Here is a 71,463-nt window from a genome sequence, read left to right as displayed (position 1 = left end):
TGATCCCACTTCCACAATCGAACTTCACATGTCCTTCGAAAATATGAGCATTTAAACATTATGAATAATCCATTAAAAGTTTTCATTTGTGCTTGTGCCTTATTGTTGAAAGTCCAACTAATTGAACTAATTGAAAGGGTAATATTAAATTTAATTTCAAACTCAAAATTAGAACTCATTCAATATATACAAGTGTTTCAGTAGGGAAAATTGTATAATATATGTTCAAACTTTTAATTTTATGTTTAATAAGTCTTTAACTATTTGCATTATGTTCGTGATGACAAATTAATGTCAATAATATATACATTCGAATTTAACAATATGCACGATGAGAAATTCGAGATCTTTTAGTTGAATGTACATCATTTTAGTCAGTTGAACTATACTTATATTAAGATATTAATATCTTGGATTGAAATGAATGCTATATAATCAAATTTGATTTACAAAAGATATGTTTTAGATTAGTTTTATGTTTTTTTATTTTAAAATATCAGTGACCTTAAAATTAATCAAGACATATATCATCCAATGTATAAATAAAAAACGATTAATATGTGATAGATCTAAAAGAAAAGTACGAACAATAATTTTACAAGTTTCGGTCATTGTAGCAGATTATCGACCGCGTTGATCCCAATTTCGTCGCCATCCATCGCCGCTGCCGCCATGTGGAGAAACTCCCGGAGTTTCTCATCCAAACTCCGGTTATCATCTTCATCTCCTAACCCTTCAATCACAACCTCCATTTCCACCTTCTATCGTCACGTCGGCGTCGGTCGGCGCCCCCTCTATCCTTATTCATCATCGTTGTACTCTTCTTTATCATCGTCGCCGTCCTCTTCGGATCCGATCAGACTAGGTTTTTCGAATTCCCATGGATTTCGGGTCTTTTCGAGCGTTGCTGATCCATCGTCTTTGGATTCCGCACCGGTGGTTTCCAGAGCCAGAGAGGCCGTGGACTTAGCTCGCCACTATGGTCGCTGTTACTGGGAGCTCTCTAAGGCTCGTCTCAGGTACTTTGTTCACGTGCAATTGATTGTTTGGCTGTGCTTTCACGTTTTGATTCACTGGTATAGAGTGAAATTCGATTTCTTATTTCTGGTTTTCTAAATATCTTGTACAATTGAGATACAGAAGCAAAGGGCAGCATTAAATCTCGGAAATTCCCAAAATTCTTATAAATACGAGCATTCTCTTTAAGACAGTTTCCTTAGAGCTGCTTTTGTAATATTGTATTGTCCCGCAATTATTGGAGGAGTTTGTAACTTCCCTTCGTTTATGCTGATTTGAATGAAATTATGTTTATACACGTTCCTTGAGTTGATAATTTCATTGCATTATTATGTTCAATGAATTCATTTTGGAACCTCAATTATTCATATGCGTATTTGTTAGGTCTAATCTCTTTTAAAGAGCGGTTTGCTGTTTTGATATGTAATTAGTGCCTTTGTGTTCACCTCTTCAAGTTTTGATAGCATCAATCAATACTAGGTTTATTACATATGGGGAAATAAAAATCAAACTGTCTTTCTATGGTTTAGATTTTTTCTTCATAATTTTATTGTAAGGCAAACTTTGTTCCGATCAACCAATTGCATTGATTAAACCACCATGGGCTGACCAAATGGTCAATAAGGTCCCATGTGAATGATAAAGTGCTGAGAGAAGACGCGTTCAAGTTATGGTGGTTACCTACCTTGGATCTGAATGTAATAGGGTCAAACAACTATTTTGTGAGAGTGATCTAGGTGTGTGCCAGGCTGTCAGCTGGGTGAGACATTCACAAATACAAGAAAAACTGAAAAGAAATGATGGAGATGGAGTACTCGTGACCAGTAGAACTCTAAAACTATGGAACCAACTGGTTTCACACCAGGGGAACAATATGCGGAGCAACGACCGCAACAGTTTAGAAGATATCTTTAGAAAAGGTTTTAGCACCAGTGTATCCCATATGTACTCTAGTTTATTCAAAGTATCCAATGTTGTAACACTATCGACTTACCGGGAAAAAGGGAGAAAATCACTTTGATCTCTTCTTTCGAAGCAATAAGGGCTCCTAGAGAAAAATCTATGCTGGAATTGTGTATACACTTTGGTTGATATTTTAAGGTAGGACAATAGCCTTAGCTACCCTTACCTGTATCTTCAATAGAAGCTCTTGCTGTCAAGAAAAATTATAGACCTTTTTTTTTAATACTTGCACAAGGTTCTGCCTCCTAGATTCACTTTCATGACTGTTGTTTCTTTTGTCTTGCATATGCATCCTTGTTGCAGCATGCTAGTAGTTGCAACTTCTGGGACTGGATTTGTTCTAGGGAGTGGAAGTACTATGGACCTTGGGGGACTTTGTTGGACTTGTGCTGGTACCATGATGGTTGCAGCATCTGCAAACTCCTTAAATCAGGTTTCTTTCATTTTCAATTGCAACTCTTTAAAGTGCCCAATCTATATGCTTGCCCTCTTCCTTCTCCTCCTCGTCTTCTTCTTCTTCTTCTTTTTCCCTCCTTTCTTTCTTATATATATACATATATACATATATATATATTTAACGTTTCACCTTGTAGAGGATGCATCTTATTCTGTATCCCATCCGCATCCATTCTTCTTGGGTGATTGTTTTGAGTAAGACCTGTTACATATTAGCCAAGGTTGTAAAAGATGAATACTAACAATTTATGGACTTCTGCATTCTTTGTACCTTTCAGAATCTTAACTTCAACATTGTTTTTGCTGTTTTTATTTTTTGGTTGAAATTGACTTTGGCTAAGATAATAGCCCACAACAGCCTTGATTGTACACATGACTCCCTGGAAATCATGGAGAGGAATTTAACCAAATTATCTTAAAAGTAATAAAAGCATTTATGATTATGTCCCACTAACGATCTTGCTTGAAAAGGATTTGTTCTGTAGGTTGCACAGCTGTGTCTTTGAGTTCTAATTATGTCCCACTAATTTTCTCTTGGTTGTTACATTAATTATAAATTAATTTAAATAGGTTTTCGAAATAAAAAATGATGCTAAAATGAAGAGAACACACCGAAGACCACTACCCTCAGGGCGCATCACAAGTGCACATGCAATCACCTGGGCAACTTCTGTTGGTTTAATTGGGACTGCTATGTTAGCTACCAAGGTGATAAGATAAATCGCTCATCGTCTTTTTATTGTTATTAAATTATTATCTATAATTATGTTGCCAATTTCTATTGACTATGAGCCAATGTGCTTATTTTGTTCTTTATGGACAAGGTTGTTGCAGACTAATATCTTGGCAGCTGGTCTTGCAGCTTCAAATTTGATTCTCTATGCATTTGTATATACCCCACTCAAGCAGATTCACCCTGTCAATACATGGGTTGGTGCCATAGTTGGTGCCATTCCACCACTTCTTGGGTAAGTTCTAATCTAGTGTTCTGATTACGTATCTTATTAGTGAAATATGTTATACCCCCTTTCAGAAACCAGATGTTTCTATATATTGGACCTTTACCTTTTAAATTTGACAACTTAACCTTCTGACTAAATGGCATTTTCATTCTAGTCAAGTGAAATCTTGAACATTTTCTGAGTTCCTTGTGATTTTTGTATGATATTGGTGCAGAGGTACTGTTGAGATTTTTAGTACTTATTGCAGTTAAAGCGACTGATGAAAAGTTTAGCTATAGGTTTTTTAGTGAGTAATATCATTGTTTAGCTTGATTGTCTGTAAATTAGATTTACATTAGGTATTTTCTTTATAAAAGTGATTGGACTGGAAGGTGATTATTGGCAATATAGACACAATCCTAACGACAGGACAATTGTAGACAGAAACCTAAATGCAGTTGAGGAAAATTAAATGATTTCCGTCCAAGATCTAGGAAACATCTGGGTTCAAACTGTAAGGATTCTCCCTTACTACCCAATATTCAAGCATGTTAATAAACCCAAAACACAGGGGAGACGAGTTCGATTACTAACAAAATGAGGATACAAGAACACCACAGCCAACTAAGAGGGCTGCTCTCTCCACAGTGAACTATTGTTCATACACAAAACACAAGATATCTAACCCTAGCCAAAACAAAGGTATAAATACCAACATTCTCCTGTCACAAGTACAACGTGGGACCACACCAACTACCCTTCTATCTGGGGTGCAAACACCTTTTTATCCCTTCTTTTATAAACATTCTTAATGGGTGGTCTAGCACAAACTTAAAACTATTATTTTGTAACAGTACCGTACTGAACTGAATCATAACCCTTAGCTTTCAGCCTTGCAGTATGCTTTTTTTTAATCATCATCATCATCATCATCATTTTATTTTTTATTTTAAAAAATTGGGCTTTCAGGTGGGCTGCTGCTTCAGGACAAATATCTCTAAATGCAATGATTCTCCCTGCTGCCCTTTACTTCTGGCAAATACCCCATTTTATGGCCCTTGCATATTTGTGCCGTGATGATTATGCTGCTGGAGGGTAAGGATATATTTTGATTGCAATACTAATTGGTATGTTAATTGCTGCCCATCACAATTATATCGTGTTATAATGAATACTTGTTCAAATTGTTCATAGTCTGGATGGTTTGAAGTATACTAGAAGAGTGTCATTTGAAGTATACTAGAAGAGTGTCCAGGATTGAAGTACTTGCAGTTTAGATTTAACTTTCATAGGTTGGCACTGGCAGATTGCAAAGTCTTGACTGTTTAATAGTAAAAATTTACAATTTGAGTCGCCTACATGGGATCCATAAATTTTGTACTCTCTATTCCCTGTTTAAAACACCTAGAACGCGAACAATAAGTTGTTTAATTATTGGGACTGTTTGAAATGCTCTCTTACCCTGCTCTCTGGTATTTAGGTACAAAATGTACTCTCTCGCTGATGCTTCTGGTCAGAGAACTGCTGCGGTGGCTTTAAGAAACTGTCTGTACCTCATTCCTTTGGGATTCTTGGCTTATGATTGTAAGTTACCATCACACTCTCTATTTGATAGCCATCTGCTGCAGATTTAATCTCCATGCAGATTTTTCACATATAATAGAATACGTTTGACCATCTTTTTCCTTTTAAAAAAATGGTCATGATGCAAGCAACTTAGTAACTACTAATACTCTTAACAATTACCCATTTAACTCTTTAGCATTTAAATATAGGTGTTACAAAACTGGTATACTTCTTGTGTAAACTTTTCGACAGAACTGTAAATGTGGATAATGGTTCATACGAACTTGAGGCATAAAAGTTGAAGAAGTGTTGTTTCTTTGGATATTTGTACTTCTATATCCTAATGACCGAAGGAAGAATTCTGTGATTTTAGGAATCTTTCCTCCTATATCAGTTTATACTTTATAGGATATACATCCGGCTCCAATTTAGTAGTTGGGAGCTTTAAGTGATAAACAACAAACTCACTAGAGAATAGCCCTGTGCAGGTGTGCTAGCATAAGATCATTACTTCCAATTTTTATGAGGAGCACACCTTCCAAACTAGCACTAAGGCCACTCTTCCATTTTGCTATCTGATGAAAAGTAAAAAGAGAAGGAAGAAAAAAGGCACACACAAGTATACGTGGAAAACCCTAATATAGGGAGAAAAAACCACGATACAGAGTTTTTCTTATTATAATTTGATACACCAGATACACAGAGGCTACATGCTTAAATAGAAAAAAGGGAAACCCTATAGTACAGTGAAAAGACAAAATTGCCCCTAGGGCTAACATCCTAATTTCAACACTCCTCCTCAAGTTGGGGCGTAGATATCAATCAATGAGGCTCAACTTGCTAATACATGAGTAAAAAAAACTGTCTGGAAAGCCCTTTCGTAAGAACATCTGCAATCTGTTGACTGGAAGGAATATAGGGAACACAAATGTTGCCACTGTCAAGTCTCTCCTTGATGAAATACCTATCAATCTCCACATGTTTCGTTCTGTCATGTTGTACTGGGTTGTTTGCGATACTTATTGCGGCTTTGTTATCACAGTAGAGTTTCATCGGTCTGTCATGACCTTGATTGAGATCACTTAGGACCTTTTCCAGCCAAATTTCCTCACATATCCCCAGACTCATGGCCCTGTATTCAGCTTCGGCACTATTTCTGGCAACAACTCCTTGTTTCTTACTCCTCCATGTCACAAGGTTACCTCACACGAAGGTACAGTATCCCGATGTTGACTTTCTGTCTACCACAGAACCTGCCCAGTCAGCATCCGTGTATACCTCGATGCATCGTCTGTTGGACTTTCTGAACATCAACCCTCTGCCTGGAGAGGTTTTCAAATACCTCAGGATGCGCTCTACTGCTCTCATATGTTCTTTGTAAAGAGGGTGTGATCTGAGTGTCCCTGACTGTACCCTTGTGACTTCATAAAGGTAGTGAATTTGCCAAACCAGGCTCTCGGAGACTGTTTCAATCCATAGAAGGACTTCTGCAGTTTACATACTTGGTGATTGAACTGTTTCTCGAATCCTGGGGGTGGACTCATGTAAACTTCTTCTTCTAATTCCCCATCAAAGAAGGCATTCTTCATATCAAACTGGTGGAGAGGCCAGTCTTTATTAACCGCAACTGAGAGAAGAACCCAAACGGTGTTTAATTTTGCTACTGGGGAGAAAGTCTCGGAGTAATCTATTTCGAAGGTATGAGTGAAACCTCTAGTAACTAATCAGGCCTTGTATCTGTCAATCGTTCCATCAGGTCTATATTTAACGGTAAACACCCACTTGCACCAAACTGCTTTGTGTCCCTTAGGAAGAGTAACTTTGTCCCATGTGTTATTTTTCTCAAGTGCCCCCCATTTCTTCCATGACTGCATCTCTCCATTCGGGAATCTCCATTGCTGCATATATATTGCTCGATATTGTAACTGTGTCTAGGCTTGTAGTGAGGGCTTTAAATACGAGAGACAAGTTGCTATAAGACGCGTAATGCTGCAAAGGATACTTCGTGCATGATCTCATACCCTTCCTTAAGGCAATAGGGAGGTCAAGAGAGGCATCATAGTCTTTCTTCTCCTTTGGCTCCCTATTGCATTCATCCTCCTGTTTATGTGTCTTATCTTCCAAGGGATCTCCTCTAATGTCAACATTGTTCTCTGCTGGAACAAGTTCTTCACAGCTACCATCACTTGTATCAATCACATTCTCGGTACAGTCCTCAGTGCTGTCACTGTCTTTTCTGTCTTTACTCACATCATTTTCAACACAAGCATCATTGTCAGCATAAATGTTACCATTATCAAGTATAGGAGTACTAGTACCTGGAACTGACACCCATTCTAACTCATGGATTGGAGTTGGAGAAGTAACAGGCGGTGTTATTTCCTTTCTAAGATTCCTCTTATAGTACATGCACGAGATTTGTTCGGTGGGCAGAATGTGTTCATTGACACTTATGTTAGGAATCGGTTCAGGTAAGATTGACAGACTCGGACCCCAATTAGTCTCTTCACTAGTACTCTTCCTCTGAAGAAGACTAAGGGGAAAGAAGGGGTGATCTTCGAAGGTCACATCCATGGAGACAAAATATTTTCGGGAAGAAGGATGGTAACATTTGTACCTACGTTGATGAAGTGGATATCCCACAAAGACACACTTTTGGGCCCGGGGGGTAAACTTGGTTCGACTAGGGCCATGGGTATAGACGAACACAACACACCCAAACACTCGAAACGGAACATCAGGGATGAGTCGGTTATCAGGATAGGACTCTTTGAAACAATTTAAGGGGGTTTGGAATTTTAAGACCTGGGAAGGTATTCGGTTTATCAAATGAGCTGCTGTTAGAACATCTCCCTACAAATAGGACGGAAGGGAAGTTGACAACATAAGAGACCGAGCAACTTCAATCAGATGATGGTTTTTCCGTTCGATTACTCCATTTTGTTGAGGAGTATATGGGCACGAACTCTGATGGACAATTCCTTTAGAGATTAGAAATTCCATAAAGGAGTTATTAAAAAATTCTTGATTATCACTACGAATGATAGCGATCTTTACACTAAACTGAATTTCTATAGAATTGTAGAACTGTTTGAAAACAGATGTGACTTTAGACTTGTTGGTAAGAAGGAAGACCCAAGTTAATCTAGTGTGGTCATCAATGAAGGTTACAAACCACCGTTTGCCCGTGACGGTAGTAATAGGTGACGGACCCCACACATCGCTATGGAAGAGGGTGAATGGTTTGGAAGGCTTATAAGGCTGAGGCTTCAGTGAGACACGTGATTGTTTAGCTTGGACATACACAACACAATTTAAATTAGAAAGATTAACATTGCGAAATAGATGAGGAAACAAATATTTCATATAATGGAAACTAGGATGTCCAAGATGATAGTGTCATAACATATAATCAGTTTCAAAGGTAGAAAAACAAGACGAAAGTAAACTAGTCCTATCACGTATCCTAGATGAAGCATCTTCAGTAAGAAAATAGAGCCCCCCATCATGCCAGGCAGTGCCAATCGTCGTCCCTGAGTTCAGGTCCTGAAAAACAACAGTATCAGGTGAGAAAGTAACTCGACATCGCAAATCCTTTGTAATCTTACTAACAGATTTCAGATTATAAGAAATTTTAGGCACATGCAACACATCCTGAAGAACCAACCCCTCAAAGGGTGACAAACGACCTTTCTCAGCTACAGGGGCGAAGGATCCATCAACAATTCTGATCCTCTCATTCTCAGCACTTGGATGATATGAAATAAACTGGTCGGAAGAACCAGTCAAGTGGTCTGTAGCCCCTGAATCTAGAATCTACGGCTTGCTACCAGTTATACTAACAAGACCAAAAGATTGAAGAGTACCTGATTGGGCGATCGCACTTACACCCACTGTACTAGAGCTAGTCTGATTGGTTTTCTGATTCTGAGGTTGAGAACCTCTGGTTGTCGATTCATTGGCCAGTGCTTGTCCAGACCCTGATTGACGTCGTTTACCATTCGATAGACGGCCATGCAGCTTCCAGCATTGATCTTTAGTGTGCCAGGGCTTTACAGTGTTCACATACTGGGGTTGGCTTACTGTTTTGCTTATCATTAGCAGAACTTGATACTTTAAATGCAGCCAAGTCAGTTGACGAAACCAGTGGATTATTCATAGCAGTTAACCTATCCTCCTTTAGGCGGACTTCAGAACAAACTGACGAGTTCCTAGTATCCGACTCCTTACTGCGTCAAACTTAGAATTCAGCCTCGCTAGAAAGTCATAAACTTGGTTGGTCTCCTCAGACTCTTAACGTAAGATTCCCCCACACGGGCAATTCCAGACCATCTCTCGACATAGATCCATTTCTTGCCAGATAAGAGATAGCTTGTTGCTAGATAAGCCTGGAAGCATTTTGCCGTTTGGATTACAGTTTCTGTACAGCATCCCAAATGTCCCGAGTGGTGGCTGCATACAGTAGGGGTTTGCCAATTTGAGGCTCTATGCTCCCTACTAAAATAGATTGCAGTAGGGAGTCTTCTCCCTTCCATATACGTTCTTGAGGGTCACCCGATCTTGGTTTCGATATCTCTTCTGTTAGATATCTGAATTTATGCCGACCCTTGAGGGCCATTTTTATGGATTGAGACCAAGAAAAATAATTATGACCATTTAATTTTCCCTCTACAATAATATAGCTAGTAGTATTCCCTATTGCACCAGAAAATAAATTTGTTGTAGATAAAGCAGGGAAAGAGGTTACCGGGCTTCCTGAGTAAGCGGTAGACTAGAGGGGAGTTCTGATCAGCCATTAGAGGTAGCCCCAAGAACCTCTCTGAGAGTGACCATCTGTTATTGAATTGACTCATTCTGCTGTTTAATCTGGAGTTGAAGTTGAGAAAACTGTTTTTGGATATAATCAAAGTTCTGTTCCGAATATAAGGATGATCCACCCATCTCCAATCTGCCACCCATGGGAGGTCCTTGGCTGAAACCACTACTCACTCTCAGTTGGAAGGAAGATGCGACTGGAATAGGGAAATTTGCAGGCACGGTTGGGAAGGAAGAGTGGCTTGGGTCTGATGCAGTTTGGCTGGCTGGGATGGTAGAGCTGGAGTCGACTGCCTTGCCTTGCGCATGGACTTCTACACTAGAACCGAACGGCGACTGGGGTTGAACGGACTGCTACGCTCGGCTGAAACCAACCCAGAACGCTCCGACTGGATGGGTGTCTTTGATCGGATGGCCGCCACTCGTGGAAGGATCGGCGCGAATGATCGGTTGGCTATTGCTCGTGGAATGGCCGGCGCGAACCCATTTGGCTTTCGGTTGGCTTCTAGTCGTCTGGCGTGCTGTCTCCCCTTTGGTTGTTATTTGGTGATCAATTCAATCAGTCGGCTGGGTCCGTTGATCTTTTACCCAGTCGGCTATCTGTCCTCCGGGGTTGGGCTGCTCCAATTGATTGATAAAGGTGTGGTAAGATCGTCTGGAAGTATTGTTCTATGGTTATTTGTACGACGGCTGCAATATTCGTGGTGCTAGATGACACTTGTGATTCTCCTGTTTGATTTTCCTTGATGGTGGCCAAGGTTTCATTTCCTTGCTCTGATACCATGATGAAAAGTAAAGAGAAAGGAAGAAAAAAGGCACACACAAGTATACGTGGAAAACCCTAATATAGGGAGAAAAAACCACGATATAGAGTTTTTCTTATTATAATTTGATACACCAGATACACAAAGGCTACATGCTTAAATAGAAAAAAGGAAACCCTAGAGTACAGTGAAAAGACAAAATTGCCCCTAGGGCTAACACCTTAATTTCAACACTATCAAATAAAATTAGTTCGAGGTCCTAGTTTGGTTGTCTATCCCCCAGTTATTAAGGATCTGTTCGGTAGAGAATCTGAATTCTATTTTATGTTTTCAGATTCACTAAGTTCAACAAATATATATTTGACAGAAAATTCGGAATCTGTTTTGAAAACTATTTTCGGTTTCTGTGAACCAAACAATGTAAATTATGAAAACAACGTTTTTATGTTCTCATTGTATCTAGATTTTGAATTTTAAATTTTAAAAAGCAGAATTATATTAAATAAGGATAAAAATATGTAAAAATATAATATGTCATGTTATAAACTCAATTCATTTTTTTAAAAATATAATGTATATTATGTAGTGTGTTATAAATTATATAATATTACAAAATAATTATTATATAAATTTTTTAATATAAATCATATTCATAAATAATTTTAATAGTTTATTGTCAACTAAATATTAGTGGGTAACTATAACTAGTATTATGATTTATAAAATATACCGTATCAATTTTTTTTTAAAAAAATAATTGTTTAAATTAGAAACTAATTTATGAATCTACTATTAAACATATATATGAAAATATGAAATCAAACTCTTTTTACTGAATCCCTTGTTTTGAAATTTCTAATTTCAAATTCTTTGGCAAACCGGCCCTAACTTTCCCTTTATGTTGACAGTGGCATAGAGTTCAGAAAAGGTTTGACACAAGGATAGTTGTCAAGCCATCTTTCTTTCTAAAATCTTAATAGAAAGGACCGTTAATTTTGGTGTCACGTCATTCGAGTTTCAATTTTTTATCTAAATTCAACCTATGCTAATTGAACCTGTTCATTATGAAAGTTTCAGTTAACATTAACTGTGGGAAAGGCATAACCCTATTCAACGTTTTCTAATTTTGAACCTATTTTATTATATATGTACATAAGTTCGCTAGAGTTTTTATCCGACAAATCCAAATTTCAAATACCTGCGAGTTCGCATAAAAAATTTTCGTACCTTCTGCAGCTTTGCTAAATTTCATTACCAACTAAACCCATGGTTACAAACATTGTGGTATTTGAACAAGTTTACATCTGAAGTATTTGCTTGTTTGTTAGTTGACTGAGAAAGCTATTATATCTGAGGGTCTTCTCAAAATTTTATACATTATACAGATAAATCTGAAATGAACATCCATTGTTATGATTTATACAATTTGATCACTGTGTCGTCTGCCTGGTTTCCTCCCTTGCCAACGGTACCACACGCAACCAAATTCATATGGTATTTTTAATCTTTTCAGGGGGCATCACTTCGGGATGGTTTTGTCTAGAATCATCCATCCTCACACTTGCAATCAGTGCGACCGCATTTTCGTTCTATCGACACTGCACGATGCAGAAAGCAAGAAGGATGTTTCATGCTAGCCTCTTGTATCTTCCTGTTTTCATGTCAGGACTTTTATTTCACCGTCTTTTGGATAACGAGCAGACAATGGAAGAAGATAGTTCCAAAAGGATGTTGGATGATCTAGTACAGGAGGATAGATATATTGCCCAAAAGAACAAGACGGAGCAGAGTCGAGGTGTCGCCCAAAGTCGACCGCCTGTTGCGTATGCTTCGGTTGCACCCTTCCCTTTTTTGCCTGTTCCATTATATGCTGATTCTTGATGAACTTAGTTCCTGTTTTCTTTTGTAGACACCTTCCAGAGCTTCCTCTTTTGAGTGAAATAATGAAGGATCTCAAATTATATAATCAATTATTGGTCATTTTGTATGGTAATAGAATTAATTATACAGAGGTTTACTATTGTGACATTTTTGGAATATGCAGTGAGATTATGCATTATCACCCTTCTGATTTTCTGAATGGCCACTTACTAATGCATTATGTGTGTAATGTCAATGGTTTGGACCATTTTTCTCTAATTTTTCATCAATTTAACCTGACTTTATCATAGGGCTAAATTGAAATATTAAAACGAGGACTAACAGGTCATTATCATTTTAACAATAGGGATTAATAGTTCATATTAAATTTAACATTTTAAATTGAAAATTAAAATCAAAGTAAGGGTTAAAATCTTATTTTCATTCGTTTAACTTTCAAAACATTTATTTCAATTTTAAATTTATATATATATATATATATATATATATATATATATTATTTATTAATTTATATATTTTAAAAAACAGAGTTGTTTTTGGATGCTATAACTTTCAAAATGTTACTAAATACATTACATACAAAAATCACACTATCAATTTGTTAAAGAAAACGTAGATTTGAAGACAAATAATTCTTATCCTAAAGTTTGGGAATTAAATAGATATTTATAAAATTTAAAAACCAAAGTGTGATATATTATTTTTATTTTTTAATTTCGTTTGTTAACTGTTATGTACATGTTTGAAGATTTAAAGTCAAAATAGAAAAATGAGATCATTCGAACGTAGCTTAATTGTATATATATTGACAAAAAAGTTCGAGAATCAAATATTTATCCTTACACATTGTTGAATAAAAAATAATAATAATATCAAACCGAGTATAACTCAATTTACATATGGGTATATTAATAATCATGAGGTGTAGTTTGAAATTCCTCATCCAAATTGTACTCAATAAAATAATAATAATAATAAAAAGAGACATCGACTTAATTTTTAATTAAACAATGGGATTATTATAAATTTAATCTCTTTTTGAAACTTATTTTCATAAATGTCCATACTTTTTGATATTTTCGTATATAAGAATTAATGGATTTTTCCGAAAAGAATACCCTTGAATGTGGTGGGCAGCTGAAGAGAAAATGTGACATTGTGAGAAAATTTCCATATTTACGAAGCACCTTAATAATATATCGGAAAGAGAAAATGCATTTATTTGTTGAAATTTTATTATAAAATTTTATTTATTTTTTATTTACGTTAATTTTATGTATCAACTTATTAGTTTTTCTGACGGATTCATGGTTTTTTAAAAACATATCTTATAACATTTTGTTAGGTATTTGAAAATGTTCTAACCAATATATGAAATATATTACCATTTATAAATTAGAGATTGACTTGATATAAGTTACCATATAAACTAATATATGAAATATACCACAATATATAAATCTCATATTGACTTATGTTCGACATAAATCACAGTATATATCATAAATTTCATTTACATCACATTATACATATAATATATATCACTCAAGTAGAAAATCCCAAAAATCAAATTTTTGTGAACGTGGAGTGAACGAGAGATAGAGAGAAGAGGGATAAAGAGAGAATGAGTGGGAGTTTTGAAAAAATTGTTCTTTTTAAAAAATATATAACTAATTATAGATTAGAGATAAAAGGTAATTGGACCATAATTTTTGTGTGATTAAGAAGTTATTTAGATTATTTTTTAAAATAATAGTAATGCGGAACAAAAATGAAATTTAGATCAAGACATTATTATTTTTTTAAAATAATAATTATTCATGTTTGGTGTCTATGTAAGTTCACATTTTACTTGTCATGCTTATAAATATTGGTATTTGATGGATTTTAAAATTACACACATCCGTATTCTCATTGTGTTCGTCAATTTTATAATAATTTAGATATTTTTTAAAATAATAGTAATGCGATGAAATTTAGGGTCTTTATTAAGGTGTGGTGTGTTGTTGTCCCTTGAATAATTAGTTTGGAGTAAATTGGAGATGCTTAGCAATAAAATGTAATATTAAAATAAAAAATGCATTGAAAACGGCAGTGTCCTGAAGAAAGGTAACTAGAAAGAATTGAGGAGGGGGTTCTAATTTTAGCCCTAGCTCTCCTCGAAGACATATTGGCGGGAACTTCACCGGCAAACCGAGCCCTCAAATTTGCTTCTCACCGACAAAATCGACCCTCAAACTCTGCAAATTTTGCTTCATCGGCGGCGGTAATGGGGAAGGACGATGAAGAGATGCGTGGAGAAATGGAGGAGAGGCTGATAAACGAGGAGTACAAGATTTGGAAGAAGAATACTCCGTTTCTTTACGATTTGGTCATCACTCATGCCCTAGAGTGGCCTTCACTTACTGTAGAGTGGTTGCCGGACAGGGAGGAGCCTCCAGGCAAGGATTACTCCGTTCAGAAGATGATTTTGGGGACCCATACCTCCGAGAATGAACCCAATTACCTCATGCTCGCTCAGGTTCAGCTTCCGCTTGAGGATTCGGAGAACGATGCGCGACATTACGATGACGACCGTGCTGATGCGGGTGGCTTCGGGTGTGCGAACGGCAAGGTTTGTGGATTTGGATCTTTTTCTTTGTTCTCCTAGACATGAAAGAGCGTAAACTTGAATTTTGAGTTTGAATTTTCTTGCTTACAAGAATTAATCTGGAGGCGGACGGAATTTGCATCTGGAGTAGTTCGTTTTTAGTTCCTGTAGTGCTTTCACAAGAAAAAGTCTGAGGCAATGGGATTTGTAAAAGGGAACATTTTCTTTCTTTAGGCACTGCAATTGGTAGATTAAAAGTAGATCGGTTGACGATTTTTTTTTTTTTGGGTAGAGATGCAAACTTATATTGATTCTTCTCTCAATTCAGGTACAAATAATCCAGCAAATAAATCACGATGGGGAAGTCAATAGAGCCCGTTATATGCCTCAAAATCCATTTATTATTGCTACAAAAACTGTCAGCGCCGAAGTCTTTGTTTTTGACTATAGTAAACACCCGTCCAAACCACCTCTAGATGGTACCTGCAATCCCGATTTGAGATTGAGGGGTCACAATACCGAAGGTTATGGTTTATCGTGGAGTAAGTTCAAGCAGGGCCATTTACTTAGTGGTTCTGATGATGCACAGATTTGTTTGTGGGACATTAATGCTACTCCGAAGAACAAAACCCTTGAGGCTATGCAAATTTTTAAGGTGAGCTCCTCTTAAACAGTCCTTACAATTCGATCTTAATGATTTTGGAATGGATTACACAAGGACTTCTAATGAATTTGTATAATTATATAAATATATAATTTGGATGACTGCAAATTATTATGGTAGATAACGAAGTAATAAATAACTCTAACTAACTAACTCGTGAAAAATGTTGTATCTATTGCGTGGTGCTATTTTGGTTTTATTTATGGTTTGATGTGATCTCTATGACAGGTTCATGAAGGTGTTGTGGAAGACGTTGCATGGCATCTTAGGCATGAATACTTATTTGGTTCAGTAGGTGATGACCAATACTTACTCGTCTGGGATTTACGAACTCCTTCAGCTAATAAGCCTGTACAATCTGTAGTTGCTCATCAAAGCGAGGTAGGTGCTACTGGAAGTTAAATGAAAATACATGCAAAATAGTGGTTGTGAATGCTGGTTTGTTCCTTGCAAGTGAGGAACTGCTCCTTTCATGGTTACTTGCGATGAAAAATCTTATGAGAGAATCTTAATGATCATTCTTCAGCAATCAGATTTTTCCACTTGTTTATTGTAGTACTAGATGTCTTTTGTTTTTTGTTTTTTCCTTTTTGGGTTGAAATCATGTGGCACTTGGCCATTATTCACTGTGGTAAATGGTACTGAAATAGATGCTGATCTTTTGGCTTTTATAAAATTGTTTCCCGTGTAATTTCATCTCAGGTTAATTGCTTAGCATTCAATCCCTTCAATGAGTGGGTTGTAGCCACAGGGTCAACTGATAAGACGGTTAAGTTGTTTGATCTACGTAAGATAAGCACTGCACTCCATACCTTCGACTGTCACAAGTAAGCATCCTCAGGTTATGAAGTTCATCAATCCTGATTTTGCTTGCCAGGTGCTGGAAAAACACAGCACATGTGCAGCTAGATGTCTAGACACACACATCAATCCTGATTTTGCTTACCAGGTGCTGGAAAAACACAGCAGATGTGCAGCTAGATGTCTAGACACACTTTAAAACCTAGTTTGTAGCTGTTGGCACTTGTTGAACGTCTATACTTCTTTTTTGTGCAACAGGGAGGAAGTTTTTCAGGTTGGCTGGAATCCAAAGAATGAAACGATCTTAGCTTCTTGTTGTCTTGGTAGGAGACTCATGGTTTGGGACCTTAGCAGGTATTTTATCAACAAACTGTAGTGTAGTCACAGTTATTTTGTTTTAGCAATGACTGCTTAAGTTGGAAGAGTGATATCTGATAAAAAAAAAAGGTTGACTATGTGATAAGCTAGCCATCAACTAAATCGTGTTTACCTCGTGATATATTTTTTGAAAGTTCTCCAATGCCTGAAGAAATCAGGGCGACTCTTCATATGATTCCTATACTCATTTACGTAACGGGAGTTCTTTTGTGGGTTTTCGTCTGCAGAATTGATGAGGAGCAGACACCTGAGGATGCAGAAGATGGCCCGCCCGAGTTGCTGTTCATTCATGGTGGTCATACCAGTAAAATATCCGACTTTTCTTGGAATCCGTGTGAGGATTGGGTGGTTGCTAGTGTAGCTGAAGATAACATACTACAAATCTGGCAGATGGCCGAGAACATCTACCATGATGAAGATGATTTGCCTGAGGAGCCTCCAAAGGCCTCTTAGTGTTTTATTCTCTGTATTTTAAGTAGTACTCAAGACTACTAAAATCTATCAAGGTATCATTTAGGTCTTCCAATCCTCAGTAATCTTTTTCTTCTACTTGTTCCTCTTTTCTTTAAACCCGCACCCCAAATGGTGTTTTAGGAATCTGATTTCCCTTTTCTTTTCAGTTCTAAATATAAAGAGGTGTTTTTGAGGCTCTGGATTGTGGTGATTCTCATCATGGCTATGGATATGGATCATGGATGGGTACAAGGGAGAAACTTTGTAGAGCTCGGTGGGATTGCGTGGAGGTTGCGGATGTTGGAAGAAAAGATAATAGGTCACTAAATGCAGGATGAGAAATGGTGAGAGGATGTGTTGTAGGTCTGTCCTTCCTAAACTTTAGTTCAATACCGTAAGTAGCATACTTGTTCATTGTTAGGGTCTATAATGTTCCACCATTAACTACTATGGGATGAAGGGCCTTGGAAAGAGAATTTGTTTTAGATCTTTATTCTTCAACTTTCTCTCTTTGTTGTAGGTGGCTCATTAGAAATATGGTTCCCTTTCATTTTGATGTGATTGGAGGTTTTTGTGCCATTTGAGCTTTTAAAATGATTTAGATAGAGACCTAACAGAAAATGAATCACAATCCAAGGACTTTAAAATGAAATGACTTTTACCATCTTTAGTAGAATGGATCACTCTCAATGTAGGTATGATCTTCAATCTTCCTTTGTAGTTATTTGGGCAATGGCAAAAATCACCCTTGAAGCATGATGATAGTTGTAATTATATCCTCAAATTTTTAATTATAGAAATTGAGCTCTCAAACTTGTATAAATGTTAAAATTGAACTTCAACTTATATTGTGGTTGCAATTTCAACCATTTTTATTATAAGTTCAAGGGTCTAATTTTGAAGGCTCGAAAGTTTGTGGATATTATTGTAATTGTAACGGGTGATTTTTGCAATTTATTCCAATTATTTTATCCCTTTCTTTCTCAATTTTGTGCTATTTACCTCATCATTTTTTTTCCAGGGAAAATTTCAATTAAACTTGGTACTGTTAATTAATTTTTCCTTTCTACAACACTGCAACTGCTTTTGGATCAACATGAAAATCTCTTAAAATTCATTAAATTTCAACCAACAAACGGACAATTTTAAGTTCAAACAAACATTTCACAGAATGGTTTTCATTTTCCATTTTTTTTAATAAGAGGAACAATATACAAAAACAAAAAGTCCAGTACATGATCTTTTTATACAGAATATTCTTTATTCAATGATTCTATCCCGTCCGTACAAACAAAACCCTTTCGACCTTACAAAATAAAAAGTAAATATCTAAGCATGTATCCAGAATCATGGACAATGTTTTTGTACTACAAATATCGATACCAGTTCGTAAATCCAGTCCTCCAATCTATCCGTTGACATGCCTAATTTGATCATCTTAAAAGATTCCAAATTATCGATATGATATTCTATAATAATAATAATCTCTCCAAACCAACTTTGAGCTGCAATCTTGTTGATAGAGATACTTGGAAGTAAACTATATGCTAACGGCGCCAATTCTGTAGATTCTTATTTCTCAATGCTTCATCAGTGTGATACAATCAAATCTATCAATGGTCCTGATTTCCCAAACTATTCAGGCCGGATCTCAAGGAGTACTCCTCCACTAGTTTGGAGAAGAAGGAATCATCTCTTTCTAGTAACTTTCTGGGCAAGTCGAACTCGACAATCCTTCCTATTAATGGAAAAAAACAATAGGTTCTCTGTCAACAACTTTGTAGCCAAATCCTCAGGGAAGTTATCAATACAAGAATCATACACAGGAGAAAGGCACTTCTACTCACCATCACTGAGAACCAAAACAATATCGCTATCGATAACTGTGTGGATTCTATGAGCTATAGTGACCACTGTTCGATCTTTGAATTCCTGCCTAATGATACTTTGTATGATGCTGTCAGTTCCCAAATCGATAGATGCCGTGGCTTCGTCAAGCACCAGAATGTTGCTTTTCTTGAGCAATGCCCTTCCAAGACAAAATAGTTGTCGTTGACCAACACTCCAATTTTCTCCATTTTCAACCACTATCAGTAGAATTTAAATTTCAAACAATGATATAGGCAAAACTGAAGGAAAGCACCTGATTTAAAGTTTTGTATTCCACATTGATAAACAAACCTGGAGAGTTCAACTTCATCTCCTTCCCGCGCACCAATTCACCCAATTGACATTTATCTAAAGCCTGAAAATGGATAAGAAAAGGGGAAAAAGTGATTCTCACATAGCTTCTCAGTAAAATTATATCTCAACCTTGTAGCAAAAAACTAAAGAGACTACCTCCCAAGTTTCTTGGTCAGAGTACTGTTGTAGTGGGTCGAGATTTCCTCTAACCGTCCCTTCAAACAACGAGGGATCTTGAGGGATGATGCTAAGCCTTGATCTTAGGTCATGGAGGCCAATCTTGCAAATGTCAACATTGTCTATGATAATGCTTCCTCCTCTAGGTTCAACTATCCTAAAAATTGCCTGTATGAGGGTTGATTTCCCACTGCCCGTTCTTCCTACAATACCCACTTTCTTCTTTCCTGGGAAAGTGCAGGTGATGTCTTTTAAGATATCCGGGAGATGGTTCGCATAACGGATCTACAACAAGTTCGAGCTCATTAAACACAATGGTGTGAAACTGAAAAACAGAGTACCGACAAGAGTGAATTGTATAGCAGGTCAAACTTGAACTTTCATTGGGATGACAAAAAAAATTGCTAATGACTTGCACAACCTCAAACTTCTTTAACCATATTCTAGCTTTTATTGTTTATTTTACATTTCGTGTGGAGGCTTACCTGTAAATTCTTGAAAGTAATACTTCCCTCCTGTGGCCAATTGCTTGGTGGTCTGCTGTCTTCAATAACAAGAGGTGCTTCAGTTTTTATCTTCGAGTACTGAAGGATTCTTTCTACTGAAATGATTTTTTTCTGTGCACTGCATAAACTCCATATAACTAAAGCCTGTAACCAATTTAAGTTTATCCCGTATGATACTGCCAAGCCAGCATTACCTGAAGAAGAATTCAATTCATTATGAATATTTTATTCGTTCCATAATAGTTAATTTGGGTTAAAGAAATGAACTTTTATTTCAGATAATTAGCATTCAATGAAAACTTGGTCTATATCAGATCATGCATTTAAAATTCAGGCAAAATAAAATTTTAATTTATATAAGAATATTCACAGGTTTAACTCAAATTTTCCGACTTGAATTACGAAGCACATTACATTTCAAATATATGAGATACTCACTTGGGTCTATAATTCCTTCCGGAAGAGTCACTAGCAAAGCCAATGAAAAGGCAAAAACAAAATGTGATAGCACGTTCAATCTGAAGGAAAGCCACTCCATAACTGAATTATTATGGAACCATGTTTTTGAGAAGTCATCAATAAGACAAAGGTTAGTATTGAAAAACTGATCTTCCTTATTAAAGGCACGAATAGTTGCTGCTCCAGCTAGGGATTCTGCAAAGTGGTGCATGATTGGAGATTGGTGAATCCCTGATAACCGGCCAATTTCTCGTGCTGTGGGTGTGTAATAATGCTAGCATAATAAAAAATTACTTGTTTAGTAGTCAATACATACCACAAATTTGTATATTTTTAGTTTTAAAGAATGACATTGCTTACTTGGTACCAGATGCAGGCTGCAGTAACGGGTATCAAAATGATGAATACTTCCCACGCTACTTGAGACATTACTACAATTGTCCCTAGCAACCGAATGACTGAGAAAGGACACCAACCTAGCTTTGCAGCCATGTCTAAGTCTAAAATACTTTGATCACCTGATGCCTGGCAAAAGAGAGTATAAGTGAGATTTTTCAGTCTTGGGATCCAACCATAGAATGTGGCAAGAACAACTTAGTACAATATTTTAGATTCTTGTAACAGGTTTCTTTGTCACATTTCCTCAAACTGTTACAAGTCTTGAAGTGTGTTTTTTCAAGCCAAATGAAATTAGATTGCAAGCATCATTCAGGTTAAAATTTAAAGTTCTAATTACCCGGTTTAGAATTCTTCCGGTTGGGGTTGAGTCAAAGAATGCCATTGGTGCATGGAGTACACTGTATAACATATCTCTGAAGAACTTCTGTGCAGTTTGAAGTCCTATTACTGCTAATAATGTTGATCGCAGTAACAAGCCTAGTGAACTTCCAACAGCAAGTAGAAAATATACAAGCAGTGTGACATTCATCCCAACTTTTGGTTCTGTCTCGTTTGTAGTTGGACAAGCCCACGTCATCCAGTAATTACTAGCTATCTGTAGTGCTTGGAACAATGTGTGTGCCAAGACTATGATTGGGACAAAAAGTCCTCCTCTTATGCTTGTCAAGTAAGTCAAGTACACTTCTATTCCAACGCTTCCTTTTTTTCTCTCTTCCTCTTGCAATAGTTTTCCTCCCTTTTCAGTTGTCTGCAGTGTGGAGTTATTCTGTTCTATTTGGGAGTCCTGGGAATCTACATTTGTGATAGAATCACCATTTAATTCCTTTTCAGGATTTGGAACTCGAGATATTCTACTTGTGTTTTCAACAGAGAGGATTGACTCAAGAGCTTGATTATGTGCCCCAACTAAAACTTTAAATCCAAAATTTTGTTTAATAAGTTCTTCAAATCCTCCAACCTCCACAATTTTCCCATTTTGCATCACCTGTGAAATGCCAATTGCAAACAGGCACATCTGTTACACAGTGTCTCATATGTCTCAGAAGTTCAAAAGCTCTCTCCAAGCCCAAAAGTTCCAAATTATAGAGTTCGAATATCAGTTCATAAGATTGGTTAATGAAGGTAAATTTAAATGAGAAGATATATCCCCTCCTGAGCATGCGATGTTCTCAACTTACATGCATTAATTTCAAAATCTTTATATAATCACAACACGAATGGCCAAGTACTTTAAAATAATTTAGGCAATAAATAGAGTTAAGAGCATAGAGAAGACTTTCCACAAAATTTGCTCACCAGAATGAGGTCTGCTGCCGGTAAAAATTCAACTTGGTGAGTTATATAAATTATAGTTTTCTCTTTGAGCACACCCATCATACAGTCCTACAAAATGTTAAAAACAACAACTTTCTATTACAGCGATCCACTTGAGGAAAATACAAGAAATGGTTTAGTAGGCAACATATATGTCTAATTTTTTCAAATTTCACCCATTATTTAATGTCCAGACTAACCTTGAAAAGCTGGGTTCCTGTATGAGCATCAACTGCACTGAAAGGATCATCAAGGAGATAAATATCTGCATCCTGATAAACAGCACGAGCAATTTGTATCCGCTGCTTCTGTCCCCCGCTCATATTTATCCCTCTTTCTCCAATTTCAGTCAAATCGCCGGATGGAAACAACTCCAAATCTTTGGTCAAAGCACAAGCATCAATAGTTTTGTTATACTTGGTACCTTCATACTCATTTCCAAAAAGAATATTCTCCTTGATATTTCCTGACAGTATCCAAGGAGACTGAGGAACATAAGCCTTTGTACCACTTATCTTCACTGTCCCAGAAAGTTTTTCCATTTCACCAAGAATACATGAAAGCAGACTGGACTTCCCCGATCCTACAGTCCCACAAATTGCCACCTTCATCCCCCTTTTCACTTTCAAGTTTATTTGATCAAGGGATGGGTTGATGGACTCTGGGTCCCAACTAAATATTCCATTTTCTATCTCGATATCAAACTCTGTTTGATCTTTAGAAACAGAAATAATGGCATCCTGCTGTATTTCATCTACCTGGAGGTACGAAGTGACTCTATCTGCTGAGACTTTGCCCTGTGTAAATGCAGATAGTATGTCCGGAAGACTGAATATAGGGTCTTGTAGCAATTGGAAAGTAGCCAATGCAGATATTACTTTTCCAGCAGTCAATTCTATACCAAGCATGGTACAGAGTCCAAATGTTACAAGAGAGATCAGGGTAGGTGATGCCCAAAAGAGAAATGATGAAAATGCTGTTAATTTCGACGACTTCCACAACCAATCGTGCTCCACTTTTCTTAAGTTTTCTATCTTTTCAAGATATTGACGATCCCATGCTTGAAGTTTGAGTATCTTCATATTTTTAAGAACTTCTGAAGTGGCTTTCATCCTATTGTCCTTAGCTTCCATGATCTTCTTTTGGTAATACTTCTGGATTTTGGTCAAAGGTATGTTACATGACATGATAAGTATAGTCGCAGCCATTGCACCCAATGACCCCAAACCCAGATTTGTATGTAATATATAGATAGCTAATGAAATTTGGACTGGCAACATCCATATCATGTTTAAGTACCAGATAAATTCTGACATCCTTCCAATATCAACACTAATATAGTTCATGATCTCTCCGCTGGTATGGCTTTGACGAGATCGACTCGATTGACACATACCCTTTTTATATATGTGAGAAACTAAAGCACCCCTGAGTTGAATGCCTAGTCGGCGAGCCTCGAAAATCCATTGCCTTTGAGCAGTCGTCTCAATTACCTTCGCAGTAAGAAAGGCGAGTGCAAGAAGATATCCACTTGACAAACTGCGCCCTTTCCTCTCAGTAAGAAAATTTACAAAGTCATCAATAAGATATGGTCCAACATATGATGCTGCAGCACTTAACACTGCCAAACATGCGTTAATAGCTGCTTTCTTTCTGCTAAACAAAATGATTGCCTTGTAGATTGATGGTTCTGCGTCCCCATTCTTCTCCCTTACAGAGTTTAGCTTCTCCGTGAAGGAATGTGCTAAAACCTTGGCAGAGTCATTTCTACAAACATCTGGTATGTCACCATGTTCGAGGGGCCTCTTGTATCCCAAAGCAAAAAGGGGATTCATCCATGAGAAGGTAATCCGTTGCAGAAGAGTTGCCCTCTCGTAAGCAGAGTCCCTCTTATCTTCATGCTCAGAGCAATTTCCATGGAGAAGAGGATCAGCCAATTCATTATGAACAACGAAAACCACGCCCGTCTTCCCATAAACCGAAAGCACAAGCAGGAGAATCAAGGTTACAAAGCAAATTAGTTGAGCATAATCCTGAACTCTTACTTGATTTCCATCTCCAAAATTTGAAGAGAGAGCCACACGAATGATCGATAAAAAGAAGCTGCAAATCCACCATCCTCGAAGCAGCCAAGGGTGCTTGATGTACTTGTTACGAACGACTCCACAAACCGCAACCGCCGCAACTCCCCAAGCGATCACTTGCATAATCTCCGAGGAAAATGCTGAGATGTCCGAACGGCAACGAGATCCCATCCCATTCAACAGCGCCAAGAACATCAAAACGTGGATCCCCCATAAGAATATGGTGCAAGCTACACCAGCCTTGTAAGAAACACTCAAATTCCGGGAAATCGAGATGTTTTCCGGTGCATGATCGATCGTTTTTCTTCCTCCGTAATAATCCAATATCTGAATGATACATTTCTGAACAAACCGAAGGAACAAGATTCCGGCGAACCCTAATTGAACTCCAATGCTCAAATTTTCGCCAAAACATGGTGATTGAAGCTGCTGCCATTGCCAATCTCCTTTGAATCCGGGAAGGTTGAACTCTGTTACTCATAATCAAACAGTTTCGGTGGTTTGAGAGAAAAAAATTGGACAAAATTTCATCGGAAAGTACTTTTGGCGAAAATAAAAAAAGAATTACAAAAAAACTGATTATATATTTTTATTTTAGGACCACTCTATTAAATGAATACTTTTTTCTATCAACCTCACAAATTTTAAGTGAAATAACACAGTTTCATTTACATAAAATGTGTAATATTCATCAAGAGATAAGAAATTGGATTTTTTTTGGGAAAAAAAAAAGGTTAAAATCAATTTAGTTAAAGAAGAAATATCTTGAAATTATTTTAAATATGGATATATTTACCGTTTAATTCATATTTTTAAATGATGTCTGATTCATAATATAAAATTTAAGATGAAAGTTATCAAATTTGAGTAGAATACGTTTTCTTCGAATATGTGATATTTTATTACTATTAACTTAAGAGGGTTTATAGATAAAAGGATGTTAATATTGAGATACTAACTAGTGATTAAAGTTTTGGAGTTTTTTTTTAAATGTTTTTTCCTCTTCCTCTTTGAGAAAAAAAGAATAGAGGAAAAAACTTACTTGAAAGAGTGAGGGGAGAAGCCAACATGATTATGAGGCTCCTTCTATCTTGGGATAAAGGGAAATAGAGGTTTCATTTTTGTGGAGATTTAAAGTATAAATAGAGATAGTGGTATGAGAAATAAAGGAGGAAATTTTTAAAATAATTTCTTACTTTATTTTAAAATGTATTTTTTTTTTATTAAAAAAATGTAAATAAAGGAAGTTGCTTGGTTCCTTCTAAATTTGTGCACTTTTAAGTGCCCTTTGCCTTGAAGCTTCTTGTTTGTATTAAGTGAGTGTGAGACAATAGTCAAACACCTTTAACAAATAATGATAAATAATAAAAATAATAGAAAAATAAAAAGTAGAGATAGCTTAAAAAAAGAAAAGAAAAGAAAAGAAAAGAAAAACTATGTTACTTTTAATATCATCCCAACTCCTTTCTTATTTTTAAAAAAAAAGAAAAGAAAAGAAAAACTATGTTACTTTTAATATCATCCCAACTCCTTTCTTATTTTTAAAAAAAGAATTGCAAAAATCAAATTGATCTATCAACTTTTAAAATAATAACGAATTAGGTCTGGTTTGAGGATTTATTTAGTGATAAGTTTGAATTGATGATTTAGTTTTAGACCCAATAAATTAAGCTTTAGTGACATCTCTAATATGACATAATTTCAAAGAACAATGCTGATTTCATAGGGTTATAATGCATGCCAACCCATATAAATATAATAATAAATGTAGAAACTTCATGCTTGGGATTCAATTATTGGGCTTTTTGAAAAAAAAAAAAAAAAACTTCCCTCCCACCTAAAAACTTTTGGTTGCCTCCAATAAACAATAATCTATTTCTATATTACCCATGCCTAATATAACTTTATTATAATCAAGCATTGAAATGAGATTTCAATTTTACTGATATATCGATAAAATATCGATCTCGATAGATATTACGAAATTTATAAAATTTGTTTAGATTAAAAATTAAGTTGTTTTACTCTCAAATTAAGTTATAGATATTGTTAATAGTATTCCTATTCATATTGGACTAAATAGATGGCAATTTTTTTTAATATTATATGAACATTTATAGAAGATGTTGAAAATATCCATAGATATTTAATATCAGTATCGAAGAACCCTTCGATTTACGGATATATTGAAATATCGGTGAATATTTTCATCCTTAATTATAATAAGTATGAAGAAGACAACCACCATACATAATCAATAAATTTTCATTATAAACTTGTTCCTCTAAATGAACCTAACAATACAAGTTTGTATATGACCGATTGAATCAATTCTAAGCTTTGAAGAGGAAAAAAAAAGAACATAATGTTAAACTACACAACTGAAGACTTGCAAGATTTGATCATCTCAGCACTTTCTAAGATTATCGATATGCTATTAAAATAATCAACTCTCAAAACTAACTTTGAATCGTAATTTCGTTGAGTAAGATAGTTAAAAGCAGTTTACATGTTAAACAAACATGATTGGTACAAGTTACAACTACAATAGATTCTTAGTTTTCAATGGGAGACCAATTTGATGTGATAGAATCGATCAATGGTTTTGATTTGTTAAGCTATTGAAACATTATGATCTCACTGTGTATTCCTTGATTAGATTGGCGAAGAAGGAATCATCTCTTTCTAGTAGCTTTTCGGGCGAGTTGAACTCGACAATTCTTCTTGTTCATCAAAAGCAATTGAGGTGTTATTTCAATTCACTTTCGAGCCAAATCGTCTAGGTAAACTTATAAATACAAAGATTAGTCTCTAGCAACTGAATCACTGAGAATGCACACCAACCTAACTTTATCGCATTATTTTTCCCATCTCTTTGGCTCTTTGCACAATAAAACTATTATGGTCTATTTGAGAGTTCTGAGGATCTGCATTTATTATAGAATCTCTATTTGATTCATTTTCAGAATTTGGAGCGTGAGATATTCTACTTGAGTTTTCAACAGAGAGAACTGACTCAAGAGATTGACTATGTGTTCCAACTAAAACTTCAAATCCAAAATTTTGTTTCAGAAGTTCGTCAAATCCTCCGACTTGCACAATTTCTCCATTTTGCAACACCTGTCAAATGCCCATTACTCATGAGAAGATTTATGAGAGAGAGAGTAGATCAGACGTTTGAAAGCTTGCTCACAAGTTCAGAAGTTTTCGAATTACAGCATGCAATATTGCCATTGAATTCTATAAATTTTTCTCTTCGATTTTAGGTCAACTTTGATGCCGAAATTCAATGGAGGCCGAGGGAGAGGTCGAGTTTTCTTCTTTCTCTTTGATGTTTTCAGTATCTTTAGGTTAGTTTTTAGTTTTATTTTGGATTGTGAGCACAGATTGGATTGTATCTCATGAGTTTGTCCATGAATCAATGATGTAATTTTCTATCTAGTTCTTGGATCAAGGATTTGATATCAATTTCATGAGTTTTTTGTTTTCAATTGATGCTTGCAATTATGAATTATGTTTTTCTTTGAATCGGTTTAAATTCCCAAGCATGATTATTGAGGTTGACTTTCATGCTTTATCATGAATGTTAATGATTCTTAGTCTTGCTAGGATAACCTAAGTAGCAATAGTAAATTAGCCATTTGATGGCTATTTCTAGAATGTATAATTGCTAGGTTCAAAGATAAAATTGGTTAATTGAATATGGCTTTCCTGACAGTTAATCGACATAAGTGAATCCTAAATCTTAATGCATGTGTTTTTAGTTCTATACGACCGCTATCGAACCCAATAGAATTTACAAGCAAGTAGATTAGTCTAGTATGGCCTTTTAGACCTTAATTAATAATTAGGACGCTTTCTTGGTTAGATTCACGCTAGTTGTCCGCCTTTTGTAGAAACTAGTTAGATCGAATCAAGCGAGTAGTTATGCATGCATAATTTGATTGCATAGTCAATTGGCTAAAAATGATGATTGAAATTATATTGAATGTCTAGCTTGATCTGAGAACTAGATGAACTAATTCTTGTTTACATTTATCCCTTGCAATTTATTTTCCAGCATGTTTTCAAATTAATCAAAACCCAAAACCCCGTTTTTACTATTTTTCCACAGTTAATTTTAGCTTATGAGAAGATGAAATATTAACATTACGAAATAAAGGAACATCGCAGGATTTCCCGTTCCGTTTGTCGCTCTCTGGTCCCGAAGATTTGGCTCCAAACGCAGCAGAATCTAAGTGGGTGTTGTTAGAGCCATTCATAGCTCTAGTTCTGTCTTCTTCTAATCTGACCTCTGAGCATACTTCCATTAGAGACAGTATTGGTCTTATCCCAAAATCCGACTTCGGACACCATCAAATTTAGGGTTTAAGCCAGCCAAAAAAATTGACTGTTAACTTTAAAAATCCAAAAATATTTTTCTTTTCTTGTGTCTACTTGTTTTCTCATGGAAGATGATATGAATATCTATTATATGTTTCATGCGAAGTATGCAGCTCAACATAGAGAACGAAAGGTAAGTGAATTTAATGAGCTTAAAAATCAAATATCTGAACTAACCTCTATTGTTCAAGTTTTGGCTACTGAACAAATTCAGGTTTTGTGTGGTCCTGGGTGCGAATATTATCCTCTTTGGGAGATGCCTAGCCAAACTCCATTATCGATGCAATCTTCTTATGCCAATTCAGGTATTTCTTTAGAAGATTTGGTTAGGGAACTTTCTAACAGCTCTAGTGAGTTTATGCAGGAATGTCTGTATAGTTATCAAGAACCTTTAAGTTTCCAGCAGGATAGCTTCTATTCTGGACATGAAGCCAGAACTGAGTTTCAGAATTTGTGTGACATCGATGCTCAATATTAGTTGGGAGAATTGAAGAGTCTTGGATGGAACCATCTTCTAAGAGCACCAAACTAAACAGTGGAGTGACTAGCATCGATGATCCCGTTGAGCATCTGGTTCCTTAAGTTTCTGGTCAAAGTAAGACATTGGATTCCTTAATGTATAAACTTGCTAATGATTTTTCTCAGTGTGAGTAGGAGTCTATTGAGTCTTACCTGGAGACTCAAGCTTCCATGTAAGTTGGTGTCCATCCTATTCCCCATCTCGCACATTTCGTGCTGACATTGGAGAATCATTCAGAGCTTCCCATCGTCTGTAGCACCGATGTCGATCTTATTGAGGAATTCCCCTGGACCAATGATGATGAAGACGTTGATCCTCCGCCAAGTTAGTAAGGTTAAGTATGAGTCTAAGCTTCATTTCGAGGAGTATCAGGTAAAAGAGTTAAAGGCTATCAAGCTTTGTTCTTCTTTCCCCTCTAGCATCTCATATATATTTAATTATTACTCATCTTTCCCTCATGAGTTAGGAGTCAGTCGAGTCAGAGTCTGTTGAGTCTTTTCTTTATTTCGACTCTTTTGATTTTTTGTTTTTACTTTTTTTTTTAAAAAATAAAAAATACCAAATTCGACCTATCTGGTTCTTTTCAAAAGATAGGAACCCTTATAACCTTATCGAGTTATATTGACTCGTCCATGAAAGGACTAGAGAAATATGAGAATTTCTTTGTGCCTTGATAGGGACAGGTCATGTTGAGCAACCGACGTTAAAAATCTGCGCTTTTTGGAGGCAGTTAGGTGATTAATTTTATTTTCTTTCTTTTCTTCTTTTTTTCTTAGTTTTCTTTTGTTTTTCTTATTTTTTGTAGGTCTCTCCAAAACCCAAAAAGAAAAGAAAACCAAAGTGAATAGAGTGTTATCTTAACCATTCTATGCACGATAATGTTTTTTATGGGAGGTTTTCTGTTCCCTTGTCCTTTTTATTTTTTTAGCTTTACTTAGGATACATTGGGGACAATGTGTGATTTTAAGTTGGGGTGGGGTACCTGTTAGGTTCCAATTTTGAGTCTGATCTGGAGTCCTTGAGCATTGTGCTCGAGCTATATTTCTTGATGAGTATGCTTTGATTACTGTGTTTGCTTTGCTGCTTAGGTTGTTATAATGAGTAGTTTATGAAGCACTCTTTCTATGATTAAATTTGCATGAAATAATGTTAGGAGAGCATGATCATGATTTTTAGCCCATTTTTTTAAAAAAATCTTGTTTCTCTTGCATCTTCAAGTTATTGTTTTGCGAAATTAAAGTTTTGCATGCTTAGAATTAGGTGGTTTATATTTCTGTTGTCACCCTAAAAGGTCCATTTTGACTTAGGAGTAACCTTACTTGTTTTAGAGTAAAACTGACAAAGTAAATAAAATAGGGCCTAATGTGTGAATAAAATAATAATAAAAAAGATAAGAAAAAGAAAGAAAAGAAAATTAGTTGCAATTCAAAATAAATAAATAAATAAATAAAATGAGGCATAAGTCGGCGTGCCTATATAAAAAAAAAAGTGTGTGTGTGTGCATAGATAGAGGTGAAAAGAGCTACCTCCGTCGTGTCTAGTTAGGGTCTCGCGAGAAAAGAGTGGATGGGTTTCCGACGGTTGAGTGTGAAAGCTAACTCTCTAGGTAAAAGAAATGTCTTTTATGTTTTGTGTATGTGTGTTTAGGCACCTTTTTCTTAGTGTTGCTTTTTCACAAGTTAGGTATGTCCAGGGTCGATAATCGAGCTAGATTAGGGGGAAAACAGATTGAGAACTTTATAAAACTTTTCCGAGTTGTGCAAACTTAATTAACAAGATTCTAGGCTCACTCTTGCATGAATAGATTTAGAATTATGCTTAAAAATTTCATTGTTGATTACAAATTTCATCTTATTTGACTGTTGGGTTAGATTAATAACTAAGCATGATTTTAGAGCAAGCATGATATTTTTTAATATTTTTTTGTTTAAATGTGTGTCTCTACCTTGCTCGGGACGAGTAAAAATTAAATTGAGAGTGTTTGATAACTCTTAAAGAAAGCTATATTTCCTTGCTTAACTCGGGCTCATTAGTAGAATTTATATGTTAGTTATCTTATTTTGTAGGTACTGATTAATTATGAGGTAGAACCAAGCATTTGGAGCTTAACGGGGTTAATTTGAAGCAAATTGGAGTTGATTTGAGTATCTAGACTTCAAATGAGCAAAAATGACCAAAATGCCCTTGCTTCAACATCACAATGCTCAACATTTGCCTAAGTCCAACGCTCGTCTGATGCCAGAAGACAGAATACTAGTGTGCAGGGCACGCTCTGGATCCTTTGACGCTAATCGGTCGCGCGCCTGTGTTCCATCTTCAGCCTGCAGCGTTGCAACACTGCGATTGAATTCTATAAATTCCTCTCTTCGATTTTAGGTCAAATTTGATCCTAAAATTCAATGGAGGCTGAGGAAAGGCTAAGTTTTCTTCTTCCCCTTTGATGTTTTCAGTATCTTTAGGTTAGTTTTTAGTTTTATTTTGGATTGTGAGCACGGATTGGATTGTATCTCATGGGTTTGTCTATGAATCAATGAGGTAATTTTCTATCGAGTTCTTGGATCAAGGATTTGATGTCAATTTCATGAGTTTTCTGTTTTCAATTGATGCTTGCAATTATGAATTATGTTTTTCTTTGAATCGGATTAAATTCCCAAGCATGATTATTGAGGTTGACTTTCACGCTTTATCATGAATGTTAATGATTCTTAGTTTTCCTAGGATCACCTAAGTAGCATTAGTAAATTAGGCATTTGATGGCTATTTCTAGAACGTATAATTGCGAGGTTCAAAGATAAAATTGGTTACTTGAATATGGCTTTCTTGACAGTTAATTGACATAACTGAATCCTAAATCTTAATGCATGTGTTTTTAGTTCTATATGGCCGCTATCGAACCCAATAAAATTTAAAAGCATGTAGATTAGTTAGGGTATGGCCTTTTCGACCTTAACTAATAATTAGGACGCTTTCTCGGTTAGATTCACGCTAGTTGTCTGCCTTTGTAGAAGCTAGTTAGATCGAATCGAGCGAGTAGTTTTGCATGCATAATTTGATTGCATAGTCAATTGGCTAAAAACGATGATTGAAATTATACTGAATATCTAACTTGATATGAGAACTAGATGAACCAATTCTTGTTTACATTTATCCCTTGCAATTTATTTTCCTGCATGTTTTTAAATTAATCAAAACCCAAAACCTCATTTTTACTCTTTCTCTGTCGTCAATTTTAGCTTAAGAGGGAATTAATTTTGTGCCTCCCTGTGGTTTGACCTCGTACTTACCATTATTGCTACATTTTTATTAATAGGAGTAGTTCGGTGTATTTACAATTTTTTTTTTCCGGTTTGGAGTTGAATCAACAACATCGATTTTCGACCGAACAATCATATAACTTTTAATACTAGATCTCATAGATTCATATACTAGGTCACACATATTTATATAATAGATCGTATAGCAGAAGCTAAACGGCTGTATAGATTTATATACCCAATCGTGTGGGTAGTAAACTTTAAATGATTGTGTAGTAAACTCTATACAATCGTTTGGCTTTTGCTATACGATCGTTTAACCTTTCATACTCGATCTCATATATTTTAATACCTGATCATATATGTTTGCTATATTGTAGATGGCGCACTCAGTCTCAGTTGAGAAATATTTTCCTACTACCATAACTTGCTTGGCCCACGCTGGCAAGACGAATGCACTGATTAAGAAGAAACTAACAAATACACAGATGGGCATGTTCCAAAAAACATGCTTTGGTCCACTATTGGACGTCGACCTTGTATTCAATGGCCAGGTTGTACATTATTTTCTTCTAAGGGAGGTCTTCGATCAGAATCCAAATGTCACAAGCTTCAACATCATGGAGAAGAAGGTAACATACACACAAGATGATTTTAATTTGATTACTAGGTTATGGCCGATAGAGGAAAGATTGGAAAGGGATACCAGCTGTGAGAGACTACAACATCTCATCCTCGGACCCAAGGATAATAGCAAACCAATTCTCTGTAAGGATATGGAGGCTACATTTGAAAAGTTCAAATTTTCAAACGACGAAGATGTCGTGAAGGTTGCATTGGCATTATACATAGAAATGGTGACAATGGGGAAAGACAAGAAAACCCAATTCAATTTGAAGACACTTGGGATCGTCGATGTCACTGAGGTCTTCAGACATATGATTGGTCCTTGGTCATATATAAACGAACATTAGAACATTTTGCATGAGAAAAAGGAGGTACACGAATTAAGGAGACAATCAAATCCCAAACACGTAACATGTTACTGCGTAAAAAGGTTTACCCATGAATTTTAGGTACGTATTGTTCCAATTTATTTCAATATCAACTGATTTATATGTTGTATACTAGCATTGTTGTCTATTTAATCGTGTAGGTATGAGTTTACGAATTCTTGTCCTCATCTAGTAAGTTCATAATTACCAAAGTTAGTAAGAATGCAATCCCATGTATCTTGAAGTGGACATGTTCGGTAGCGCCACCCTAGAAGCTACTGGAAAGGGATGTCTTCCAACCCAAAAAAGTAAGAATGTGTTTCTATATACTACTAGATCGTTTAGCTTATACTACTAGATTGTGTACTTACATCTATACGATCGTTTGGTTTATACTATATAATCGTTATCTTATTATAAACGATCTTTTAGTATAAGCTAAACAATCATATAGCCTTAAGATACGATGGTGTATCTTACACTGTGTGATTGTGTATCTGAGTAATCTGTCATGCTAATGTTAACTGATTTTATATACAGACTATTGTTATGCCAAAACTTATACTGACGGTGGATGAGATGAGGTACAAAGAGGGTCGACTACTAGGGCTCGATGTGACCCAAGTACTTGAAGAAAGAAGAATGGAGGATTAGGATATATCCGAAGGTGGTGATGTCAAGGATGATCAACACTCCTCCCACCAACTCCCTCCAAACGATAAATTTGAAGAGTTTGATCATGATGAGGTGACTATGGGACATGGTGATCATGATGGGCACCAGATGACCCATTCCCCCCAAATTCGTCAATCTCATATTGAGCAGCCTAACACACGGAATAAAAGGAAGGTTGAACATGCAGAAAAACACACAAAATCCTCACAAAAACATAAGAAAAACAAGTCTTATAGAGTTATACATGAGGAATCATCAGAAATTTGCAACACATTGGCGAACTTAACTAGCATGGTTCGTCAGTTGGGTGAGGAGCTAACTGAAGTTTGCAATCTCTGCATCCAGAATTTAAGGAAAGTAATAATTGTGTGTTGTGTTATTTACTTCAAGATTGTTTTGAAAGAACCGGTGAAGGTTCGCAGTAGAAGGGGATCGGTCCCAATGTTACAATTTTTACAGAATCCTAGTTTTATAGAAACAGAAAAATTATGCATTTCAATAAAATTTACAGCATACAAATTTATAGAAGATTTTAAGGATGAAGAACACTTACCCTTGTAGCCAATCTTCTTCGTAAATTCCCTTGATCAGATCATGAACACTTCGATCAGGACAAAACAATCTCCAAAATCTAAATTCCAAATGGCCACCACCACAAATTGAACCTCTTGTATTCTCTGTTAGGGTTTGAGAATTCAGAAGTTGTGGGCTCTGAATTTTGGGGAGAGAGGAAAGAATGAGAGGGAAAAGAAATACACTTTTCTTCTTTGTAAATTCTTGGGAGTTTTTCCAGAGAACTCTCACTGACCTTCTGCAACAAAATTGCCAGAGAGAGACCAATCTCACGTTCCCATTTAACACCATGATTGATGGAGAGGAAATGTAGGTGATAACTCCCTCATTTAATTTAATTCAAACTTAAATTAAATAAAAAAATATATAAATATCATAACTAACTTATTATATGTATATATAACTATATGTTATATCAAATATAACATATAATCTATAGTTTTTATATTGTATCAAATACAATATAACTTATAGTTTGTATTTCTCTCAATTAATCATGGTTTTTAGTATAAATCACATTTATACTAAATTATATGAATCTCATCCATATAATTAGTATTTGAATCAAACTCAAATATTTAATTCCTCTCGAAATAAACTTTATATTGTAGTGTATTAAATGCATTATATTAGTTATATCACATATAATTAATTTCTTCAATTAATTTGAACAATTCAAATTAATCCAAAATTAATTCTCAATAATCCTTGTTGAACTACGATAGGACCTTATAGACCTATAATTTGAAGCTCTAATGGTATTTGGATAATTAATTAAACTATTTAATTAAATTACCCAACATCCATTAACTGCCAGTCACTGCATTAAAGACCAACAGTTGCACTCTTCGCACTATAGATATATTTCTGTGCCCATTGGATATAACTAATCAAGAATGCGATGACCTTTCACAAATTGCTCGTAAGTACAGTTGGACCAAAATTACCATTTTGCCCCTGGAGTTACATCTAACTCCTTAAGTACCATCAATCTTTCTAATGAACAATAAGTCATAGTCCAACTATGACCAAGTCCCTCTCGGGTCAAGAGAGGATATGGCCACATTGTTCAAACCTCAGAATTAGCCCTTAAGGGAGCAATTTATCTACTTACCTCGACATTAGGGAATGAGTGAATTCTGTCTTGTGTAGCTGTGTTTCCAGTTCCTTAATCAGAAGAATCTCCAAAATGGTAGGCATATTGAGACGACGATCTGGCCACTCTTACCTATACAAATCAAATGATCGCCTTCATAGGTAAAAGTTCACAACTCACTCAGGATTCATGTCATGTCACCTATGGTCATCGTGGTGAAATGTAAGTCTTTATTATTAACGGTGTTATATAATAAAACTAATCATTTCATGGTCCAGTCTTATACAAACTCTTTGTATAAGATACCCCGCTCACATGTCTCCACATAAAGGATTAGGATCAGATCATTTTTAGAACTTTACAATACTTATAACATCTATAAAGCGGGTCGTATCTGTAGTTTCACCAGGATAAGGTACCAAGCCTTATCAATCTACTACGGACCGTTTAGGTTATCATTTAAACATGATCCACCTATATGTCTCTACATACATGTTTAAATTATATAAAATAACCTAGGATCTTAGTTTATTAGATTGAGTATATGCTCGTAAAATAACAATTATTTTATTAATAACATTTTGTTTATACTATGTTTACAAACTACGAGAATACAAGAGAGATTTAGGACACCAATCCTAACACGTTTATATTTATTTAAAAGATCGTGTACTAAACTCTAAACGATGGTTTAGATTTATTTACACGATCGTTTAGCTTTATCTACACGATCGTTAGATTTGGATAGACGATCGTGTAACTTTATCTGAATGACCATGTTTCATTTATTTCTACAGGATAACCCTATGATCGCGATCATGTTGACCGAGATGATGATGGAGGGATTGGTCATCATGATCATGATGATGTGGGTCACTAAATAGTTGATGGTGATCAAACCGTTGATGACCAAACAACTAATGGTGGAGATATCAGACGAACCCTCCTCCACAACCAGTCCATCCTGTTAACGGTGAGCAACCCATATTGAGGGCCAAAATTGTTGATGCAGCCAATGCACATGGACATAGCTGTTGAGGGCCAAACAATTGATGAAAAACGTACGATCGATGAACTATCAATTGCACTGATCATTGAGGGTTGAACCATTGATGAACCATATGTAGTTGTTGAAAGTATGACAACTGAAGAACGTGAAGTCGATGAACGATCAATTTCGTAGTTCCTTAACAAACCATCAATTGGACTGATCATCAACAAACCATCAATTGGACCGATTGTCCATGAAGGTCAACTTCCTAAACAACCGTTCAATGTGCGGACCCACTTCGACCTAAATTCTCCCATTGAGTTACAAACCGATGTTGAACGGTTGGCAACATAAGAAAAGGTCACCCAAAACAAGGTACGACTATAGTATTAAATATTGATACACTCAAAACACCATAGTCACTAATTTAGTATCTAATTGTAGGAAGAAGTTGAACGCCTGAGCACCGAAAAAGGAAGAAACTAGAAAAGTTTACACCTTAAGAGGTGCAAAAGGAAAAAAAGGAGGTTGACTCTTGAGAACCACAATCAACTCTAGATGTCCTTAGACAACCCCAACCATCTCCAAATGAGCCTCACTCACTTGCAAGGGAATTGAAACCACCCATAGGTGTTATAAATCTGAATCCATTGGTACTTGTCCCTGACTTTTCCACTAGGATGGTTAGATCATATGACCCACAGTTCCCCATCCCATATGTTTTATGTGTTGGGTTTTATGCCTTAAAACTCGTAAATAGTAAATGTTATTAATTGACCGTTATCAATAAAGAGTTATAGATGTTAAATCAATAAATGTTATTGTTTGTATTGTTGTCTATTTTGTCTAAATAACCCTAAATCCAATAAACTAACATCCAAGGCTGCCTTATGAGTCTTGAACTGTATGTGGAGACATACAAGGATCAATGTTCAAGATACAACCTAAAGAGTTTATAGTATAGGGATAAGGTTGGGTACCTTATCCTAGTAACACTATAGGTACGACCCACTTTGTATTTGATACAAACGTAATGATCCAACGAGTTTGTGTAGGTGACACACGAGTGGGGGTATCCTATGCAATAAGTTTTCATAATACTGGACTACGAAATAGTAACCACTAGATGTAACACCATTGACTAGTTAGGTTCCTGTTTCAATAGGATGACTTAGGCGACTTAGTCTTAATCTTGAGTATATTATGAACTTCTGTTCACGAGGGATTGTCCTTTGATTTGTATGGGTGAGGGTGACCAGATCTTCGACCCAATAAGCCTACTATTTTGGGGACAAGATCGAATGAGAAGCTGGAAATATAATAATAAAAGATGAAGTTCACTCCTTCCCTCCTTGAGGGTAAGTAGATGAGTGTTCCCTTAAGTGGTGTCTCTAGGACTTAAACAAAGGGCCCTACCCTCTCATTGGCCCGAGAGGGGTTTTTGTTTATTGATTGGACCATAAATAGGTTGTTCATTAGAGGAGCACTGGTACGTAAGGAGCCAGAGGTAACCTAAGGGTTAAACGATAATTTGATCCAATTAGAGTTATAAACACTCGTGAAATATAAATAGGTTATTCATTAGAGGAGCACTGGTACTTAAGGAGCCAGAGGTAACCCAAGGGTAAAACGGTAATTCGACTCAATTGTAGTTACGAACACTCGTGAAGAACTAACTCGTTGGTATTGGTCTATATTCTTGGATACAGAAATATATCTGTAGTGAGAATAGTGCAGCTGTGAGACTTTAGTAGAGTGTACTCACAGTTAACAAATATTGATTACTTGGTTGATGAGTTTAACCAATTAATCTCATATCTTTGGAGTTTCTGATCTATAGCATCACTAGGTCCCCTTGTTAACTCACTAAAGAATACTTATGAGGGATAATTTGAATTATTCAAATTAATTTGAGGAAACTATATATTGATGTGATTAATATATAATTAATTATGGATATGGCCTATAATTAAATTGAAAAGTAATATTTGAATAAGAGAAATTAATTAATTCAAGTGAATTAGATTCACAAAGAATTAATTAATAAAGAGGTTTTGCACATATACATGGGATGTATATGATAATTAAATGTATACATTAAATTGGATTCACAAAAAATTCATAACAGAGTAAAAATATAAAGCAAAAATAGGAAGAAGAAGAAAAAGAAGAAGAGGATAATGAAATTCATGGAGAAAATTTAGGAATCAAAAGTTTTGATTTTGTTTTGGTTTCTAATTTTATTTAACCATGAAAGCAATAAATGTAAAGGGTTAACTGTTGCTCATCACCCAAGAAAGAAAGAAAGAAAGAAAGAAAAGTTTTAAAAATTAAAAGAAAAAAATTACAATCCATATTTTATTGAAATAAAGATGGGTAGGATTATTGAATAAAAAAGTTTCAAAACAAAAATAGCAGTCATAAAATCATATTATTTAGAGTTAAAAAAACTAGATCAGATATCCCAAATATATGAACTCAACTCCCAAAATACAGACATATGAAATTGGACCCAATAACTCTACATCCTAAACACAGACATATGAACTTCACAGATATATAAACTTCATAGACATATAAACTCCAAACATCTTATCTCAACTCAATACCCAAACAGCCCATTATAGTTATAAAATAGGATAGAAAAGACATTTCAAACTTAGTCTTGTTTAGACATAATTTCAAATATTGTAGGACAAAAATACTGACCCCAAAGAGTCATAGTGCATGTGAACTCATATAAGTTAAATAATGATGAAAATGGCTTCATGCTTGGGATCCAAGTATTGGATTTTCTTTTATTTTCCACTAAAAAAACGCTTTGGTTGGCTCCATCATCTATTTCTATATTACCTATACTACTTTATTATAATAATTAATTATTAAGACAACAACCCAATATTTGTCTCCACTCTTATTTTATTGAATATTAAATTAGAATTAAGGGAGGAAATTGTTCATATAAAACCCATAAAATTACACTAATATCTCATCCTCAATTATATATTTGTTCGTTTGTTTTCCTTTGGTTATTTGATTTTTTTTTTTTTTTAAAGAATGGGTTATTTATTTGACATTTTAATAGTATCTAAAAAAAACATAATATTTTATTATTTTATGCTTTCTAACATCAAACACTAAACCGTTATGCCAAAAAAAAAAAAAAATCAACCTTTAAAAAAATCTAATAGAGAACCCAGTTTTATATCTATCTACCCAATATAGATTTTCTTTGGATGGATGGAAAAAATCTAGATCGATTTGATAACTATTTGATTTTTTATTTTGGAAAATAAAACTTAGAAACCAAATTATTAAAATCCCTCTCCTCGAGCAATCTTAAGCAACAAGAATAAATAAAAATATGAAGATCTTCCTATCCAATTACCAAAGATTAAAATGTCAATTTTGATATCGATATCAAGATTTCAATTTTACGGATACATAGATAAAATGATAAAAAAAAAAAATGGATATTTACAAATATTTCTATAAGTGAAAAACCTTGAATTTTTGGCAAGCTTATAACCACGTTTTACAGAATAAACACCCTTTTGAACAACTAATCAGAAGAAGACCGACCACATAAAGGAGTACTAAGATAAGAATGATACCAGCATTCTCATCATAAAAAAATGTTTCGCACAAAAGCCTCACAAGATTCAAATATGAACCGACGTTAGAGAGGAGATGTCCATCGCTTTCTTTCAAAGCCAGTTCACGACCTCGTAAAATACTTCTCAACTATAAAAAGGATTACCTCTTAATTTGTGCATGGAGAATATTTAAACACGTATGTAGGATACATAATGGACAACTTTTTCATAGAAAACTTTTTCCTATGAATGAACATAAAGATATAAACGTGACTCCTATGGTAGATTCTTAGTTTTCAATGATCCGTCAATTTAATCAGAAAGAATCTATCAATGAGTTTGATTTTTCAAGTTATTGAAGTCCTGTGATCTCATTGAGTACTCCTTTATTAGTTTGGAGAAGAGGGAATCGTCTATTTCAAGTAGCTTTACGTGCGAGTTGAACTCGACAAATTTCCTGTTCATCGGAAGTAATTGAGGTTCCTTTTAGTTTACCTTCAAGTCAAATCCAATCATCTAGCTAAACTTATAAATACAAAGGTTAGAAAACAAAACTCATAAAAAGTAGTAAGTATTTCCTACTCACCATCACTGAGGACTAAAACAAAGTCGCTATCAATAATCGTGTGGATTCTATGAGCTATGGTGACCACTGTTCGATTTTTAAACTCCTGCTTAATAATGCTTTGTATGATACCATCGGTTGCTGAATCAACAGATGTTGTGGCTTCGTCGAGTATTACAATGTTGTTTTTCTTTAGTAATGCCCTTCCCTGACCAACACTTCCATTTTCTTCGTTCTCAATCACCATCGATAGAATTAAAATCATGCATTAATTCACCTAATTGACATTTGTCTAAAGCCTGAAAACGCGAAAGAAACAAAAGCAATGTAAATTCTCTATTGCTTGCTGGTTAGTGGTTATTGTCACATAGCTTATCAGTAGTCCCAATTAGAAAACTATATATCAACTCTATATATAAGAAAGATTGCCTTCCAAATTTCTTGGTCAGAGTAGTGTTTAAGTGGGTCAAGGTTTCTTCTTACTGTTCCTGCAAACAAGGAAGGATCTTGAGGGATGACGCTAAGCCTTGATCTGAGATCACGGAGGCCAATCTTGCAAATGTCAACATTGTCTACGATAATACTTCCTCTTTTAGGTTCAACTATCCTAAAAATTTCTTGTATGAGGGTTGATTTCCCACAGCTTGTTCTTCCAACAACACCCACTTTCTTCTTCCCAGGGAAGCTGCAGCTGATGTCTTTTAGGACATATGGGAGATGGTCCGCATAACGAATCTATAACAAGGTCAAACTTGAAGTTTAAGAACTTTATTAGGATGAGAAAAAATTGATGTCAACCAATGACTTGCATAACCTCATGCTTATGTATTTTCCCTGGTTATTCCCGTGTTCAAAAGGGATATCGGTGTTATTGTCTTAGTCTAAATAAATATTTCGTCTCTCCTAATATCACGTTTTTTGAACATACCCCATTTTTTTCATCACCATCTTTCTCTTTGAATAAGAGTCAGGGGGAGCATAAGGAATTAGAGGATGATTTCCTTGTCTACACAGTTATTTCTCCTTCCGATCTTCTTCCTGATTCATCTCTACCTGTGGCTACCTCTACTCTTCCACCCACCGTAAAAGTCTATACTCGACGACAACCTCCATCAGTTCCATGCCCTGTACCAGAGTCTTCTTCGTCATTGGATCAAGAAACAAGTGATGATCTTCCTATTGCTCTCGTAAAGGTAAACGCACATGTGCTCATCCTATTTCTTCTTTTGTTTCATATAACCATTTGTCGCCTTCCACATGTTCATTCATTGCATCCTTAGAGTCTATATCCATCCCGAAAACTGTTCATGAGGCTTTGTCTCATCCTGGTTGGTGTGCCGCAATGGTGGAGGAGATGACTGCCTTAGATGATAATTATACTTGGGATTTAAGTTTCTCTCCCTGCAGGAAAGAAGGCTATCGGTTGCAAATGGGTGTTTGCAGTTAAAGTCAATCCTGATGGTTCTGTTGCTCGGTTAAAAGCGCGTCTCGTAGCGAAAGGCTACGCACAAACTTATGGCGTTGACTATGCTAATACTTTTTCTCCTGTAGCAAAAATGACATCTGTGAGGTTGTTTATTTCATTAGCTTCAATCAATCAATGACCTTTACATCAGCTTGATATTAAAAATGCATTTCTTCATGGTGATCTTCAAGAAGAGGTGTACATGGAGCAACCAACAGGGTTTGTTGTTCAGGAGGAGAATGGAACGGTGTGTCGCCTTCGTAAATCCTTGTATGGATTAAAGCAGAGCCTACAAGCTTGGTTTAGTAAATTTAGTCAGATGATTGAAAGCTTTGGAATGCGGAAGAGAAGGTCAGATCATTCGGTCTTTTTTAAGAGATCTAAGGGTGGTGTCATCTTGTTAGTCATATATGTGGATGATATTGTGATTACTGGTGATAATGCTTTAGGTATCTAGTCTCTAAAGACCTTTCTTCATAGTCAATTTCATACAAAAGTTTTGGGCATGTTGAAATACTTCTTAGGAATTGAGGTAATGAGAAGCAAGAAATGAATTCTATTATCACAGAGAAAATATGTACTTGACTTATTGACTGAAACAGGAAAGCTAGGGGCTAAGCCATGTAGTACCCCAATAATGCCCAACTTACAACTCACAAAAGATGGAGAATTGTTAAAAGATCCTGAAAGATATTGGAGGTTAGTGAGAAAACTTAATTACCTTACAGTGACTCGACCCGACATAGCCTATTCAGTAAGTATTGTAAGTCAGTACATGTCATGCCCTACAGTTGATCATTGGGCTGCATTGGAACAGATTCTTTGTTATTTGAAGGCTGCTCGCGGGCGTGGTTTATTATATAAGGATTATGGTCATACTAATATTGAATGTTTCTCAGACGTTGATTAGGCAGGATCTAAAGAAGACAGAAGATCAACCTCAGGGTATTGTGTTTTTGTTGGTGGTAATTTGATTTCTTGGAAGAGTAAGAAGCAAAAGATGGTGTCACGTTCAAGTGTAGAATCAGAATATAGAGCAACGACACAATCTGTGTGTGAATTGATTTGGATATATGAACTTCTTGTTGAGTTGGGATTTAAAATCACTACACTGACAAAGTTGTGGTGTGATAATCAAGCAACACTTCATATTGCGTCTGATCCAGTATTTCATGAAAGGACTAAACATATTGAAGTTGATTGCCATTTTGTACGTGAGAAAATTCAACAAGAGTTGTTATGATATGTGAAGAATGGAGAACAATTAGGAGATATCTTCACGAAAGCATTGGATAGAAGACGTATAGATTATATATGTAACAAGTTGGGCATGATTAACATATATGCTCCAACTTGAGGGGGAGTGTTATAATTCTATTGTTAGAGCTTTCCATTCTTGTAAATATTTTGTGATATTTTCCTTTTCTATGCTTTGTACACTTGTATATATTCATATCTTTGATGAATGAATAGAGTATTCTGATTCTTTCTCAAACCGAAGAGTTTTACCATTATTATTTTGTAGAGACACACCTGCAGATTCTTGAAAGTGATACTCCCCTCTTGCGGCAAATTGTTTGGTGGTCTATAGTCTTCAATAACATGAGGTGCTTCACTTTTTAATTTTGAGTACTAAAGAATTCTTTCTCCTGAAATGATTTTGTATTGTGCATTGCAAAGACTCCATATAGCTAAAGCTTGTAGCGAATTCAAGCTTATCCCATATGACACTGCCAAGCCTGCATTACCTAAAGAAGATTTCAAATCATAATGAATACTTAATTTTTCCTATTTAATATGGGTTAAAAAAATAAATTTTTAATTTCAAATTAATTATCATTTGATGAAAACTTGGATAATTTGATCATGAATTCCAAATTCATGCTAAAACAATTTTTAGTTTATATCAAGATATTCACACAGTTGTCAAATTTTCCAGGTTTTGTATTTCAACTTTAATTATGAAGCACATAACATTTCCAACATATTTGAGATACCCCCTTGGGTCAATAATTCCTTTGGGGAGAGTAGCAAAACCAATGAAAAGGCAAAAAAAAAATGTGAGTGAAGGAGAGCCACTCCATAACTGAAGCATTATGGAACCATGTCTTTGAGAATTCATCAATAAGACAAAGGTTAGTATTGAAAAACTGGTCTTCTTGATTATAGGCACGGATAGTTGCTAATCCTACTAGGGATTCTGCAAAGTGGTGGAGGATTAACATGTTGTGGGTGTGTAATATTGCTAGCATAATAAGAAAAAAATAGTTGATTAGAAGTCATATATTATATAATTTGCGGATATCTAGTCTGAAAGAGTAAACTGCTTACTTGGTACCAGATGCAGGTTGCAGTAACAGGTATAAAGATTATAAATACCAAATCTTTGAAGAACTTTTGTGCTGTTTGAAGTCCTATTAACTGCTAATAATGTTGATCGCAGCAGCAAGCCTAGTGAACTTCCAACTGCAAGTAGAAAATACACAACTAGTACGATATTCATCCCAACTTTTAGTTCTCCCTCGCTTGTAGTTGGACAAGCCCACGTCATCCAGTAATTTCTGGCTATTTGTAGTGCTTGGAATAATGTGTGAGCCAAGACTATGATTGGGACAAAAGCTCCACCTTTCATGCTGGTCAAGTAAAGCACATTTATTAGACATCAACGCAGAAGTTTGAAAACTTGCTTCCAAGTGCCAAAGCTTCAAATCATAGAATTCGGATGATCAAATAATAATATTGGTTAATCAAGGTAAATCAGTTTGAGGAAATTTCCTCTCTTGAACACGCTTTGTTCTCAACTTACATTTATCCAAATTTAAAATTTGTATGTAATCACAACATGAATAGTTAATGTTGAGCTAAGAACATGGAGAGGAAATTTGCTCACTAAAATGAGGTCGACTACCAGTAGAAATTCAACTTGGTGGGTTACATAAATTATAGTCTTCTCTTTGAGAACACCCATCAAACAATCCTGCAATATGTTAAAAGACAATAACAACTTCTGTTAGAGTGTTCAACTCAAGGGCATTGCATTGCAACAACCAGATTAGTAGACAACATTTATATTAGCCTTCTCAGGCTTTCTCCCATTATTTTATGTCTCAACGAACCTTGAAGAGTTGGGTTCCTGTATTAGCATCGACTGCACTGAAAGGATCATCGAGGAGATAAACATCTGCATCATGATAAACAACACGAGCAATTTGTATCCACTGCTTCTGTCCCCCACTCATATTTATCTCTCTTTCTCCAATTTCAGTCAAATCACCGCATGGAAACAACTTCAAATCTTTTCTCAAAGCACAAGCTGTCATTATTAAACTTCATTTGTGGTATTTAGTGTGACTTTTGAGTTTTGTAACTTTTAGTTTTTTGTAACCAATAGTGATTTATGAGTTATAGGAGTTATGTGAGTTATGAGCATTTGATGACATTTTTAAGTTATAGGAGTTATGTGAGTTATGAGACTTTTGTAACCATTGGCATTCCTATGGTTATATTTGTAAGCCTATATAAAGGCATGCTTAGTTGAATGGAAAATATATCTCTCATTTTTCATATTTTTCCTCCACGTTTTTTTTCTAACATAGTGCTATCAGAGCTAGTAGAAAATATTGAGAGAAAAATGGCCAACGGTGGGATAGGTTCACTTCAACTACCAATGCTTACCAAGCTCAACTATGACAATTGGAGCATCAAGATAAAAGCGTTACTAAGAGCACAAGACGTGTGGGAGATCGTGGAGAACGATTTCCAAGAGGTAGAAGCTGAAGCCAATCAAGCACAAAGAGATGCGTTAAAGGAGACAAGAAAGAAGAACAAGAAGACCCTTTATATCTTGTATCAATCGGTGGACGAAGATACGTTGAGACCATCGCCAATGCGGAGATGTCAAAGGCGGCATGGGACAAGCTCCAATCGACTCATAGAGGAGCCGATCGTGTGAAAAAAGTACGGTTGCAAACCTTAAGTGGTGAGTTTGAATCTTTACAAATGAAGGAGACGGAGGTGATAGCGGAATATCACACAAAAGTAATGGTTGTCGTCAACCAATTGAAACGAAATGGTGAAGAAATCACCGATGTTTGTGTCATGGAGAAGGTTCTACGAAGCCTAAATACAAAGTTCGAGATCATCGCCACGACGATCGAGGAGACACAGGATCTCGAGAACATGACAATTGAACAATTTATAGGCTCGTTACAAGCCTATGAGGAGAAAAAGAAAAGGAGGATGGAGCAAACATAGACCGTTGAACAACTTCTCCAACTCAAAATCAAAGAGGAGAATAGTCGTGGACGTGGAAGAGGTTGTGGTGGTCGAGGCCATGGTGGAAGAGGTGAAGCCAACACCGATGTTTCTCAAAACTCATCTGAATCCTCAAGAGGAAGAGGAGGTCGAGGTCATAGAAGACATGGTGGAAGGATCGGAAGAGATAAATCTTAGGTAAAATGTTATAATTGTAACAAATATGGACATTATGCGAATGAGTGTTACTCATCTCAAACAGAGCCGATTGATCGAAAGCATCAGGACCGATCAACCACTAGCACATCAAAAGCCCATCAAGGGCAATCCAATTATGCAGAGGAGAATGGAACATTATTTATGGTTTCAAAGGGAGAAGAAGAGAGTCAAGATAGTATGTGGTATCTTGACACAGGAGCCTCGAATCACATGTGTGGAAAACGCGAGATGTTTGTAGAGTTGAACGAGATGGAGAAAGGTAATATTGCCTTTGGAGACAATTCTTTGGCTGCCATCAAAGGAATAGGTAAAATTCTCATTCGGTTAAAAAATGGAGAAAATCAATATATCACAAACGTTTATTACATTCCCAATGTAAAAAATAATATATTGAGTGTAGGACAATTGTTAGAGAAAGGTTTTGAAGTTTAAATGAAAAACAATTGTTTGTATTTGAGGGATAATCATGAGAAACTTATTGCTAAAGTCTCCATGACCAAAAACTGAATGTTTCCTTTGAATATATGTAATGATGTTCCAAAATGCTTGAAGACGTATTATGAAGATCTCTCTTGGTTATGACATCTACGGTTCGGGCACCTCAATTTTGGAAGTCTAGAAGATTTGTTGAAGAAGAAGATGGTGCGAGGTTTACCACACATTCACAAGCCAAACCAAGTGTGTGAAGGATGTTTGCTTGGCAAACATCATCGAAGTAGTTTTCCGAAGGAGTCTATGACATGAGCAAAGAAGCCTTTAGAACTCATCCATGCCGATGTGTGTGGAATGATCAAACCAGAGTCTCGTGGTAAAAGTAAATATTTCCTTCTCTTTATTGATGATTTTTCTAGAAAAACATGGGTGTACTTTTTGAAGAAAAAATCAGAAGTATTTGAAATCTTCAAGAGATTTAAGGCATGTGTGGAGAATGAAAGCAACCTTACAATCAAGGCCATGAGAACCGATCGAGGTGGTGAATTCACATCAAATGAGTTCAAACAATTTTGTGATGAAAAAGGCATCCAACGTCCGTTAATAGTCCCAAGGACACCGCAACAAAATGGCATGGTGAAGAGAAAGAATCAGACAATCTTGAACATGGCAAGAAGCATGCTAAAGACAAAGAAGATGCCGAGGGAATTTTGGGCGGAGGCCGTAGTTTGTGCGATTTATTTGACAAATCGAGCACCAACCAAAAGTGTGCTTGACAAGACGCCTCAAGAAGCATGGAACGGAAGAAAGCCTGGGATTGGTCACTTTAAGGTGTTTGAGAGTATTGCATATGCTCATGTGTCGGAAGAAAAAAGGACCAAGCTCGATGATAGAAGCGAGAAACTCATCTTCATCAGCTATGATGCAAGTTCAAAGGGTTATCGACTTTACAATCCTTTGAATGGTAAGGTAATTATTAGTCGTGATGTTGTTTTTTATGAGGAAGCCTTTTGGGATTGGAATATACAAGAGAAGGAGTATGATTTCCTTCTATATTTTGAAGAAGACGATGAAAATGAGCCGACCAGGGATGAAATGGGTGAAGGTTTGCCCATTCCAGTGCCACCTCATTCGATCGATCCATCATCATCTGAAGGTTCATCCAGCGATTCGGAGAACGAAATTGGCCAAAGAGGAACTCGAAGTCTACGGGAACTTAATGAGGTAAATGAAAATCAAAATGACATAATTCTCTATTGTCTTTTTGGTGATAGTGAGCCCATTAGTTTCCAAGAAGCCATTGCAAGCAAGAAATGGAAGGATGCAATGGATGAAGAAATTCGAGCGATAGAGAACAATGACACATGGGAGTTGACCAAGCTTCCAAAAGGGCACAAATCGATCGTAGTGAAGTGGGTATACAAGACAAAGAGAAAAGTCAATGGCGATGTTGAGAGGCACAAGGCGAGACTAGCGGTGAAAGGGTATAGCCAACGACATGGCATCGACTATGATGAGGTATTTGCCCCTATTGTTCGCCTTGAAACTATTCGTTTGATTATTGCTTTGGCAACCCATAATCATTGAAAGATACATCAAATGGATGTCAAATCGGCATTCTTGAACAGAATTCTTGAGGAAGAGGTCTATGTGTAACAACCATTGGGTTATGAAGTCAAGGGTGAAGAAGATAAAGTGCTTCGATTGAAGAAGGCACTTTATGGTTTAAAGTAAGCACCAAGAGCATGGAATTCGAAAATTGACAAGTACTTTCAAGAGAAGAAGTATATGAAGTGTCTTTATGAGCATGCCCTCTACATCAAAATGCAAGGTGAAAGCATACTAATCATTTGTTTATATGTTGATGATTTAGTATTTACCGGAAACAATCTTAGCATATTTGATGAGTTCAAAAGAGAGATGTCAAAGGAGTTTGAAATGACGGACATTGGTCTCATGAGTTACTATCTTGGGATCGAGGTCAAACAAGGTGAAGATGAGATTTTTATATCCCAAGAGGGCTATGCTAAAGAAGTGCTCAAGAAGTTCAATATGAATGATGCTAATCCAGTTGGAACACCGATGGAATGTGGAGTCAAAATCACCAAACAAGATGGAGGAGAGAAGGTAAATTCTACATATTTCAAAAGCTTGATTGGAAGTTTGAGATACTTGACATGTACAAAACCAGATATTCTTTATTTGGTTGGAATTATTATTCGATTTATGGAGGAACCGACAGCAACACATTGCAAAATGGCAAAAAGGATACTTCGCTACATCAAAGGGACGATTGGGTATGGTCTTTCCTACGTCTCTTCTAGCAATTTTGATATTGTTGGTTATTGTGATAGTGATTGGAGTAGTGATTTGGATGATCGAAAGAGCACTACGGGGTTTGTATTTTTTATTGGTGAAACGACGTTCACATGGATGTCAAAAAAGCAACTGATAGTCACATTATCAACATGCGAGGCAGAGTACGTCGCAGCAACTTCATGTGTATGTCATGCAATTTGGCTAAGAAACTTAGTGAAGGAGCTGAAGTTTCAAATGGAAGGTCCAATGGAGATTTTTGTTGACAACAAATCGGCCATTGCCTTAGCCAAAGATCCGGTATTTCATGGGAGGAGCAAGCACATTGATACCCGATTTCACTACATTCAGGATTGCATTACAAAGAAAGAAGTGGAACTCAAATATGTCAAGTCACAAGACCAAGCGGCGGACATTTTCACAAAGCCCTTCAAGTTGGAGATTTTTATCAAAATGAGGAGTTTACTTGGTGTAACAAATCAAGTTTAAGGGGGGTGTTGAAACGTTTGTCATTATTAAACTTTATTTGTGGCATTTAGTGTGACTTTTGGGTTTTGTAACTTTTAGTTTTTTGTAACCAATAGTGATTTATGAGTTATAGGAGTTATGTGAGTTATGAGCATTTGATGACATTTTTAAGTTATAGGAGTTATGTGAGTTATGAGACTTTTGTAACCATTGGCATTCCTATGGTTATGTTTGTAAGCCTATATAAATGTATGCTTAGTTGAATGGAAAATATATCTCTCATTTTTCATATTTGTCCTCCCACGTTTTTTTCTAACACAAGCATCAATAGTTCTGTTATACTTGTTACTTTCATACTCATTTCCAAAAAGAATATTCGCATTAATGTTTCCTGATAGTATCCAAGGAGACTGAGGAACATAGGCTTTCGTACCACTAATCTTCTCTGTCCTAGATAGCTTTTCTATTTCACCAAGAATGTAAGAGAGAAGACTGGACTTTCCCGATCCTACCATCCCATAAATCATCCCCCTTTTCACTTTCAAGTTTATTTGATCAAAACATGTACACCTTGATTTAGGGTCCCCACTGAATATTCCATTTTCTATCTCTACATCAAATTTTGTTTGATTCTTAGAAACATAAATGATGGCATCCTGTTGTATTTCATCTACTTGGAGGTACGAAGTGACTCTATCTGCTAAGACTTCGCCCTGTGTAAATGCAGATAGTATGTCAGGGAGACTGAATATTGGATCGGGTAGCATTTGGAAGGTAGCCAATGCAGAGATGACTTTTCCAGCCGTCAATTCTATTCTCAAAAGCATACGGAGTCCAAATGTCACAAGAGAGATCAGGGTAGGAGATCCTCAAAAGAAAAAAGCTGAAAATGTTGTTAATTTTGATGACTTTCATAACCAGTCATGCTCCACTTTTCATAGTTTTCTATCGTTTGGAGATATGGAAAATCCCATGCTTGAGGTTTGAGTATCTTCATATTTCTAAGAACTTCTGAAGTGGCTTTCATCTTGTTGTCCTTAGCTTCCATGATCTTCTTTTGATAATCTTTCTGGTTTTTGGTCAAAGGTATGTTACATGACATAATAATTAAAGTTGCAGCTATTGCACCCAATGACCCCAAACCAGATTTGTATGTAAAAGGACGATTGCTAATGAAATTTGAACAAGCAACATCATTATCATGTTCAAGAACCCAACAAACTCTGTGATCCTTTCAATATCCACTCATATAGTTTATAATCTCCCTCCTGGTACAGCTTTGGCGAGATCGACTAGATAGACCTATGCCCTTCTTGTATGTGTGAGAAATTAAAGCACCCCTGAGTTGAAGGCCAAGTTCATAAGCCCTGAAAATAAATTGCCTTTGAGCAGTGGTCTCGATTATCTTGGCACTAAGAAAGGCAAGTGTAAGAAGATATCCACTTAATAAGTTATGCTTTTGCTTCTCAATAAGGAAATTTACAGGGTCATCAATAAGATATAAGCATTAATTGCTGGTTTTTTTTTTCTGCAAAACAAATGAATTGCCTCATAGATTGACGGGTCTATGCCTCAATTCTTCTTTGCTATAAAACTCAATGCCTCAGAGAAGGAACTGGATAAAAACTTTGCAGAGTCATTTCTAAAAACATCTAGTATTTCATCCTGTTCAAGGGGTCTCTTGTATCCTAAAGCGAAAAGGGGATTAAGCCATGAGAAGGTAACGAGTTGCAGAAGAGTTGCCATCTCGTAGGCGGAGCCCCTCTTGTCTTCTTCATGCATAGAGCAATTTCCATGGAGAAGATTTTTGACCAAGCCATTATGAAAAACGAAAACTACGCCCGTTTTTCCATAAATCGAAGTCGCGAGCAGGAAAACCAGTGGAAAAGTAGAAAAAATCAGCATAATCATGAGTTCTTACTTGATTTTCATCTCTAAAGTTTACACCAAGAGCCATACGAATGATCGATAAAAAGAAGTTGCAAATCCACCATCCTCGCAGAAGGCAAGGGTACTTGACTGACCTATTACAAACGATTCCACAAACTACAACCATCGCAACTCCCCACGCGATCACTTGCATAATCTCCGAGGAAAATGCTGAGATTTTCAAATAGTGACAAGATCCAATCCCGTTTAGAAGAGCGCAAAACATCAAAAGATGGATCGCCCATAAGAAAATGGTGAAAGCTACAGTGGCTTTGTAAGAAATGCTTAAACTCTGGCCAACCGGGAGGCTTTTTGGTGCTTGATCCATCGTTATTCTTCCTCCTCGCTGATAATCTGATACGTGAACGATACATTTTTGAACAAAATGAAGGAACAAGATTCCTACGAACCCTAATTTCACTTCAACGGTCAAATGTTCACCAAGACATGGAGATTCAAGCAGCTGCCATAGCCAATGACCTTCGAATCCGAATCAAAGAAGGTCCAATGGTTAGAGGACAAAGAAGAAAATTGGACGAAATCTCATCAGGAAGTTCAAATTTGGAGGGAAACTGAAGTACGGATAAAATTTATATTTATGACATCATTAATATTTGTTATTTTTGTTAGTATAACAATGGTAAAGGGAGGTTGTTTCATCTCTAGGGAATAGGGGTGTTCATCACTTAAATTGGGTCGAGAGTTAAAAGCACTATATAGACTCAATCCAATCTTACAAATCCTAAACTTCGTCAACCCAAATAATCTTTATTGAATAATGAATCCAATCTAACTCAATCATAAAATATTTTGGTTGGATGGGTTGATTCGGGTTGTCTTGGTCCTCATTTAGATTTTTATTTTAAGAAGAAGTAACATGTTAATATGTAAAAGAATTTGTTTAATTATTTTCATATATTGAATTAAGATTAGGTTAGTGTTGAATATTATTTTCAAAAATTGTTGGATAATAAATAATCTAAAAATGCCATAAAATCAAGTAAAATTAAAATAAATATATGTATATATATTAGTAATGGAAGTAAAGATAAATTAATAATAAATTCAAGTTAGTTTGAGTTGGTTCAAGTCATTAACTCATTTTGGTTGGGTTGGATTGGGTTCAAATAAATAAAATTTTATGGGTTAAGTTGATCGATTTTTTTCGGATTATTGGATTTTTTGAACACCCCTACCATAGAGAGAGCACATACTAATATCATTAAATCAAGCTCATGACTATTTTTTAATGTTTATTTTTAGATTAAAATACTAAATTGATTATTGGTTGAAGAGTAAAAATTGCAACATTTAAAAGTTTATAACCTAATTTTAATAAAATTGAAAGTTTATAGTAAAAACTAATATATACATTTTTTTTCCCAAAAAATTATTGAAATATCAATAATTTATCTTTTATCACTACTAATTTAAAGATTAACACCGATTAATAAAAGACAAAACACATACATGAAAAACCATAATGAACCTTATTTTATGTTCAAAATTATTGTGGCTACAAACGTTGGTTTCATTTTGTTTATTTTCATGTAAATTGTTATTTTTTTCTTTCCCCTCACTAAGAAAATTTGGAGGGAAAAAAAACTATCAAGTTTTATGTAATAAAATATGTTGTTTGGCTTCTTTTAACTTAGTATAATTATAACTCGGTCTACCTTGAAACATTTTTTTTTCTATGGGATAATAAAGTTAAACACCTTCAATAAAAGTTAAATACAATAATAAATGTAAAAATTTCATACCTCAACTTAAATATTGTATTCAATATGAGCATAGCTTATTTGATAAAATATCAGTTACTATTTTAAGATATCAAATCATTTTTTTGGTTATATTTCTTTTCCATTTTAAATTGTGAATTGACGTCAAAGTGAGGTTGGCTTAATGGTATTGACATGTAGTCCGTCCCTAGAGAACGGAAGTTCTATCTCCTACTCCAATAATTATTGTATTAAAAAAAAAAAGTGAATTGCCTCTATTATCGAGAATGTCCATTGCAAGGCACATACAAGTTACAACACTACTTTATTGTATTCTATTGTGTTTAATAATAAATACACCAACGTTACTTTTGTTTCTATTCTCATTCTAAAAGGGTATTCCATTAAAAACAAGGGAGAAAAAAATGGTATACCGATCCAGCTTATAGAAACTTTAAAATATCTTTTAAAAAAAATTAAGCTAAATTATATAAAATACTAAAATATTCTTGAACTTTTAGAAGTTCAAAAAATTACTCTTATACTTTTTGAAAAAATACAAAAATACTCTTATCGTTAGTTTTGGATGGTATTAATATTTTGTGCCAAAATTATCCCTTAATTTTTAAAAGTTTCAAAAATACCCTTAAATTAAAAAAACATTTAAAAATATTTTTATTGTCATATGAACAAAAATTGTTAATATTATCTTTTTTTTTCTATTTTCCATCTTTTTTTTTCTCCCCTCCATTCTTGAATACCCTCTTACTACCCCTTAATAAATAAGTACAACTGCACACTTCGGTTAAAGTATATGAACTATAATAAAAACAAAGAGAATAAATGAACCACTAAATGATTTCATGAATTAAATGTTTTAACAAAATTGTATGTTAATAGTTGAATGTGAGTTAATAGCCAAATACATTTTGTTTTCTTTGACTATTTATTGTTTTGTTATGTTATAAACGGAGATTTTAATTTTGAAATTTTGTGAGATTTTATATTCTAATTGATTTTGATTTTTTTTATTTTTTGCTAAGAAAATTGGTGTAAGTTAAGAATTGGAAAATTAAGAGAAAAATGAAAATATTTATATGAGAAAAAAAACGAGGATATCTATACAATTTGTTTAACTTAAGAAAACTACAAAAAAATCGACCAATCTATTAACAATAGGAGCATTTTTAAACTTTTTTGGAATTCTAAAATTATTTTTGCAACAAAACTTTCTATTCATATACTAAAAGTGAAGGAGGGTATTTTTTAAATAAAATGGTTTCTCTCCAAAACTCACGGCAAATGTATTTTTTACTCTCTTTTTTAAGGTTAAAGGATATTTTTTTAAAAGTTTAGAGGTATTTATGATGTAAAATACAAAATTTAAGGATTTTTTTTATAATTTAGCCAAAAAAAAATTATATCCGCACTTCTATGCTTTTTTTTTTTTTTCCTTTCCATGTAACATGTCAATGGTATGAAAGAATATATATATATATATTGTATTATGTTATACTTATGAGCTCAAAGAATTTTACCACCATATTAGTAAAAGATATAATTTACAGGATAAAGTTAAATATTCGAATTTTCCACGAGAGAGAGAAAAGGTTAACATATTATAATCATAGAATAAAGCAAAACAAAACTTGGAATTCATAAAACTAAATGCAAAAGAGTGATGGCTATGGTTTATTTTATACATGAAACAGTAGGCCCTTGGAGTCCAAGTTTTCATTGTTTTTTTAATTTTCTATTAAAGAAAGACCAGAAGACCCAGCTTTAGCCCCACTTTTGTGGTCTATTTTGAAAACTCTTTTTTTTTTTTTGGGTACCTTTCTGTGTCATTGTTACCAAATCTCCAATAGGTCATATATTGCAAAAGGACAGCCACTAATCATGATTTAATTGATGCACCTACTTTATATTTGTCCATATTGTTATAATGATTTGAACTTAAATGTAGAATATCAAGTCTCTATAATTATAAAGTCACTTTTCTGAAGGATGTATCAACTTGATATACAAACCAAAACCATGACTTTCATTTATTTAACTGAGTAGTTTTTTTTTTTTTTTTTTTTTTGAAAAATAGTTTAAATCCACAGAAACCTGCAAGATCCTTTTCATAAGTTACAAATCATCCCTTTAATATTTTTTTGTTAAAGGACAAGTGGTAGGATACTTCCTAGTACTTTCTTTCAGCAGGAAAAAAAATACAAGAATAAACCAAAAAAAAAAAAAAAAATCCAGAGATGTTTAAAATAGTTGTTTGCGATAATCCAGTGTTTTTTTTTTTTTTTACATATGTTAGTGAAGATTATAACATCTAACTTCTTGGTTAAAGATATTATTCTTTAACAATTCGAGCTATATTTAGGTTGGCTAATGACAACAATTAGAAAGCTTAAAAAAAATTGAATAGATATTATTATATGGCAACCTTACTTTTCAAAAGTATAAAAGACTATAAGCTTGTAATCAGCAGTTCAGATGAAATGTTGAGAATGTAGTTAGGTGACTTCTGCTATTTTCTTGTCATCTTAAAAAAGATTACAATGGATTATTTTCCACTAATGTTATCTCAATGTTTCGATTCCTATTTCGTGCACCTACCTTATCCTAGAATCAACTCGATCGGGGTTACAACTCGACATTAATGATTTTACTTTTGAATATGCATACCTTGGTCGCTATTGTAGACTGCAGTTCTTCGTTTCTTTGATGACTCCAATATCAATCTAGTTCTGAGAGCTGCTCAAAAGCTTTATTCGTACCTTTGATTTGCTAGACTATTGAAGTTTTGAGATCTTGTGGAGTACTCCTTTATTAGTTTAGAGAAAAATGAATCGTCTCGTTTGAGAAGCATTTTCGGTGAGTCAAACTCTGCAATTCTTCCTGCTCAATGAAAACAATAGTTGTTTAGTCTCTAACGATACTCTATATCAAAAAATCTTTTCAGTGAAGTAACCAATACAAAAGAATAAGTAGCAGGATAATATATGAATGGAAAAGAACTTCAAACCCACCATCACTAAGGACCAAGACAAGATCACTAGCTATAACTGTGTGGATTCTATGAGCTATGGTAACTACGGTTCGATCTTTAAACTCTTGGCTAATGATGTTTTGTATGATGCCATCAGTTGCAGAATCAACGGAGGCCGTTGCTTCATCAAGCACCAGAATGCTGCTTTTCTTGAGCAATGCCCTCCCAAGACAAAATAGTTGTCGTTGACCAACACTCCAATTTTCTCCATTTTCAACAACTGTCAGAATATTAAACTATCATGTATTAGAAAAGCAATGTATACCTCATTTTCCATTTAACAAAATCAAATTCATTTTGGCAAGCCCAACCTGAAGAATTCAATTTCTCGTCCTTTGCACGCACCAAATCACCAAGTTGGCATTTGTCTAACGCCTGAGAAATTAAAAGCACAGTAAGCTAGCTGTTCAATATTATTATTATTGTTATTTTTTAGATTCATTCATCGCTGTATGGTATATATTCATGACAGCTATTATTAGTAGCTTCAATTAGAGAAACCCTCTCAGAATATTATTCCTTATTCTTTTAGTCTTTATTTTTCATTACAAGCAATACAGCTCAACAGAGAAGAAAGGTTACCTCCCAAATTTCCTGGTCAGTATATTGTTCAAGTGGGTCGAGGTTTCCTCTAACTGTTCCTTCAAACATGGAAGGGTCTTGCGGGATGATACTTAACCTTGATCTCAGGTCATGGAGGCCTATCTTGCAAATGTCAACCTCATCTATTATAATGCTTCCCTCTCTAGGTTCAACAATTCTAAAAATTGCTTGTATAAGAGTTGATTTCCCACTGCCTGTCCTTCCTACAACACCCACTTTCTTCCTTCCTGGAAAGGTGCAACTGATGTTTTTCAGGACATCCGGGAGATGGTCCGCGTAACGGATCTATAGAAGGTCGAAGCTCATTAGAAAGAAAACTGTATGCACATACAACTTGTATTTCTAATCAAATCATATTATATATATATCTTAAACTTTCATAGAGAAAAAATGAAAGGAATACAAGGGGAATCAAAGGAGCCCAACAAAAACAAAGGGCAAGAGAGAGTTCAAGAACAATTATAATAAGGGGCTCCAATCCAACAAAATCAAACCAAGATCATAATTAAAAAAGAGTCTATTAACCAAAGCTCATAACAAGGCAATAAACCTAAATCAGATTATTTAACACGCAAATTTGTTAACTTTAGATATTGGGTACTGATTATATGACTCAAGTACTGTAGAATTTTCTTTTGCTAAATTTTACACACATTGCTATGGAGATTCACCTGCAGATTTTTGAAGCAAATGCTCCCATCTTGAGGCCAATTGCTTGGTGGTCTGCAATTTTCAATAACAAGTGGAGCCTCACTTTTTATTTTCGAATACTGAAGAATTCTTTCAACTGAAATGATTTTATTCTCTGCGTTGCATATGTTCCAAATAACAGAAGCTTGCAAAACATTTAAGTTTATCCCGTACGTTACTGCCAAGCCTGCAAGACCTGAAAAGGTTCCAATTCTTTGTAAATATGTAATTCTCCTATTTAATTTGGCTATAAGATATTAAAGTTAGTTTCAGCAAATCTACCCTCGGTGAAATATCTAACTACAAGAACATGTTAAGAGCCTTCCCTAAAAAAAATTAGCTTATGATTTCTTTCAGGGTAAAACATGTGCACAAGAAACTCACTTGGATTAATAATTCCTTCGGGGAGAGTTACCAACAAAACCAATGAAAATCCGAAAACAAAATTTGATAGTACGTTCAATCTGAAAGAAAGCCACTCCATCGCTGAAACATTATGAAACCAAGGCCTTGAATGGTCATCGATGAGACAAAGGTTAGTTTTGAAAAATCTATCTTCCTGATCGAAAGCACGAATAGTAGCTGCTCCTGCTAGGGATTCTGCAAAGTGGTGGAGGATTGGAGTTCGCTGTATCCCAGATAACCGAGCAAGTTCTCGTGCCGTAGGTGTGTAATATCGCTGACATAATCAGAGCTTAATTTATAAGTACTTTCTTAATTTATAAGTACTCAAAGACATTAAGAAAATGTAAAGATAAAAGTCTATAGGGGTTTTGTAACTCACTTGGAACCAGATGCAGGCCGCAGTAATAGGAATAAAAATAGCAAACACTTCCCATGCTGCTTGAGACATTACTACAATGGTCCCTATAATCTGAATTATTGAGAATGCACACCAACCTAACCTCATAGCCATTTCCAAATCTAAAACGCTTTGATCAGTGGATGCCTGCAAAGTAAAATACAAGTCTTAAGTCCTGGAAATTATTCTTTGAATTATTTTGCTTAACATAATCATCTAGTGTCTTCCTCATGAAAACATTAAGATCCACATGTTGAGAACATAACTTGCAATAATCTATTAAATCTTTTCCTTCTATTTATTTGTAATATGCCACTAAAATTTTTAATAAAGTATGGGTAAACGAATACATATAGCTAGTATCATAAGCTGAATCATAAGTTAAAATTACCCGATTTATAATTCTACCAGTTGGAGTTGAGTCAAAAAATGCCATTGGTGCCCGGAGTATACTACATAACATATTTGTGAAGAGCGTTTGTGCTGTATGAAGTCCTGTTATGGCTACTAGCATAGCTCTCAGAAGAACGCATAGTGCACTTCCAATAGCAAGTAGTGAATAAACTAACAGTATGAAATTCATCCCAGTTACTACTTCTGTATCACTTGTAGTGGGACAAGCCCATGCCATCCAGTAGTTACTAGCTACCTGTAAAGCTTGGAATGATGATTGAGCCAAGATTATGATCGGAACGAATGCTCCTCTTTTCACAGTGGTTAAATAGGACAGGTACACTTCTTTACCGATGCTTCCTCTCTCTCTTTCTTCCTCTTGAACCAATTTTCCTGCCTTATCTGTTATCTCTGCAGAATTTTTATCCTGCACTAAATCGTGCTGTGAGTTTTTGGGCTTCACATTCATGGTAGAATCTTCATGCAGCTCTTTTTCTGGATTTGTTAGTTGAGATTTTCTACTTGAGTTTTCAACTGTGACGATGGACTCTAAAGCTTGACTATGAGCCCCAACTAAAAGTTCAAACCCTATGTTTTGTTTTAAAAGTTCTTCAAATCCTCCAGCTTGAGCAATTCTTCCATTTTGCATCACCTGTCAAATATTAATTACAAAACGTGCCCATTCTTAGAGAAGACCAGAAACTATCAATCACAAACATCAATTACTTCAAAACATTTTTGGTAATATACACTTCACAAAATCATAAATAAGATTGATATTTCTCCATCTCCTAGGTAGTTTTTGGGAGACATTTCTCTATCATTCAAAGATAAATCTGAGATGAATTCCCTTTTATGGACATGACGGGTTGGCTTAAATACCATGCATGCAGTTGATAGTTGTTCAAACAATTAAGAAAACATGCATAATAAAGTATTTTGAAACAATTAAGAAGAATAAAAGAGAACTTTCGTGGCATTTCACTAACCAGGATGAGGTCTGCTGCCGGTAGAAATTCCACTTGATGGGTTACATAAATTATCGTCTTCTCATTGAGAGCACCCATCAGACAGTCCTACAGAGTATGATAGCAATAACAACGTTTCATTAGGCTGTCGATTCAAGTTAAAACCTTTCAGTAACAAGCTAATTCTGTATTAGTACTGCTTACTCATCCTCTACATTATTTAATATCCTGACTAACCTCAAAGAGTTGAGTTCCCGTATGAGCATCAACAGCACTGAAAGGATCATCAAGGAGGTAAATATCAGCATCCTGATAAACTGCACGAGCAATTTGTATCCTCTGCTTCTGTCCTCCACTCATATTTATCCCTCTTTCTCCAATTTCAGTCAAGTCCCCACATGAAAACAACTCAAAATCTTTTGCCAGAGCACACGCATTAATGGTTCTGTTATATTTAGTACTTTCATATTCATTTCCAAAAAGAATGTTCTCTCTAATATTTCCTGACAGTATCCAAGGAGACTGAGGAACATAGGCCTTTGTACCACTGATCTTTACTGTCCCAGAAAGCTTTTCTATTTCACCCAGTATGCATGAGAGCAGGCTGGACTTTCCCGAGCCTACAGTCCCACATACTGCCACCTTCATCCCCCTTTTCACTTTTAAGTTTATCTGATCAAGAGATGCTCTTCTTGTTTCAAGGTCCCAACTGAATTTTCCATTTTCAATCTCTATATCAAATTCTGTTTGGTCTCTAGAAACATAAGTGATGGAATCCTGCTGTATTTCATCCTCGTGTAGGTATGAACCAACTCTATCCGCTGAGACTTTGCCTTGTGCAAGAGCAGAGAGTAAGTCAGGGAGATTGAATATGGGGTCTTGTAGCATACGGAATGTAGCCAAAGCAGATAAGACTCTTCCAGCAGTCAATTCAATTCCCAGTAAGACACACACCCCGAATGTTATAACGGAGATAAAAGTGGGCGCTCCCCAGAAAACGAAAGCTGAAATTCCCATTAATCTCAACGACTTCCATAACCAATGGTGCTCCACTTTCCTTAAGCTTTCTAGTTTTTGGAGGTATTGAGTATCCCATGCTTGAAGTTTGAGTGTTTTCATGTTTCTGAGAACTTCTGAAGTGGTTTTCATCCTATTATCTTTAGCTTCCATTATCTTTGTCTGGTAACTTTTCTGAATTCTGGTCATCGGTATGTTGCAGGACATGACTACTAGAGTAGCTGCTAATGCGCCCAGTGACCCCACTCCCAGATTTGTATGCAAAATGTACATAGCTAATGAAATTTGTACGGGTAACATCCATACAGTGTTCAAGAACCAACTGAAGTCTGTGATTCTTTGGATATCAACACTCATGTAGTTCAAGATCTCCCCACTGCTGCAGCTTTGGCGAGATCGACTCGACAGACGCAACCCCTTCTGGTATATGTGAGATATCAAAGCAGCTCGAAGACGAAGACCCAGTTGGCGTGCACCGAAAATCCACTGCCTCTGAGCTATTGTCTCAATTGTCTTTGCGCCAACAAAGGCAAGTGCAAGAAGATATCCACTTGATAAGGTTCGCATTTTCTTCCGAGTAAGGAAATTCACAAAGTCATTAATAAGGTAAGGTCCTACATATGATGTCGCAGCACTTATCACAGCAAAAAATGCATTTATTGCTGCTTTCTTTCGACCAAACAAATATATTGTTTCGTATATTGATGGGTTTGTGCTATTGTTCTTCTTCTTTACAAAATTTAGTGTCTCATCAAAGGAATGGGACAAAAATTTAGCAGAATCAATCTTACAAACATCTGGTATGTCCTCTTGTTCCAGCGGCTTCGTATATCCAACAGCAAACAGGGGATTAAGCCACGAGAAGGTAACAAGTTGAAGAAGCGTTGCCCTTCCATAAGGAGAATCCTTCTCGTCCTTCTCTTGATCTAAGCATTTTTCCGGAAGAAGTGGGTCTTCCAAGCCATTACTAACATTGAAAACTATGTTTGTATGTCCATATATTGAAAGCCCAAACAGGAAAATCGATGGAAGAAAGCTGAAAAACTCGGCATAATCTTGCATTCTTAAGCGCTTTACATTTCCGAAATACACATCCAAAACCAGATGAACAATCAACAAAACAAAGCTGCAAAACCACCATCCTCGTAGAATCCAAGGATACTTGACGGATTTTTCGCGCAAAACCCTAAAAACTGCAAAAACCGCTCCTCCCCAAGCAATAACTTTCATTATCTCTGAAGAAATAACTTCGATTCTGGAATTGCAATGAGAAACACTTCCATTTTGCAAAACGAAAACCATAAGAACATGAATCACCAACAGCAAGAATGAACAAGCTACACTGGCTCTGTAAGAAACGCTCCATTTCCGACTGATCGGACAGTTTTGCGCAGCTTGATCCGTCGATTTTCCCTCTCCATTGAAAGAATTCCATATCCAACAGACACATTTCTGAAGAACTTGAATGAACAAAACTCCCAAGAACCCTAATTGCACCCCTATGCTAATACACTCCCACAAACAAGGCAATGTCGAATCAAATTCCCGCCATTGCCAGTTCGCTCCCAATTGAGAAAGCTTGTAAACTGCAACAGATTTACCGAACATTGCTTCAAAAAAAAAAAAAAAAAATCAGATTTTAAAATAATAATAATAAATAAACAAATACTAAATTAAAATTCACTTTCTGTCCCTTTACTTTCGTAAAATTAATGATTTAATTTTTGAACTTTTATTTGTAATACTGGGTTTTTATATTCTCAAATTCTTAAAAATTATTGATAAAAATGTAACTCAATTGGCATAATGTTCATACTATCAACCTCGTGGTTTGAGATTTAACATTTGTCGATAAAAATTTATCAATATCATTTTTATTATTTTTATAAATAATTTGATATTTTTTCTATTTGTGATAATTTTTTTAAAAAAAAGTTATAATAATCTCACTCTCGTTCTTCTCAACCCTATGTGAAAAATTAAAATTAAAATTAAAAGGGGTATGATAAGAAAGTAAAATTTAAAAATAAAAATAAAAAATAAAAACTCAAATACACTGTATTTCAAGATTTCAAGCGCTAAGTGTGAGAAGTTCCAAACGTTCGTTTCCACTGGTTCAATTTACCCATAATCTTATTAAAATTAAAATTGCATAAGTGTGGTTGAAAACATATTTAACTTACCTCTAGAATAGTAACAAATATAGTAATAAATATAGTAAAAAAAACAAAAACAAACAAACAATTAGAGCATTTTGGCCTCTAACTTACCTCTAGAATAGTAACAAATATAATAATAAAGTTTTTAAAAAAAAACAAAATTTAGATGAGCTAAATCACATCTCTAGGAGAAGTCTATCAATGATAAACCATATCACAAATATGAGTTTATTAATAATAGATATAAATTTTGCTATATATACAATTCTTTACAAATGTTGCTATACCGTTAATTAATAATTCTAAAAGTACTAGCTATTGTAACTACCACATTCACTATAATAGTTGAAATTCACAATTACTATAATACACATAAAAACTATTCGAAAACGTTCCTTGTTTTTTATTTACACCCAAAATAATACAGACTAAAATAATTTGCCCTCTAAAATATATTATTATAATAATCAACTCAGTTCATCAAACAGTGAGGATGATCAAAGAATTAAATAATACACAGAAAAGCCAGAAAGAAAATACCTTCAATATGTGGGATGCAGGGAAGGAAAAAAAATATATACTGTGTGAAACTAAAATTGGGAACGATAAAAATAAGAACGATGAGCGACCATGATTTAGAGAAAATTTGTATATTTTGGTTTAAAATTCAAACAAAAACAGAATCTCGAGATTAGGAGATAAAACAAATAAAATACTTTAAAAATGAAAGAGATATTGGATATTTAGTTTTAAATTCAAACCCAAACAGAATATAAGGAGATACAAATCAAATTTATTTAAAGATGCCAGAGATAATTAGATATTACAAACAATGAAAAAAATTATCCCAATGTCAAATATATCGCTTCCATTAAAAAAAAAAAAAAAAACAAAAGAAATAAAAGATAAATTAAAAAGAAAACATATATTACTTCCCTTTAAAAAGAACCAGAAGAAAAAAAAACTGGTTAAAAATAACCCACTTTTTTATCTTTCACAACTAACACCTTTAAATTTATTGATTTTTTTCCGTTGAGATACTAAAATTCAAATAAAAATTTAACTTTTTAAATATAAACAAAATATTACATGATTTTTTCCTATATTATGTAGTATTTTTAAATATTATACCAAATCTTATATCTTTTTCAAATCTTCCCCAAATTCTCAAATCTTATGTCTAATAATTATTTGAATTATCTAAATGGATTTTGATGTGATTGCTGATTGATTTGAAAAATATATACGATCTCGGCCTTTGTTCACTTAGATTTCATCAAGAAAGCTAAAAGATGATAGTTTGGAAGTACAAGAGAAAAAAAAAGTTAAGTTTTTATTCGAATTTTGGGTTAATCTCGACTGACTAAGAAAAACTATGGTAGATATCAATTTATACCATTGAATTTTAGGTGTTGAATCAATTTAAGTCTTGAACTTTTATAATTGTATCGACTTAAACCCTCAATTATATTTTATTTTGATACATGTGTGAATATTGAGAATCTAAATTGATATATTTATGAAAATTTAAGATTTAAATTGATACGCTTATAAAAGTTCAAGATTTAGAGTGATATAATTATTAATTTAAGATTTAAATCAATACAAATCCTAAAGTTTATTGTTTAAATGGGTATAATCTTCAATTTAAATTGATACAATTTTTAGTTTGGGATTTAAATTGATATAATTTTCTCTCAAAAATTATTTTTAACAAATACTCTAAAAGAATTGGGGGTAGTTGTGAAAGATAACTATCTCCCCGAAATTCCCTTTTAGGGCTAGGCCCAAGCATTTGAAATGGGCCGATAAATGTGTTCGGCCCACGGGATTTGGTTTGGTTTAGGGAAAAGTGCTGTTTTTTTAAAACAAAAGGGATGACGTCGGATTTGGTAATTGTGCATTATTAGATGTGGGCCCCCAGGAATTATTCTCGGCCTCCGTTATTCCTCGTCATCTCTCGGACTTGTGACTATACAGCGGGATGGCCCACTTGGATAAAAAAGAGATTTTTATTTTTTTATGAAATTGTTCTTTTAAGGAAACCTCTTCTCGAGGCATTAAACCAAAATAATAATAATAATAATAATAATAAAATTAATTTTTTCTGTATAACCAATAAATTGAGGAGTTATTTTAAAATATAGGAAAATTAATTCAAATATTTATAAATAATAGAAAAATATCATAATTTATCTATGATAAATTACAATAGAGAGTGATAGATTACTATTATGTCTATTTGACATAGATAATAGTCTATAACTATCCATCGCAGTCCATCATAAATAGATTGTGATATTTTACTATTATTTATAAATATTTTTAAGAATTTATCATTTAAAATAATTTTCTTAAATTGAGAATTGGAATTTGACTTTAGGAGAATCCTTATATGGAACATATAATAATAAATGAAAATTTTAAGACTATTTTGATTCGTGTAGTATGACTTTAGTTCTGTAATTTTAGATATTCATTTTGTTTAATTTTGGATCTAGTTTTTATTTTGTTAATAAATTTCAAAGTGTTAGTCATTAAGTTTTGAGTTTGGTTTCATTTTAGTCTTTAGGTTTCAAAATGCTACAATGTTACATTTGAGTTTTGCTTCAATTTGGTTCCTATATTTCGAGGTCTACACTTTTAACCTCAATTTTTCATTAAATACTCGCTTTTTTTTTTTTAAAGTTAATTTATGTTAATAAATTAAAAATATTTAAAAGAATTATAATTAATTAAATTTCACCCTTTTTATCACTTTCAAAATTAAACTTAAAATTTCACTTCTAATTATTTTTAATTAATTAATAAAGAGTAAGTAAATGAAAAATTGAAGTTAAAAATGTGAAATCTTGAAATCCATGGGCCAAATTTCAAATAAAACTCAAATCTCAAGAGTAAAGTTATAATATTTTGAAACTTAGGGACTAAATTGAAACAAAACTCAAAACTTAAAAATTAAATTTATAATATTTTAAAATCTAGGGACCAAATAGAAACTAGAACAAAAGACTAGAGACCAAAAAGATTCTATTCCATTTTGTTTATTTTGATTTGGATACTTTAAAAAAGGTTTATTTTAGTCTATTTATTTAATGTTATAATTAATGAAAACTATTTAATACAAATTTATAGTTAAATTTAAGAAATATAATGAATGAAGTACAATGCTCGAATTTCGATTGAAAAATATGAAAATGAAGGAAATAAAATGAACGTTATTTAAAAATATATAAGAAAAAAAATATTTTGAAAGTTGAATATATAAGAACTAACAAATATATAGATCAAAATGAATCAAAATAAAAAATAGAAGTAATATTTAAATTTTAAAAAAAAACATAAATTAATTAAAAAATATTGTCATAGGGTTTTTAAAATGTACAACATTTTCCAAATTCACATGTTAATATTAGAATTTCAAGTTCAAAAGTCCAATCAACAACATAAGAAAAAAAACATAAAGATAGAGTTTTATTATTAGCGTTGTTATTATTTTAACTAAAGTAGGAAGATTCGAATATTTTTTTTAATATAACAACTGCAGGAATGGAAGATCAAACAAATTATAAGAAAAAAATGTCATATTAACTATCATTGAACTAAGCTCATTTTGACGAAAGATTCGGATTTCCAAGGTTTAACGTAATTAGAAAAAAAAGATTATAGAATTAATAGTCATAAAAGCTAATCATCTAAAGTAGTAAAATGCAAATTATGAAAGAAGACCCCACAATTCCATTTGTCATAAAATCTCTCACTCTCACTCTTCCTAATTTAGAGAGAGAGAGAAATAGACAAAATCTCAATCGGCAATTTGTGACATATGCAAACTTAGAATAGGCCACCTTGCACCTATCCCTAAACACATTGATATCATCTCTAACATATCAATATCCTACCAATATATTTCCACATCAAACCTTAAAACTGATATGTTAATATTCCAATTTGAATATAAACTTCACTTTAAAGAAAAATAATCTAAAACTCCATTATTTATTTTTAGTTTTCCTAACTATATAGAGTACGAGAATCAAATTTCTAATGTCAAAATTAATTTTATATCAGTCGATTAAAATTATACTCATTAAGATGTCGAACTTCCGATTTTGAAGTCGATAAATCTTCTCACAACTTCAACTTCACATACGTTTGATAGTAAGGATGGAAACGGTTCGGTTTGGTTCGATTTGGTGGTCAAACTGAACCGAACTGATTTATTGGTTCAAATGGAATGGAATCGAACCGCATATATACGGTTCGATTCGGTTTTGACATTTTTAAAAAATTCATGTTATATTCTTTTTTTAATTAAAAACGGTTCGGTTTGGTTTGGTTTTAAATTCAGTTTTGTTTTTTAAATTAAAAGTGGTTCAGTTTTAAATTCGGTTTTGCTCTTATATATATATATATATATATTAGTTAAAAACGGTTTGGTATGATTTCAAATTCGGTTTTCGAAAGTGAAATCGAACTGAATCGAATTTTTTGATTTCCCTAAATTTTTTGTTCAATTTTTTGCGGTTTGAATGACCACTCCTATCTGATAGTATTATATCAACTAACGCAAAAGAATTTACCATAACATGAAACTCTTTTGAATGAGATGTTTTCATTTTTATTTGTTGTGCCTAAAAAAATATACAAGATTGGGATATGAAATGTTTGTACCATTTTCCTTAGTAAATTTTATATAGAAAAAGTTTTCTTTTTCTTTTGAAAATTGACAAAAAAAAAATAAAAATAAAAATAAAGCATTTGAAGTTTGAAGTAGAAGATAGAGAGAGAGAGAACTGACTTGAAAGAGAAAAAGAGTTGAAGAATTGAAGGTGATTCATATTCATGGTGAAGAAGGGAAGCTAATGTTGAACATCTTTTTGTTCTGCAACAAATTAAAAAGCTTCCAATTTCTAGCCATGGCTGCTCATATCAGAGAGAGAGAGAGAACTTTAGAATTTAACAATTTGAGTTTTTAAATTGGTGTTGTGTTATATATAAAAGGATTTGAGGAAGATGACAAGTCTTTCTTTCTTTCTTTCTTTCTTTCTTTCTTTTCTTATAATTGATTTATTAATTGTATATTATATATGGAAAGGGAAAGGAAAACCATTGTCCAAAATTTCTATAACTCTTTTTTATTTTTTCAATTTTTTCAATTTCTTTAAATAATAAAATGATGAAAAACACTTTGAACATGTTTCATAATTATTTACCATGGGATCTCGTTTGGTAACTATTTAGATTTTAGATTTTGGAAATTTCAGTCTATTTTTTTTCAATTTTTTACCATGATTTACGTATTATTTAAGTAAAAGATTTTAATTCTTAATCAAATTTAAAAAAATAAAATCAAGTTTTTTTTAAAAATATCTTTTTAGTTTTCTAAATTTTGCTTGGTTTTTAAAACTCTGTTAAAAAGTTGATAACGAACAAGAGATTTAGATGTGGAATGGTTATCTAGGAAGATTTTTGTTTTTGAAAATTGTACTTGTAATCTTACACTTTTTTACAATAATTTTCATCTCTTTGAATAAAATATTTTTAGAATTCATAGTTCAATTCTAAAAACAAGTATTGTATGCCTCGTTCGAGAACCATTTAGGCCCCATTTGATAACTATTTGGGTTTTTGTTTTTATTTTCGTTTTTGAAAATTAAGTCTATTTCATCAACATTTCTTACAATGATTTACATTTTTCTTAAATACAATTGTTGAACTCTTAGCTAAATTCCAAAAATAAAAACAACTTTTTAAAAATTACTTTTTTTTAGTTCTTAAAATTTGGCTTAGTTTTTTTAAATTATTGGTGAAAAATAGATAATAAAGTAAGAAATTTAGAGGTGGAAAGCTTAAATTTAAAAAACAAAATGGTTACCAAACAAGGTTTTAGTTTTTGGTTTTTGGTTTTGGTTTTTGGTTTTCAAAGATTAAACCTATTTCCTTCCATTTTTATAAATATTTATATCAATTTTTAGCCAAATTTTAAAAACAAAAACAAGTTATTAATTTTTTTTTCAATTTTTAAAATTTGGCTTGATTTCTTTAAAATATGGACAAATAATAGATAATAAAACAACAAATTTAGAGATATAGGAGATATTTGTAGGCTTTTGAAAACTACGAACTAAAAATGAAATGTTTACCAAACTAAGGTTAATTTTCTATTTTTAGATTTTAAAACCTTTTTGAGTTTTGAAGTCATCCACGAAATAAATAAACCAATGAGTGAAAGTCGTAGACTCGTAGTATTTTAATTTTTTAAAATAAAAACAAAAAGTTAAGGCCAGAAATGATTTTGATTTTAGTTTTTAGTTTTTATTTTTCTATGCATGAGGTTTATGTTTTTTTTTTTTTCTTTCTCAAATTTATTTCTATGGTTCTGGCATTAAAACAAAAAAAAAAAAAAAAAAATTGAACTTTAGTCCAATTCTAAAAATAAAAACTAGTTTTTTTTAGTTTTCAAAATTTAGCTTGATTTTTTAAAACATTAATGAAAAATAAATATTTACAAATAAACTTATAAATTGATATAGTGTTTACAAGCTTAATTTTAATAATTATCAAAGATAACCTAAGGGCTTGTTTGCTAAGAATTTGAAAATATATGATTCAATGAAAACAAAATTGTATTTTATGTTTTCAGATATATGTTTGGTAGGAGATTAAAAAACTGAATTCTAATTTAAATGATATTTTAAATATATTTGATATTATATTTATAAATCATAAAACTAATTATATTTGCCCATTAAATATTAGTTGACAATAAACTATAATAAATTAATTTATGAATATATTTTATGTTAATTTATATCTAAATTATCTACACATCAATTCTTACACATGTTAACGTCTTCACATGTCATACCATGATAAATGTACAATTAAAATTGATGCAAAATAAATTTTTAAAAAATATATAACTGAAAATCTAAATTTGTTCACTTATGAAAATTTAGAGTTTAAATTGATAAAATTATATGTTTCACACAACATTCATTCAAACGAAACATAATAAAACAAACTTAAATAAATAGAATTAATAGTTCAGAATTTTTATTGATCCAACTCCAAAAATTAATATAAAGACAAATTATAATTTTAGTCATTATAGTTTGGAGAAAGTTAAAAATTTAGTCCATATAATTTCAAAAGTTAGAATTTAGTTTATATTATCTAATAAAAATTCATAAATAGTTTATATAATTTAATAAAATATTCATTAATAGTTGATATGATAGGAACATAAAAGACTATTTAGAAAGATTTTATCACTATAAGAACTAAATTTTAATTTTCTTAAAAAATGATATAACATTAATTTTCTCTACTAAATTTATCCGATATCGGATCTAATCCCAATATAATATTACTTAATTTATTATCTACATGACTACTTGTCAAGTTCAAACAAATAATAGAGAGAGAAAAATTAAAAAAAAAAAAAGAAAAGAAAAGAAAAGAAAAAAAAGATTCGAGGTGGCTAAAAAACATTGGACAAAAAGTTAAAAACTTTTGAGTCTTAGTGGAAAATATATTGATGATAAAATTCACAACCTCAACGAATTATATTTTATATATATATATATATATATATATATATATATATATTATCCCCTGGTTTTCGTTTAAGTTTTTATTTTATCTCTAAATTTTAAAATGTACACATATAATCTTTAAGTTTTAAGTTTTGTTTCAATTTGTCTTTAAATTTCAAAATGTTATAATTTTATATTTGAGATTTGAGTTTCGTTTCAATTTAGTCTCTGAATTTCAAGATTTTGCATTTTTAACCTCAATTTTTTTATTAAATACTCGATTTCAATAATTGAATTCAATTTTCATTAATTAATTAAAAATAATTATGAAGTGAAATTTTAAATTTAATTTTAAAAGTGATAAAAAATAATGAAAT

General features: G+C 34.0%; 5 protein-coding genes and 1 pseudogene across 8 annotated transcripts; 2 read left to right on the top strand and 4 right to left on the bottom strand.

Moving 5' to 3' along the window:
• The first annotated feature begins 500 nt into the window (after positions 1-500).
• On the top strand, positions 501-12,586 carry COX10 (cytochrome c oxidase 10). The gene is made up of 7 exons (XM_039043296.2): positions 501-1,019; positions 2,284-2,413; positions 3,007-3,144; positions 3,271-3,404; positions 4,347-4,472; positions 4,858-4,961; positions 12,036-12,586. The coding sequence occupies exons 1-7, from the start codon at positions 673-675 to the stop codon at positions 12,401-12,403; spliced, it is 1,347 nt and encodes a 448-aa protein (XP_038899224.2). The 5' UTR covers positions 501-672; the 3' UTR covers positions 12,404-12,586.
• A 1,832-nt stretch (positions 12,587-14,418) lies between these two features.
• Positions 14,419-17,868, top strand: MSI1 (Transducin/WD40 repeat-like superfamily protein). The gene is made up of 7 exons (XM_039050828.2): positions 14,419-15,017; positions 15,322-15,648; positions 15,886-16,038; positions 16,360-16,484; positions 16,717-16,812; positions 17,064-17,342; positions 17,457-17,868. The coding sequence occupies exons 1-6, from the start codon at positions 14,673-14,675 to the stop codon at positions 17,287-17,289; spliced, it is 1,272 nt and encodes a 423-aa protein (XP_038906756.1). The 5' UTR covers positions 14,419-14,672; the 3' UTR covers positions 17,290-17,342; positions 17,457-17,868.
• A 583-nt stretch (positions 17,869-18,451) lies between these two features.
• LOC120092661 (putative ABC transporter C family member 15) lies at positions 18,452-25,542 on the bottom strand. Of its 2 annotated transcripts, none has more exons than XR_016531207.1 (11): positions 25,455-25,542; positions 22,529-24,882; positions 22,311-22,397; positions 21,352-21,999; positions 20,976-21,140; positions 20,595-20,889; positions 20,136-20,350; positions 19,630-19,975; positions 19,471-19,534; positions 19,137-19,376; positions 18,452-19,027 (listed from the first exon to the last, which is right to left on the bottom strand). XR_016531207.1 is itself a non-coding variant. In XM_039050811.2 (11 exons), the coding sequence occupies exons 1-11, from the start codon at positions 25,480-25,482 to the stop codon at positions 18,903-18,905; spliced, it is 4,527 nt and encodes a 1,508-aa protein (XP_038906739.2). In that variant the 5' UTR covers positions 25,483-25,531; the 3' UTR covers positions 18,452-18,902. The 2 variants fall into 2 exon arrangements, 1 of the variants encoding a protein (XP_038906739.2); XM_039050811.2 differs by having other exon boundaries at positions 19,630-19,935; positions 25,455-25,531.
• An 18,259-nt stretch (positions 25,543-43,801) lies between these two features.
• On the bottom strand, positions 43,802-50,238 carry LOC120092685 (putative non-intrinsic ABC protein 5). Of its 3 annotated transcripts, none has more exons than XR_016531732.1 (4): positions 45,642-50,238; positions 45,416-45,502; positions 44,857-45,158; positions 43,802-44,770 (listed from the first exon to the last, which is right to left on the bottom strand). XR_016531732.1 is itself a non-coding variant. In XM_039050842.2 (3 exons), exons 1-3 carry the CDS (start codon positions 45,843-45,845, stop codon positions 44,943-44,945), a joined length of 489 nt encoding a protein of 162 aa, XP_038906770.2. In that variant the 5' UTR covers positions 45,846-50,238; the 3' UTR covers positions 43,802-44,942. The 3 variants fall into 3 exon arrangements, 1 of the variants encoding a protein (XP_038906770.2); XR_016531733.1 differs by having other exon boundaries at positions 43,802-44,273; XM_039050842.2 differs by having other exon boundaries at positions 43,802-45,158; positions 45,434-45,502.
• LOC150038171 (ABC transporter C family member 9 pseudogene) lies at positions 43,919-52,125 on the bottom strand (annotated as a pseudogene).
• Positions 52,126-56,363: 4,238 nt separating this feature from the next.
• On the bottom strand, positions 56,364-68,606 carry LOC120092650 (putative ABC transporter C family member 15). The gene is made up of 11 exons (XM_039050801.2): positions 68,347-68,606; positions 60,607-62,996; positions 60,391-60,477; positions 59,400-60,053; positions 58,991-59,155; positions 58,591-58,885; positions 58,188-58,402; positions 57,496-57,801; positions 57,225-57,288; positions 56,894-57,133; positions 56,364-56,762 (listed from the first exon to the last, which is right to left on the bottom strand). The coding sequence occupies exons 1-11, from the start codon at positions 68,390-68,392 to the stop codon at positions 56,632-56,634; spliced, it is 4,593 nt and encodes a 1,530-aa protein (XP_038906729.1). The 5' UTR covers positions 68,393-68,606; the 3' UTR covers positions 56,364-56,631.
• Positions 68,607-71,463: the final 2,857 nt, after the last annotated feature.

The sequence above is a fragment of the Benincasa hispida genome, chromosome 1 (genome assembly GCF_027475165.1).
Source record: "Benincasa hispida cultivar pf3 chromosome 1, pf3_genome.v1.1, whole genome shotgun sequence".
Lineage (NCBI taxonomy): Eukaryota > Viridiplantae > Streptophyta > Magnoliopsida > Cucurbitales > Cucurbitaceae > Benincasa > Benincasa hispida.
This window is presented reverse-complemented; position numbering and strand designations above follow the sequence as displayed.

What these genes read in the sequence shown, in the direction of transcription:
- COX10 (XM_039043296.2), top strand. Translation starts at nt 673, where the DNA reads ATGTGGAGAAACTCCCGGAGTTTCTCATCCAAACTCCGGTTATCATCT. An exon ending in CTGCAAACTCCTTAAATCAG is followed by an intron (nt 2,414 to 3,006) that starts GTTTCTTTCATT and finishes TAATTTAAATAG; the next exon opens with GTTTTCGAAATAAAAAATGA. An exon ending in GATGATTATGCTGCTGGAGG is followed by an intron (nt 4,473 to 4,857) that starts GTAAGGATATAT and finishes TCTGGTATTTAG; the next exon opens with GTACAAAATGTACTCTCTCG.
- MSI1 (XM_039050828.2), top strand. Translation starts at nt 14,673, where the DNA reads ATGGGGAAGGACGATGAAGAGATGCGTGGAGAAATGGAGGAGAGGCTG. An exon ending in CATACCTTCGACTGTCACAA is followed by an intron (nt 16,485 to 16,716) that starts GTAAGCATCCTC and finishes TTTGTGCAACAG; the next exon opens with GGAGGAAGTTTTTCAGGTTG. An exon ending in ATGGTTTGGGACCTTAGCAG is followed by an intron (nt 16,813 to 17,063) that starts GTATTTTATCAA and finishes TTTCGTCTGCAG; the next exon opens with AATTGATGAGGAGCAGACAC.
- LOC120092661 (XM_039050811.2), bottom strand. Translation starts at nt 25,482, where the DNA reads ATGTTGGCTTCTCCCCTCACTCTTTCAA. An exon ending in GGAAGGAATTATAGACCCAA is followed by an intron (nt 20,351 to 20,594) that starts GTGAGTATCTCA and finishes ATTCTTCTTCAG; the next exon opens with GTAATGCTGGCTTGGCAGTA. An exon ending in TTACTTTCAAGAATTTACAG is followed by an intron (nt 19,936 to 20,135) that starts GTAAGCCTCCAC and finishes AACTTGTTGTAG; the next exon opens with ATCCGTTATGCGAACCATCT.
- LOC120092685 (XM_039050842.2), bottom strand. Translation starts at nt 45,845, where the DNA reads ATGACAGCTTGTGCTTTGAGAAAAGATTTGAAGTTGTTTCCATGCGGT. An exon ending in CAGGAACCCAACTCTTCAAG is followed by an intron (nt 45,503 to 45,641) that starts GTTCGTTGAGAC and finishes AACATATTGCAG; the next exon opens with GATTGTTTGATGGGTGTTCT. An exon ending in ACCAAGTTGAATTTCTACTG is followed by an intron (nt 45,159 to 45,433) that starts GTAGTCGACCTC and finishes TTACTTGACCAG; the next exon opens with CATGAAAGGTGGAGCTTTTG.
- LOC120092650 (XM_039050801.2), bottom strand. Translation starts at nt 68,392, where the DNA reads ATGAATATGAATCACCTTCAATTCTTCAACTCTTTTTCTCTTTCAA. An exon ending in TTTGCTTCAAAAATCTGCAG is followed by an intron (nt 57,802 to 58,187) that starts GTGAATCTCCAT and finishes GACCTTCTATAG; the next exon opens with ATCCGTTACGCGGACCATCT. An exon ending in CTGACCAGGAAATTTGGGAG is followed by an intron (nt 57,289 to 57,495) that starts GTAACCTTTCTT and finishes TTAATTTCTCAG; the next exon opens with GCGTTAGACAAATGCCAACT.